The 72,089-nt window shown below is 44.7% G+C and overlaps 1 protein-coding gene across 2 annotated transcripts; it reads right to left on the bottom strand.

Annotated features, from left to right (window-relative positions):
- Window positions 1-23,776: 23,776 nt before the first annotated feature.
- Window positions 23,777-52,779, bottom strand: LGI2 (leucine rich repeat LGI family member 2). Of its 2 annotated transcripts, XM_036994783.2 has the most exons (8): window positions 52,355-52,776; window positions 50,430-50,501; window positions 48,841-48,912; window positions 46,769-46,840; window positions 41,790-41,861; window positions 40,961-41,130; window positions 32,605-32,769; window positions 23,777-26,211 (listed from the first exon to the last, which is right to left on the bottom strand). In XM_036994783.2, exons 1-8 carry the CDS (start codon window positions 52,546-52,548, stop codon window positions 25,394-25,396), a joined length of 1,635 nt encoding a protein of 544 aa, XP_036850678.1. In that variant the 5' UTR covers window positions 52,549-52,776; the 3' UTR covers window positions 23,777-25,393. The 2 variants fall into 2 exon arrangements, with proteins under 2 accessions (XP_036850678.1, XP_036850679.1); XM_036994784.2 differs by lacking the exon at window positions 32,605-32,769 and having other exon boundaries at window positions 52,355-52,779.
- Window positions 52,780-72,089: the final 19,310 nt, after the last annotated feature.

Below are 72,089 nucleotides of genomic sequence, written 5' to 3'. Positions count from 1 at the left end.
TTCCCCAGCATTCAGGAAGTGCTCCAGCAAGGTGACTTTCCTTTTTTATCTTTTTTCTCCTCACTTGATTCTGAGCTTCTTAAATGTGGTGAAGGGAAGGGAGCATGTCCTATTTATCTCTTCCCCCCTCCCCCCCACAAACAAGTGCCTGCGTCCAGCAAGTGCTCAATAAACGTCTGCTAAATGAGTATACAACTGAATCAGATCTTGTCTTCCACTGTGTGGCCTCAGATGGTACAATTCCACGGGACTTAGGGACTCCCTGATTCTGAGGATCTCTGTTTCAGCTACCCTGCTCAGAGCTGGTGCAAGACTTCTCTGAGTCAATGCAGATCTTCACTGTGTTTGATCCATGCGGCCCATGTGGGGTCAGGGTTGATGTCTCAAAATAAAGACATCAAGAACGTCAGTAGGCAGGGCCTATAGATGTGGCTTCCCTGCTTGGAACCCTCTAGTAGCTTTCCCTGGCATTTAGAAGGAAATCCAAACTCCTCACCATGGTCACCAGAGCCCTAGTGACCTGGCCTCATTTTGCAGGCAGTGTCGTCCCCACACTCAGGTCGTGAGGCTCTCCTCACGCTTCCTCAGACATCCAGAGTTTGTTCTGACGCCCACCATTTCCCAAGCCTGAAAAGTTCTCCCCCCGGCTTTGTGAGAGGCTGGCTCCTTCTCTCACTCAGAGCTCCCCTCAGCTGCTGCCTCCACAGAGAGGCCTTCCTTGTTCTCCCTGGTGAAGGGGGACTCTCCCTCCAGGGGGACCCTCCCTCCCCCTGTCTCACCGACCTCACTGAACACCCCCACCTCTGAAATTATCTTATTCTCTTTTAGGCAGTTCTTGTTTGTCTCTCAGTAAAACTGAGCATATATCCATTTTGTTCACATCTTATGCCTAGTGCTGAGTATCATGCTGGCAGGTAATACAGCTCAATACACAGTCACCGAATGGATGAGTAAAAATGGAGGTGAGAGGAAAAAGCCCTTCAGAACTGGAGCACTGAATTCATGCTTCATGGAAGATGCAGTTGCCTGCAATGGGCAGCTGATCGTGACTGGTTGGGGCGTCAGAGTGGGAGTGGAGAGAAGGGTCTGCACCCCAGTGTGGGACCCAGCTGCTTTGCCTGGTTGGCCTCCATTGACTCCTCTTCTGGCAAATGGCCCCCAGTTTTCCTTGAAGAGCCAACTCTATGTGGCCTGGAGGCACGTCTCCTCCCCTCCCGCCCTTCATTCCAGTGAGCGTCCGGCCCAGGACTGGCATTCAGCTCATTTTGCTGCCTGGCCACAACAATCTCTTCAAGGATGGCCTAAGCAATGCCCACCCTGGGGCTCTGGCTGGAACAGCTGAGTAGGAGGTGAGCAGAACTAGGAGATGGAGAGAGGACACTGCCATGGGGAGAGGTAGGAAGAGGTCTCGGGACAGTCACCTGAGCCCTCTCTGTTCAGCTGGGTGTTCAATTATCAGAGCCAATAAATTACCTTTTCCCTTAAGTCAGTTTAATTCTTTTTAAGAGTACCTTGTTCTCAAAGGGATCCTGACTAGTATGTCTGGGCCCCTCAGAGTCATCCCAGGGCCCAGAGTGGTCTGTGATTACCCCTCCTGCTTAGGTTCACTTGGACCAGAAATGGGTCTGGGGATGGGGTTACTGCAGGTTAGAAGCGTGATTCCAACAAGGGGCAAGGGAAGGGGAGATGGGTGCACGGTTACCCAAATTGTGCCATCATCTAGCACGTGCTGGTCCATGTCCTAGCCAAAGGACATCCCCAGAAGCACTGTCAGGTGTGCTGGACTGCTCACATGGACTCTGAGCCAAGAGGGGATTTAGAAGCGATATTTGATTGTGGGGACATCTGGCACCTGGAGGAATATCCATGGATCACCCACAAGCAGAGCCCCTGCATTTCCCAGTTAATCCTGTCCACAGTCAAATTAACAGAGGGCTCTGACAAGAAAAACTCATTTCTAATTACACAAATCTTAAGACAGACACGCAAGATCCATGGGAGAGACATCTGTGGTTTCTGCATGCCTAGCCCTCGGTGTGCCCCTTTTCTCTGGGGCAGCACCCCTGTCCCTGTCTGGCTCTTATGGCTCTGGAGGCAGATATGTGACTTAGTCCTGGTATACAGTCATTAGGTCAGGGGTGGACAGCCCACACCAGACCAAGAAGATCCCTCCATAGGAATTTTGCTAAAACTCTTGGGAAAGAGGTACTCTTTTTCCACTGAGAATGTCAAGCTGGCAGGGTGGTGATCTTTGCCATCTTGTGAGAAGAGCCTGACTCAACATGATACTAAGCATAGACAAAAGCAGAGAAATGGGTCAGAAAACACCAGTTTATACCCCTTGATCCAACCATTCCCGAAACCACATGCATTCATTTCATAGACCAATATTTTCTCTCTCTCTTCTGTCCTCTCCCTCTTTTGATTTAAGCCAGTTTGAATTGAGTTTCTGTAATTCATGGCCAAATAAATCCTGACTAATATAATCTATTAATCAACAAACCTGCCTAGCAATTGCTAGATATTGAAGAGAATAAAACAAGGTGACATGAACCATCACACACACACACGTGTTGTGATGAAAGGCACATAGGACTGGAGTCATGCTCAAGTTCCAGCCCTGCTACCCTCTAAGGGGTATAAAATGGCTTAACCTCCTCTGATAATCTCTCCCCCTAAGGTATGATCGATATGGGATGTTAATACCACATGGGTCTGCCTTTTGGAAATATGGTCCAAATTATAATATGCATGAGAAAGCATTTTGAAATTCTAAAGCCCAATGCAAACACAGCAACAAATTATGTTCTAAATCTGTGCTTTTCAACAACGAAGCCGCATGCAGCTACCGAGCACTTAAAACAGGCCAGCCAAATTGAAATGTGCTGTAAGTGTAAAATGCACATGTTAAAAACCAAGTTGCACATCTGACACATTGATGTGTGTTCCAGAAAACTGAATTCAACCATGAATCCTCCTGTGGAAGCTCAACAGGGTTTAAAATTTTCTTTGATCCTCCACGAATTCTCACAGAGCAATAAATGGAAAATAATGAAGGAGTTATTTTATATACAAAATAAAATAATTATTTCCACAAGTAATTTTTGCACAAAAAGCTAAGGAAGAATTCAAACAGGAAGAGAAAAGAAACTTCTCCTGACATTCACATCATTTCCCAAAGATTCATGGATTCAGGTGGGCATTTGACTCCAAGAATATTTAGCATAACATCTGACAATCCCTGAAAATCCATCTCCGTACTGTCCAATCCCAGGCCCACCAGCCTCGGTCAATAGGTCTCAAGTTTTGTTTTTGGGGGTGAGTGGGGCAGAGGGAAAAGGATATGTACACTTCCATTCCTGATATGGCCACAAGAGGGAGCTCCCAACAGTCGGCTGTACCTACAAAGAAATTCTAATCCAGTCCATGGAAACGGACAGAGAAAACTTGACTTTAAAGGTGTTTTCTGATAAACCTCAGTATATTCTTGCTAACATGCCACGAACAATCACTGAACACTTTTAGTCTAATCAATGCATCTCTCGGGATCTGAGAAGCACTGTCCTACTAAATCTAGGTCATTTGATTCTGGGCATTAGTTTATCTTGGGAGCTGCTCCTACGTTTTACAAGGTGAATTGTGGAGCAACAAGATTAAAGATTCAGAAAATGGGTGAGCCCTGGGGCCTGGTAAATTGACAATCAAACTAGAATAACTGTTTACCATTCTAAAGCTCTCATTCTCATTTCACAATCGTTTCTGAAGAATGCCACCATCACCTCCATTCCCCACACGTGTCTGGGGCTTTTCAACTCCTGTTTGAATTGATTCTCTCTCTCCTTTTTGTTATTATTATCATTTTGCCAGGGACTTGGGACCATTATAAGACTGCTGGTAATGACAGACTACAATTAAGCTTAAAACAGATTTTTCTTTTAAGAGAGAGAAGAATCTGGACTAGCTGAGACTCCAGATTGCCTGGGCTGTAATTTGTGGTGCTGTCACAAAGGGGTCCTTTTTCCCCATGGTGCTCCGCAACGGTGAGCAAGGAGCTGAAGTTGAGGGCCGGGTGCCTCTCCCGCACCGTCACTGGAGCGAGCAGAATGGAAGCCTAAATAGCTGAGGATAACTTGAGGCTGATTACAGGCCAGATCCTGCTATTGTGTCTCATCAGCCATCATTGTTGCGGCTGCAGTTGTGCAGGATGTTTCTCTCCTTCGCCTGCTCTCAGCCCATTTCTAGGAGAGGGGTGGAACTGTGTGGTGAGCGGGAGGCCCAGGGTGGAGCCAGCTGTTCTTCCAGTGTGTTGCCCAGGGAAGAGCTTGGCTGGTCTTTGGAAATGGGAGATAGTCTGGCTTCAACCACGATGCCAGCAGCCTTGGTATCCATGTGGATCCCGGATTTACAGATAATCTCTAACAAAGAGGGTTGAAGTCACACTTACTAGCTGTGGGAACTTATGCAATTGGCTTAACTTCACTGGCCTTAGTCTTCTCATCTGTACAATGGGATTTATAATACTTAACTCTCCTATTCCCAATGCAAATTTGAAGACCAATGAAATGAAATATGAAGAAACTGGAGATAGATATACAGATAAATCTAAATAAGTAGACATGCATATATATAGGCACATACACACACACATATATACACACATACCCATATACAGTAGACAAAGAAATATTCATACATATTATTATGGGTATTATGTGTATGTGATTTCTTGATAACAGATCAGATTATGGGATCAGATTATACAGGGTTTTATGTGCCAGGAGATAAAGTCTGAACTTGACTGCCCAATAATAATGATGATGATAAACTTGAACTGAGTGCTTACTATGAGCCAGGCACTGCTCTGACCACTGTATATGTACTAAAGCATTGATTCTCAATAGGAGCACTAGCGTATTTGGGCTGGTATTTGGGCTAGACAGTTCACCCTCTTTGGGACTGTCCTGGGCATTATATGATTGTCAAGGGTCTTGCAGGACCTCGGTATCTCTCCCCATTAAATACAGCTAGGATACCATCACTCATGACTCCCAGCTCCCCTGCACTTTTAAAAATACCCAGCTGAGAAGCAGTTTCTTCAACCACAGGTGGGTGCTGGGCAGTACGGAAGTTACTAGTCACATGTGGCCCCAGAAGCCCTTGAAATGCAGCTAGTCCAAATGAGATGTGCTGTAAGTGTAAAATAATACACATTTTGTCGATTTCGAACACTAGGTATGAAAAAAAACTGCCATATTTCATGAATATTTTTAAATACTGGGATGACATGATGAAATGATCATACCTTGAATATGCTGTGTTAAATATGGTATTTAAATTGATTTCACCTATTTCCTTTTCCTTTGTTTAATGTTAGAAAATGTTAAAGTCCACCTGTAGCTTGCATTTGAGGTTTGTGTTCTGCTTCTAGTGGACAGTGCTGGTGTGGACAGTGGGGTGCTATGGAAGTTTCTGAGCCATCATGGTGTCAGTCTGCTGTGGCAAACACCGCTAGGCCAGCCCACCAGTATCTGTATTCTGTTTCTTATGTGCTAACAAAAATCTGGATTGTGTTTTGGATGGCTTTGTGTTAAAATGCTCTTTTCCTTAGCTTCCCATGTAACCGACTTCTTGCCAACAATAAACAAAAGTCTACTGGATGGGGCATCTGAGAAAGCCACAGTTGACCCTTGAATAATGCAAGGGCCTAGGGTACACAGTCAGAAATCTACATGTAACTTTTAACTAGTAATTGCCTACAGTTGATTGGAAGCCTTACTGATAATATAAACAGTTGACTAACAAATCAACTGTTTATTATTATATGTATTATATGTATATTATATGTATCATATTATATGTATATTATATGCATTATATACTGTAACCTTGCAATCAAATAAGCTAGAGAAAAGAAAGTGTTTTTTCAAATTGTGGCAAATCTCAAAAAAATTTTCCAATACTTCTATGGAAAAGAATCTGTGTATAAGTGGACCCATGGGTTGTAGTTCAAACTGTTGTTCAAGGGTCAACTGTATTGTTTACATGGGAAAAAGGGGGCTTGACTGACCTGTGTCTTTTGCCTATTGCTCTTCCCTGCTCTTCATACCTGGAATGCACACACACAATGTCTAGAGGTGGAGCAACCTCCTTGGAACCATGAGGTTGACAATCACCCTCTAAGAATGCTGGAAAAGGAAGGCAACTGGTTCCCTGAGCAGCGTTACCAGCCCAGTACTGCCCAGCCCCGGACTCTGTGATGTGAACAGATCTAGATTAGGTCCCTGAAGTTGGATTTCTGTTGCTTAAGGAGAATGTGAGCCTAGGTGGTCATCATTACTACATTTTGGAGTCAATGCTGTGGATATTTATTGGATTTTCAGCCTGTCCCAACATTGGAGCTATGTTTGGGGACATTCCAATATTAAGAGGCCTCTTCAAGGCAGAACTCAGAAAACACAAATACTCAGCCCCAATCCCACTGCCCTAAGGGAGACAATTCAGAGAAACTAAAGAAGGGCATCTACATGTTCTGCCCCCAAAAGCCTTTTATAAACTCATTTTCTGCTTAGTCAGCCTGAATTAGCAACCCAGCAGCCTGAGGCACACAGCTGCGAGTTGGGCCTGCTGCTCCTCTCTTACCAAGCTGCGATTTCCCAATACATGAGCCCTTACCTCTCCAGCAGGAGTGGTCTACCTGCGATCAGGCACTTCCTTACTTTGGACCTCTGTGCCATGGACAAAATGCAAAACAGCTCTAATTCTCTCTACCCATGTCATTTCCAGAGGCCACCGTGGTGCTGGGCTTTTCTAGTTGAAGTTACTAATAAGGAAATGGTGGCAAAGATCAGAGCCTTTTAGGGAAACAGGACAAGTTAGAAATTCTCAAACCTCAGCATCTGCCTCAGATGAAGTGTATTTTCCCATCCATCCTCTGCCTTCAGTCTAAGAAAGTGTTTATAGTTAGACAACCTGGATTCAAATCATTGTACCAACATTTACTCCTGTGTGGCCTCAGGCAGCACACTTTACCTCTCTGAGCTTTGGTTTTCTGCTCTACAGGGCTGCCTGCCAGAGCATGTTCAGAGGGTCCTCTTACTTAGTTTCAGGCTTTGCTGTTGCCCCCTTAAAGTTCTTAAGTTTTGAACAAGGGGCCCTGCGTTTTCATTTTGCCCTGGGCCTTGCAAATTATGTAGACAGTCCTGCTCTATAAATGGGAATAATATTGACCTCAAAGGTTTGCACTAAGAATTAAATGAGAAAACGACTCTTACGTGCTTAGCTAGTGCCTGGAAGTTGTATGTTCTCAGCAAAGGATGACTGTTACCTGTCGGCACAGGTTAGTTTTCTCGCGCATCTTCCCTGGCAAGCCAAGCTCTCTCTCCTGGCGACCCTGCGTATATGCAGGACCCACGTGGCAACAAATCTGACACCCACAGCTGCCTCAGGGAAGTGGGAAATCTCAGACACCCAGGAACTCCCAGAGTGGGATGTTGTTTCAGTCCTTTCCAAATGTAAAGACACACTGAACTTCTCTGTGACTTCGATGCAGCAGATGGAATTCCCTAGAGGACTCTCCCAGGATGAATCCAGGCCATGGGATTTTCCAGAAACACCACAGGCTCACAGCAGAAGCTCTGAGCGGCCTCCCTCTTCTGGACTGCTGATACCTGTCTGCACTGGAAAGAACTGAGGTTTGGGCACCAGGCAGACCCCTCCCGAATCCTCCCAGCCTTGCCTCTCATTCCAGCTGCATCTGCAGTGACCAGTTCCAGGCAGACCCTGAGCAGCTTCGCACAGGGGCCAGCAGACGTGCTGGTAGGGGTGGGGGTGGGACCCGTGGGACACGCCCTGTACGACTGGCCTCCTGCCTTAGAGGACATAAATCCTGATGCTATAGTATAGGGCAGTGCTGGAGGCTGCCTGACCCAGGAGTGGGCACCAGTTCATACCTACCTGCCCTGCTACCCTTGGCCAGTGGCGGATGGGAGCCTAGGGCTAGATGCTTCCCTTTGGCCCCTTGTTGGGTGCCTCGGAATACAGTTCATGTGGCCATGTAGAGGGTCTCAGGGCCACCAGGCAGCAGCCCCCAGCACGAGCCAGCTTGTCTCCTCCTGTTCCTCTTCCCTGCCCCCACCGATCACAATCTCCTATTGCAACCCTTGGTGAGGAAGCCTTGCCTGCTGGGAAACCAAGCTGAGATCCCTGTGTCTCTCCTGCACTGAAATTCACTCACAATAACTAAGCTACCTCCACACATATTTTTAAAAATCAATACAATGCTCAAGCTGTATTTTAATGAAGAAATAAAAGCAAGTTACTATGAAAAAAAAAAAGGCTTTCAATTTGTACATGTCCAGGAAAAATACTACAAGAAGACCAAGGGAGCAGTGTAGATTCTGGCACTTTTATGTGGATGCACCATGAATATGACCTAGTGGCAGGAACCCCAGAAGAGGGCAGGGGGCCTGGTTCCAGGCATCAGCCCTGCCCTTAACCTCCTGTGGCAACTGAGTCCTTTCCTCTGGACACCCATTTCCTCGAGGATAAAATGTGTCATCTAACTGTATCTCACTTAGGACTGATCCTTCTCTGTTTCTGTATGGTTTTCTGATCTTCTGACCTTTTCTAGACACTTGTTTTCTTGTTCTGGCCTCCCTCCAGCTGTTAGATCAGCCATCAACAGTTAAAATAATAACTTTTGTATTGAGCATCCACACCTGCCAGGCACTGACAGAAGGGACAAGTTCTTGTCATTCTGGAATTTACATCTGGGAAGGAGGCGGGGGCGGGGGACAAACAACTAAACATAGAGGGTGCCAGATGGGAAGAGCAATGGAGAAATGGAAAACAGAGGAGGGGTTGGGAACACGGTGACTGGGTAGCAGGGTAGAGTGTTGCTAAACACGCGAATTCCTTTTGAGTCCTCATCCAGGACAGTCAGCTAGGAAGGGCTGTGCTGCCTGCCGGGCTCCCATGTGGGATGCCTGCTGTTTCAGTGCCACTGCTGCATCAAGAAGAGCCCCAGAAGGTAGCGGCTAAAATTAGAAATATTTTATCATCTTGCATTGTTTTTGTTGGCTCGGAATTCAGGAAGTGCTCGGCCAGGTGGTTTTGGTTTGGTGTCTCTCCAGCAGTAGTCAGACAGGGTCTGGAGCTACCAGATCAGAAGCCTGGAGCAGCTGGGGGCTGTCCATGCAGCTCCCTCCCTCTTCATGCAGGCTCAGGGCTTCTCCAGGGGGTTTCTCTATGTGGGAGAGTTTGAGCTTCCCCACAGCATGGAGGCCTCAGGGCAGTGAGACATCCTCTATGATGGCACAGAGCTCCAGGTGAGTGTCCCAGCAAACCAGACACAAGTTGTAACACCTTTTGTGCCAGACATTCCTTAGGGAGGCAGAGGCCCCATGATTCTTGTCCCCTAATGTCTACATCCTGTAGAATCCCCTCCACTTGAGATTGGTAGGGACAGTGACCAGATTCTATCTAATGGAATATGGCAAGGCACTGGGCTATCCTTACCATGATTATGTTAAGTTAAGGCAAAGTATGGGATATCACTCCCATGGCTTTGTTATGTTGTTATGTTATGTTATGTTATGTTATGTTATGTTATGTTATGTTATGTTATATTATACTATATTATATTATATTGATTATATTGATTATATTATATTATATTATATTATATTATATTATATTATATTATATTATATTATATATATTATATTATATTACATGACAAAGGGGTAGGATGCCATTCCTATTAGTAGGTTATATGACAAAAGTGTAAGGATTTTAAGATGCTGTGAAATCTCTAAACAGTTGACTTTGAGTTACTCAAAAGGGAGATACCCTGACCTAATCATGTGAGTCCTCTAAAAGAAGGCCTGGACCTTCCCTAAAGGGAGAGACTCCAAGAGGCAGAGATTCGTCTATTGCTTGCTGTCATGGGCTGAACTGGGCCCCCCTCCTCTACAAATCCACATGTTGAAGTCCTAAATCCCTGCACCTCAGAATGTGACTAGTTGGAGACAGGGCTTTTAAAGAGCTGATTATGTTAAAATGAGACCGTTAGAGTGGTCTCTACTCCAATCCAACTGGTGACCTTATAAGAAGAGCACATTTGGACACACAGAGAAATGAGCAATGCCTGGGCCGAGAATGGACCTGTGAGGATGCAGCAAGGAGGCAGCTATCTGTAAGACAGACAGAAGGACCAAACCTTGGAAGACACCAACCTAGTGACACCTTGACCTCAGACTTCCAGCCTCCAAAACTGTGAGCAAATAAATTTCTGTTGTTTAAGCCACGTGACCTATAGTACTTTGTTATCACAGCCCCAGCAAACTAGTGTACTTGCCTTGAAGAAGTCAGCTGCCATGAATGCTAGTCCAAAGGAAATGAATTATGCCAAAAACCTGAAGAAACCTGGACGTGAATCCTTTCCTAGTTGAGTTTCCGGATAAGAGCACAGCACAGCCAACACCTTGAGAGACCCTGAGCAGAGAATTCTGTGCCATGCCTGGACTTCTGACAGAAAATGTGAGATAATAAGAAATGTTGTAGGAAGCCACCAAGTTTGTGGTAATAGAAACCTAACCCATCTTTTGTGATCCAGCTTGGAAATCACAGCATGGCCTCCACTGTCTTTATTGGATACAAATGAGCCATAAGTTCACCCAGATTCAAACACTATGACCACATTTGGAAAATACAGCTGATGGCACCTGAATAATTGAATTTTCATTCATGGCTCATATTTGAAACTCTAGCTTGCTTTCTGCACCTACATCGTCTTCATTTACACTGCATGTTTCCTCCCACTGGTCTTCAGATGGGCTTCTATGGAAGCCTGTTCAGTCCCTCTGAAGGCTGTCTGTCTGTATTGTAAAACAGGGTTTTCCAAATATGCTGCCCACATTTAATGACTCTTTAGTCAGACATGTTCTCACAATGCCTTAAGAAATAGAAATACTTCCTAAATTTTATAGATTTTCCTTCAGCTCACTTTCAGTGCTCCTGGTGGCTGGATCCATTGGTCGAGCCTGGGAAAGCATGAGCGTGGTGACTGGAGGGGTAGTGTGTGTTCTCTGCACGCTGTGAAGCGGCCCCTGAAATAGGTCCTCCATTAGCTAGGCCTGCTGTCTCAGGTGCCTCCCTCCAGTTAGGCTCCTAGAAGGACATTAGGCCCACCAGACATCTGGGGCTCTGTTCCCTTCTGCAACATCCCCACCTAGTGGACCTGCCAGGGTGCTTCTCCAATGGGGATAATAACTCCCAGTTGCCCCAGGGAAGGAACGGGCAGGTTCTATCCAGAAGAAAAGGCCATTCATCACCTTGATTCTGAAAGCTGCCTGCCTTGACCTCTTTAGCAAGACAATAGTTGTGATAGGCAGCGACAGAACAGAAGGATTTTCTAAATTCCCCTAGTTTCTTTATGATGTTAGAGCGTGGCTGATAGATCATAAGAGTTTTACTGTAAGACAGAGCCAAAGGAAGTCATGGTCTCAGGCAGGGCAATGGGAAATCTATTCCTTCTGCTTTGAGAGATTATAGAAGGAAGAGGAGAGAGGCAGGAAGCAGTCCCAAGACCAGGGAATATCCAGAAAATTCTACATGTATGTGAAGATCCTTCTCACCGCCACAAGGACCCAGAAAGTTCTGCTGAAGGAGAAGCAAAGAGAGTGAAAATATGAAAAACCATGCATTGAACTCACTAGAGCCTGAATGATCTAATAAGACTATTTAAATTGTTGGCTTAGACTGAGTTTACTAGCTAGAGCTACATTAAGTTTACTCAACATTCAGTGGGGTGGTGTCAATTAAAAAATATTAGGATAATTAGAGGAAAAATAGAGAAGCTTAATTTTTTCCATGCTTGAGTGGCTGCAAGTCAATTCATGACTTGACTTAATTTCTTGGCCTGGCCTACCTAAGAAGCTATTTGGTCTGAACTTGAAAGTCAGAGAGTTCTGGGTTTGTATTTCAGCTCAACTACTCACTGGCTCTTGGACTTTCAACAACTTACCTGACCATCGAGGGCATCATTTACTTCACATGTAAAATGATGATCACAGGTATATATAGTTTAAACTGAGGCCCGCAAACATCTTCTATAAAATGACAGAGAATAAATAATTTAGACTTTGAAGGTCAACAAATCTCTGTGGCAACAATTCAGTTCTGCTGCACAAAAGCAGCCACAGGTAATGCATAAATGAATGAGCATGGCTGTATTCTAATAAAATTTTATTTGCAAGAACAGAGAGTTAAATTTGGCCCAAGGGTCTTGGTTTACTGACCCCTGGGTTAGAGTATAGGTTACCCAAAACAGAGAGACCCCAAAATATAGTGTCTAAGGTAAGACAGAAACTTCTTTCTCTCCCATGAACAGTCTGGAGGTGAGCCATTAGGCTGGTGGGATGGATCTACTCCATGTGGCCATTCAGGATCCAGGTTATTTCTATCCTTTTCTCCTCCATGCCTAAGGAACACTCAAGGAGTGGCAGGGACAAGGTGGCTGGAGCTGAGTGAGCAAGGGGAACAGGGTGGGAGAGGAGGTCAGAAAAGGTGTGTGTGTGAGTGTGTGTGCATGTGTGTGCGAGAGAAGGGAAAACAGAGATGGGGACCCAGAGAGTAGTTTAGGGTCTTGTGCGCTATTGTAAGGATGTGACATTTGCTCTGAGAATGATCTGAAGAAGGCCTGACTTTTCTTGGAGCCACCTCATTTACATTGTAACAGGATCCCTCCAGCTACTATGCATAGGATCCGATGGGGGAGCGGGGAGGCAGTAGGGGGACCAGTAAGGCAGCCACTGCAGTCATCAAGGCCAGAGACAGTGGTGACATGGGACAGGATGGATGTGGTCAGATTCTGGAGATATTTTTTCAATGCTGAGAAGATTCATGGCTTTATTCAGCTTATCCAAAGTTGATCCTCCAAAAATTATTAACTTAAAAGAAAGACCCTATGCATTCAAAAGAATTAGGAATCACTGGGTAAGCCCATTATATCTGGGATATGGTCTCTAGGAACCACTTCATTTTGTGCATCATAAAAGCAAATAGCTCTTCATGAACAGGTAGGTACTGCATCTATTTTCGTCAGACTCTGAATCCTCCTTGCTTATTAGCCCAGTGCCCCACACATAGCAGGCCCTTAACAAATATTTGTGGAATAAGTGAATTAATGAATGTCCCCAACAAAATACAAGAAATTACATTGTGTAGCTATTAACACAGTGTGCCAATAAAACAAGCCCTCCTGTTGCCGTCCATGCAGATGCACAGCTTTTGCATAGAGCGCCCCCTATGTGCGAGTGAGTGCAAGAGCGCCTGGGTGAGATGGGCCTCAGCCTCCCAGGCCTCCTGGCTGCGCTTCCCCAAGTCACAGGGCCCGCGGCTTTTACGATCTGAATTCCTAAGAACGAAGATGGTTAACGCTGCAAATTCCAAGGGGCTTCCAGGTTCAAACACTACTTTAAAGACAAAGTACAGACAGGATCCAGACTGGAACTTACACCATCGGCTCTCCTGGTTCTCAGGTCTTCAGACAGCAAACCTTGGGAGTTCTCAGCCTCCATAATTGCACAAGCCAATAAATCTCTCTCTCTCTCTCTCTCTCTCTCTCTCTCTCTCTCTCTCTCTCTCTCTCTCTCTCTCTGTCTATTTCTCTCCAATTGGCTCTGTTCCTCTGAAGAACCATGACTAATAGACATTCTATCTCTGGGCCTATCTTGCCTCTAAAACACAATGCTGGAACAAGAGACCTCCAGAAGATTTCAGGCCCCCAAGAACCATGTCTCTAGACTCAGGCCTGGTCCCCTGGGTCCTGGACACCAGAAGGAGTGACTGGCTGGTGGCACAGGAGATGGACCCACATCAGTGGCTACTGCAGGGTAGACAAAATTAAAGAGAGCATGGTGGGCAGCAGAAACTGCTGTTCCCAGGGAACCCTTGCTGCAGTGAGGAGGGGGTTTAGAAATGACCTCTCCAACTACTCACATTACCCACGTAGCAAAACAGAACCCCTCACACTTCTTATATTCCCCACCCACTACTACACACATGTGCTTTACTCTGAATGGAGTTACAGAATAAACATGAGCTCTGGATCAGCACTTGGCATCTACAAAGCTACAGATTTTTGCATTTGTGAATTAAAGAAAGAGCATAGCACAGTGGATGAGAGTACATTCTTTGGTGCTATTTTTGACTTGGTTCAAAGCCAGGCTCTTCTACCTGCTGGCTGTGTGACTCTGGACAAGTTCCTTGACCTCTCTGTGCCTCTGTTGCTTCATCTGTGAAATGGGGGTAATAACAACCTACCTTGCAGGATCTGTGAGGATTAAAATGAGAAAATAGGTATAAAACTTTTGGAATAACACCTGATATTGGGTATGTGCCATGTAAGGGTTAAATATGATTAGTATTTTCCATTTGACTTTGGGCAAGTGACATGAGCTATCTGGATCTCAGCATCTTTATCTATAAAAGAAGGTAATAATACCGACCCTTCCAATTGTTTATGAAGATTAGATGCAACAATTTATATGTGATATCAACTATACAGATATACAACTAAAATGAAAATGGGAATCGTTCTCCCTGGCTGTACTTTAAGCATCTTAAAGACAGTGCAGTGCAGGGGCTAAACGTGTGGGTTTTGGATTAGGGTTGCCAGGTTTAGTAAATAAAAATACAGGACACTCTATTACATTTAAATTTCAGAAAAAAAAAAATACTCTTTTTGAGCATATGTCCCATGAAGTATTTGGGACATTCTTATACTAAAACATTTGTTATTTATCCAAAATTCGAATTGGACATCCTGCATTTTTAACCCCATTCTGGAGATGAACAAGTTGTGTTCATACCCCAGGTCTTCTAATTTGCTATATAAACTTGAACAAGTTACCTAACTGCTCTGGGCCACAGTTTCCTGGCTTCACCAGACTTTCACTGTGCGACCTAGTGAAGCCCTTGACATCTTTGTGCCTCTATTTTCTTATCTGTCAAATGGGGACAGAGAATACCTGCTTCAAAGAAGAGTCACGAGAATAAAGGAGTCAAGGCATGTAATACTCTCTGCCTAGTGCCCAGCACTCCACAAATGCTGACCATTCAATCAGAATTTTTTCAGCAAATATGAACTGAAAGTACTTTTCAGCAAGGTGACAAGCTGGGTGCTGGGGAAATAGCAGTGGCCCAAGCAGACACAGCCCCTGCAGGGTGAGCTTCCTCCTACCATGACCTCCTTTCCTGCCCATGACTTTAATGGTTATAGAAGGTTCACATCTTTAATTTCCTAACAGCCATTGAGCACTTGTTTGAATTCACTTATTTTTTCTTCTCCAATGCCCACATTTCCCTTCCTCCAGGCCGTCACGACTATAAATCGTTGTCTGGGATTCCATACTTAGAAAGAGCGAGGGCTAGAACCTACTCATTGGAGGGTTTTACTGGGTTATTTATTGTGACAGAAAATGCAAATGCGTTGGCAGTAAACATAAGGGGGGAGAAAAGCAACCTCAGCAGTATGCACAGAACGTAAATGCAGATGGAAACGGTGGGGAGAGAGTGTCATTTTTAGTAAGTAGAGCAGATACTCCACTTGGCTGAAAATATGAAATGCCAGAAAATTCTCCTGACTTTCTGTGTTACTGAAAGACATTTAAAGTTGACCTGTTTCTTCTTTCAGGACCCTGGAATGATATTGTATTTCACTATATTTGGTGCCATGCAATGGGAAAAGTTGATAACATAGCAAATAAAAAACTAGAAGGGGATTGTTGGGGGAGAACAGAGCCTTCCTGAACTACAGTGACTGCTGTCACCTGCAGGAAAGATCCTCTGAGCGCTGGCAAATTTCTCATCTTCAGGTCTATTTCATACCAAAAAGATATTTCCCAAGTGGTTAAAAATATATTCCTGTGGTGTCTGTGGATGACTTGCAAATAGTTAGGAAACAGGGAACCCAAGCTCCCTAGATCCACTCAAGGATAAGAAACTCCCTTGTCCTGAGTTGTTGATGGAGCAGCAGAGAGACTTCTTTCCAATCCACATGGAGGGAACCCTAGGAGCATGATAGTTTGGGCTCCCATGCACATGCTGCACTCTCCACCTGAGATGAGACAGGATGTTCTAATGTGATTGGTGAGTTAGGATGGAGAAACATGGAGAGCTAACGCCAATTTCACTCTCTCCCTCCTGGTCAGCCTGCAAAGAGCAGGTGTGTCCCCTGCTCTCCGTACTGTGTGTGACCAGGTCAGTCAGTTTGTTTGGGGGTTTGGTGTTAGGGAACTGACTTGCCGGCAGATAGTAAGTCACAGTTTCCAGTGTAAGCCTGATCAAAAATAAAGGTGCTTTGGGGACATTCTTCTATTTCTCAACAGGCAGTTTTCAGACAGAGAACAGGGCTGTGTGTTGGTCTGCTTGGGCTACTATAATGGAATACCAGAGCCTGGGAGGCTTAAACAATTTATTTCTCACCCTTCTGGAGGCTAGAAGTCTAAGATCCTGGTGCCGTCGACCAGGTGAGGACTCTTCCTGGCTTGCATATGGCTGCCTTCTCTTATATCCTCACTTGGAGAAGAGGGAAATTCTGTGTCTCCTGGTGACTAGTCACCTCCCAAAGGCCCCGCCTCCAAAGACCACGCCCTTGGGAAGGAGTCAGACTAGGAACTTTAGGGGAAGACAGACATTCAGTCCATCAGCTAGTGACAGAGCTAGCTCACACAGCAGGAGCTGACAGAAACGGCTCGGAGGCATCCCGGGCGGCCTTCGGAGTACTGTCATCCTCCTCTAGGTCAGCCGCAAGCCACGAAACACAGGCTAGAAGCCTCACTGTCGCCAAGAAAACTTCTCGGGGTGGTTCAGGATGTTAAGGCAATTACATTCCTTTTCCACACTTCGTTCCCAGTTAAGACTCTGCTCAAATGCCTTTAAGAAATCTCTCCTGATTTTTTAGCTAAATTGAACATTTTCTCCTTTTGATTTCAATACAGCTGTTTACTCAGGCAGCATATACTAATCCAGGCATGAATTATCCATGGAAATGGTACCTGTCCCTTAAGGTGTATGTGTATGGGGGTGGCATGGGGGTGGGGGGTGGTGTGTGGTGGGGGGATTTGGGGGTGGTGTGAGAGGAGGTGGGGTGCAGTATGTGTGGTGTATGTTTGTGTCTCATGTGGTATGGTGTGTGTGGGTGTGTGTGTGTGGTGTGGCATTTGTATATGTTGGTTCCTAAACTTTCTCAAATGATGGGATTCAGTTGGCAGCAATCTCATTCCTATAAGCCAGTTAAAGTGGTATATTATTCATTATTACATAACAAGTTACTTCAAAACTCAGCAGCTTCAAACAAAAATCCCTTATTATATCAGTTTCTATGGGTCGGGAACCTATGAATGGCTGAGTGGCACAGGGTTTCTCATGATGCTGTGGCCAGATCTGCAGTCATCTGAAGTCTTGACCGGCATTGACAGACACACATCTAAGATGATTCACTCACTTGCTGGTGGGCAGCCTCAATTCCTCCCATGCGGGCCTCTCAACGGGCTGCTTGAGTGTCCTTATAACATGGCAGCTTGCCTGAGAAGTGGGCTATCCAAGAGAGAGCAGGAAAGAAGCCACCATGCCTGCTAAGTCCTATTCTTGGAGGTTACCCACTGACAGTTCTGCCACATTCTATCCCTCAGAAGCAAGTCCCTGAGAACAGCTTGCACTCACAGGGAAGGGGATCAGGCCCCACCTGCTGAAGGGGGGCATCAAAGACCTGTGAACATATTTTAAAACCACCACTGGTAACATGGTGCAGAAAGAGATCAGCAAGGGAGAAGAATCAACATATACTGAATTTACTCCAGCAGGAATAAAATAAATTACTGTTTGAGCATTTAGACCTTCCTTCCCTCTGCTATTTTCCCAGGGACACTGATGTGGGGAAATGGGAAAGAGGACCAGGCAGAGGGTGGGGTGGGGTTGTAAGGGAGGATTCTGGAACCATGGAGAATCCGCATGGGGCTGCAGCTGGCTGTGACGGGTTGGAGAACGAGAGGCTCCCCCGGGGAGACTGAATTTAAGAAGCGGAGTGTGAAGGTTAAGAGCAGGCTCTCCTCTTCTTCCAGGCACACAGGTGGAGATCGGAATTACTTGTAATCACGCTTTACTTGTGGGGCTGTTTCAGTAAGTCTTCCACTGTGGTGAGACTGGATCCCACAGGGCTCGTTGTTTACTCAGGTTACATTCCCTGAGAATCTCCACCACCCATGTGAAATGTCAAGGAAGCACTATTTTTAAAGCTTCTTAAAGGCGTTTGCTTCTTTCTTAAGACTTGTTGTATTCTCAATACCAGCAAGGCACTGTTCACCTAGTGGGTACTCGGTATGCTGAGGAAAACCGAGGGAGTAAGTTAGTTTGGATTTTTCACATGATTTATGAACTAAGATGCTGTAATCCAAAGGGGTAGAGTAACTCTGTGAACTTGAAATAAAAATATTTTGGAGTTGCATTGTGTTCAGAATTCTTAGATGGATTGCAAGGAATAAATGCAGGGGATCAGGAATAAATCACACCATGGCTGAGCGGAGATGAGCCCAGGGCCAGGACGAGTGTTAAAACTACAATTTTCTCTCCAACCTTACTTTCCATGCTCTTTGGCCTGTCCTTCCCTTGAAAGCAAATAGGGAGACGACAGAACTGAGCTGATGACACAACCTGGCATCTCTCAGTCTTACCATTGGACATGGTGATCAGAGGTGATCAGGAATCTGGGCCATTTCTGGGGATGGTGGGTGGGGTGAGGTGGGGTCTGGGAGTCTAGGCAGGTTTCTCTCTGCCCTGACAATTATTTCTGACAAGATGAAGGATCTGTGCTTGGTTTCCAGGAGACTTCCTGGAGTTGGCACCCGAAAGTCTATGCAGCAGGATGCCCTTCAGGGCTCACGTGTAGATTCCAGAAGGTGCTGGTTCTTTGGGGGTAGCCCTTCCCTTACTGTGGGCCTCTCTTCCTGGGCTGTGTTGGCTCATTGTCTGGCTGAAGATAGGAGAAGCTCAGGTTGAACAAAAGGCTCCCTTGGAGCAGTTCAGTCTCAGGCCTTCAGTCTCAGCTCTGCTAGGAATTTGTTGAAAAAAGTCATTTGTGCCAATTAGGCCCTGGTTAGTAAAGGGCTGTCCCATCTGGGAGGCAGGCATAAAAGCCAATTGTAAGAACAGGTGATCAATGAAAGTGACACATTACTCATGCCTCCAATTATTCTCAGACAGTTAGCCCTCAGTTGGCTCTCTGAGAGAGAGAAAATAAAGGTGCTTGCCTTACTAATGGGTACATGGTCAGGACTGGGCAATTTACCCAGAGTATTTTATTTCCAAGATGAAATGCACTGAACTATTGGGATTAATGAGCTTCTGCCTTGCAGGTTTGGAAAAATTCGATTTTTTCTGTACGTCTCCACAAACAGAAAACAAAGACTTAAAGGTAAAACCATAGTGAAAAGGAAGCAGGTCCTTCTCCAGTCCTGGTCAAGAGTACTTGCCCTGACCTGAAGCAACCCTTTCTCCTAGGTCCATATTATCTGTGCTCCAGCTCACATTCCACAGGAATGCACTGGGCCCAGACGAATGGCTGCTTATGGTTACTATCTATTCTGATCAGCTGTGTATCTCTTCTGTTTGGTTAGTGTCTGTGGTAGACACACCATAAGGTGACACCCACCTCCCCCCCAACAGCACCCATGAGTCACATGCTTTATAATCCCCTGCCTTTGAGTGAAGACAGGACCTGTGACCTGCTTCAAACTAATGGAGTAGAGCAAAGGGGATGGGATATCACAGCTGTGCCCCCTGATGACCTCGAAAAAGCCAACATTTAAGTCTGAGAGGACCTATGGAGAGGGCCACTGGCATGGAGCTGTGTGCACCCCTGGAGAACCAACCGCCATCAAGAAAACCCTTTGCCTTATAATCATAGGAAAGGAATTCTGCCAACTACCTGAATGAGCTTGAAAGCAGGTATTTCCTTGGTTGAGCTTCCCAATGAGAACCCTGTCTTCATTGGAGCCTTGAGACCCTAAGCAGAGGACCCAGCTAACCTGGATGGGACTCCGGATCCATGGGAACTGTGAACTAATAAACAGTTTTTTTTTAAGCCACTATATTTGTGGTTATTTGTTACATAGGAATAGAAAACTAATTCACTGTACATGCCATACCAGTAGCTAAATACTTGATTATTGATCCTACCCATTTCTTTCATTGCACAATTAGTCATGCACTGCTCTGTGATGCAGAATGTTACTTAGACCTTCTGTTGTACTTCTGTCTTCATGCAATCATGACTTTTCCTCTTAACTATATTCTAAGTCCCATAGGGCAAGAACTCTGTTGACTTTTTAAGAAGTTCCACAGTGCATGAAAGTCCTTGACACACAGTAGGACACAGTCACGTGATTTGAGTTTTTGACCCTTCATCTGTCCAACTAAACCACATGGATCTAGATTAAAGATATACAGATGTGCAGCAAACTTTCCCATGCATGCCTACTGTGTGCTAGGTTAGATGCCAGCCTGCAGAGAACATGTCAAAAATCTGGCTTTCAAGTTGTTCACAGTTCAACACAACCAATGAGATTCTGTAATCTTGTCTCCTCCTTAGCATGCAGAATCAGAAGATACCCAAAGATTCCTGGAGTTCTTGGTCAATCTGTCAAGATCAGGGAGATCAAGAAGTATAACTGTAAGGTGTTCTTCAGTGATGTTTTAGTTTGTAAGTAGAAGGAAAAGGCCCCGGTGGTGCCCCTCTTCCATTTTATAGGGAGTAAGCCATTTAAGATAAATGGGCACACATCCTTCCCTTCCTCAGTAGCCCACTGTGAGTGTCCCTCGAATTCTATGACTCAAGTGGACATACCCATATCACACAGAAAAGAGATCAAAGCCATATTAGGCATGAGCTAATTTTTATTCATAGGCTTACAGAATATATTGTATTAAGAAGCATATCATTTGCTACCTGTATTTACCAAAAAGAGCTAAATAGATGTTCGGCCTTAAAATGCATCCATACTGCAAAATTTTCTGTCATATACATATAAACTATTCTTATTTTACCTAAGTTATGCATTTAAAATACATAAAAATGGTACCAAATGGCATACTGGCCTAGGTGATCACAGTTCTTATATGTTCCTGATAGTCAAATGGATTGATAGGGAATGTATAGTTTCCTACTAGAAAAAAAGTAGATTCTGATACAAGCAATGTAATAATGTAAGGATAAGAGTGCCTCGGTTGAGATTTCAGTAGCTTTACATATAATTCTTATTTTAATTAGTATTACAATTGGCTCTCTTCATTAATAGCTGGGACGCTATTAATTTGCTGGTTGTTCCATCTGCTACTTGCCTGGCTGAGATCAAGGAAATTCTTATGACTTTTTCTATTCTTCCAGTTTATTTCCACTTTCCCCAAAGAGTTTCTCACACAGCCATCTGCCCAGCTTTTCTGCCCATTTCCTTTACATTGATTGTCCTCAAGTCTGTACCACCTTATTCACTGTGTCAACAATTAGATTACTACATTCCCCTCCCGAGCTCTGCTTAACAGAATCTTTGGCCACTCCCTAATGAAAGAACTCTCATCCAAAACTGCAAGTGAGAGGCTGATACCTCTGCAGAAGAATCAGGAAACCTGCTAAGGAGATATTCTTTAGGTGGCATGCAAATAGACCTTCCCCTCCTGCAGACCTTCATCTCTCATACCCGGGTCAGAGGAATATCCATCGTGAGTGTCCCTGGCAGCCGAACTTCCAGCAACCCACGCTGATTTCTTTACTAAAAATACACAGCCTCTCACCCACTGGGGAAGAAAACTGCAATACTGGCGTTTCCAGCCTGCTCCCCAAAGGCTGATTATGACTGGGAGCAATTCATCATCATCTGTACACTCGAGATTTTCGTTTTTCCCTCACAGAACTCTTCTCGCTTACCTTGGGGACATCGTGACAACAACCAGATGTGTCCCAACCTAAATATCCCTCCCATAGCTATGTTGGGGGAGAAACAACTGTGCTGGCTAGAAACGATCTTTAGAACAGAAAAAGATCAGAAACTTCTGGAAGACTTTCAAGAGTGGGCCTTCCATGTCATAGCAGCTCCATAGTGTTTGTTCAATGGATCACTTGATTGAATGGCATCTGTTCAGCACCATTTTCCTTCTAGCTATGTATATTTTGTTGCATTTTTTAATTCTATCTCAAAGTGCTGCTATATTCAAAATCATGATACAAAGTTTTTATTTGAAGGGTATAGCAGAGTGTCACAGAAAGAAAACCCAAAGCCTGCTGCTATTCAGAGACACACTTCTAGCTTTGACTCACAGCTGGGTGGGTAATCCTGAGCAGGTAACTGACTTAGGTTTTCTGCGTCTATTTCAATAAACCGCCTGCCAATAAACTGAAGAACTATTTATGAACAGGTGAGATAAACACAAACTACATTGAGGAAATATAAAGCTTTGTCAGCTGCAGGGTGGTCTTATCTATTGCCCAAGAACATACCTAAGGCTTGTTTCTAGAGTCTTCCTAAGAGATCTACTCTTGGCCCCATGGAGTTTGGGGGCAAGTCCTTGCTTTAAGGCTGTGTGGTGTGGACACATGGCTACATGGAGGGACTCAGTATGGGAGACTCGCCACAGAGATGATAAAGAAGAAACAATCTGAGAAGATGGTTAACCGACCGGGTGAGGGAAGCAATGAAGTGGCACGGGCAGACCCACCCAAATCACGCGGACGGTCCGAATCTCTCAGCTGTGGCTTTTTGTTGTTGCTGTTTGGTTTTCTGTGTTACGTGATTACTGGGAAAAAGCTTCTTGCAGAAATTGTTTAAAACTTGGGGGATTCTTGGGCTACAGCAGTAAGATGAATGAAGCAAAGTTTCCGCCACCGCGCACCAATAACATCTACGCTTCTTTCTTAAGTCGACCAGAACAAATACTTCCTCCCTCAGCACGGGGATTCTGTAGATTGCAGACTCACCTGTTTAAATTTTTTTAAGAAGAGAAGCTGACGGCAGCTGAGTGGATAACCCACGCTGCCGCCCTCATCCCCAGCCCCCCGCCGCCAGTGTCTAGGTCTTTCCTTCTGCCTCCGGTGTCTTCTCTGGACCCAGCGAGTCCCCTCCCCAGCCCACACCCTGGGCTTCCTGGCTGTCCAGATTCCCGGCAGGGGTCGCCAGCACCGTGGATGCACGGTCAGCGCTGAACTGCACCCTTGGAGGTGAAGCCGGGCAGTGGGTTCACTGCTCCGAGGAGGCAGCGCCGTGAAAAGAAGCCCCAGGTGCCTTCCCTACAAGCGGCCGGAATCGGGAACACCATTTCGGCCTGGCACAAGAGCTGGGACTGTCCAAACGTGTGCCTTGCTGCCCAGGGGTGGGGTGGGTACTTTTTAACACTGCCAAATGTTGTCAGGTTTTTAAACTAATCAGCAAAAAAGGGCCCATTTTTCTGTCCCGGCTTGTCTGAGGGGTTCCCCGTAGCAGAGCTGCCCTGCTTTCAGCCTCCGATGTGGGGAACTGGGCACTGGTAGTCAATTTGAATACACCAGAAAGGCAAAGAATGCAGAAGAGTGATTTTGTGCAAGAAAAACGAAAGCAAACCACTTTTCTCCCGTTGGGTCGGTGCCCCGTAGGAAGGACGCAAGGAGCAACGCTACTGCGCATGGGCATTAGTTCACGAAAAGCCCCAGGCCCTCAGCCTGCAGACCCAGAAGGTACTAAGAGCGCTGTTGTGACATCGCTGTTGTTTATTGCCTCCATCTGCATCGCTTAAAGTCAAGAAACAACAACACATTCTTATCTGTGGTGAAACATCTGCCTACTCATGACTTGGCAAACAACCATTAAGAAATAAGAATACAGTACAATGTGATTGCGCTACCTGCGTGGCTACAAGCGAAGTTGTTGGCTTACTCGTTCAGAGCCTCTCCTGACATCCACTTCGTTTTCTCTGAAGAACCGGCTAACCGGGCAAAGCACCCATCTGGACCTTCCCACCAGCCAGAACCCACGAGCTTCCTGATGCTCCACACCAGAGGCTCATTTTGAAACAGGCCGTCTGGGACCCTGAGGGCAGACCTGGTCTGGAGGTTTCACTGTGTCTGGCTCCAAAGCTGGTCCCTACTGCTCAACCTGAGACCTCCAGCCTGTGATGAACCACCCCAGCCCCCCTGCCAATATGTGGCCCCAGGCGAGCATGCAGGCCCCTGGGGTTTTCCATTACTGAAGTACTGGAGGGGAAGGAGCATTGCTCTCTTTGGTACCCTGGGTTCAACAATTTGGTGCTGCAGCAGCAATACCAGCAAATCAACAAAGCAGGACTGTCATATGAGCAGAGAGGGGGACACATAGGTAGGTCGGTGCTCAATTACTAGAAACATCAACTTGCCCAGAGGGCAAACACATGAATAAATCAAAGAGCCTTATCTAGGTTTTAAGGTACTCTGAGACTTGCATAAAGTACTTTTGACTCTGCAAAACCTTCAGGAATTCTACCAAATGCTCATCAGATGGAGACACCTGTTCTTTTGCTCTAAAGGATGAACTAGAAAGCACCATTCAGTCTTTGGCCTGTCTGCTGGTTACTCACAAACTCAAAGGATGGGTTCAGAGAGGCAGGCGAGTCATGGGGGGCATCAAACAAGCAATATTGCTCTGGCCACCACAAGGGTCAGCTTTGAACCAGAAGGAAGAGGGGAAAATGCCTTTATCTCAGTCCTGGACCTACAGCCCATGCTGGGCCCAGCCATGTGTCAGCAGAGCACTTTCTTTGTGGCACAGGAAGCAATGTCAAACATGATTTTGTGATACCCTGTGACAAACATCCAGGTGAACCAATGAAATAGCCAAGTTTCTGTATTAAGGGGGATTCAAGAGACCCCAAATAGCACTGCCGAGTGTTACCAGCTTTTTAAACTAATCAGCATCTTTTCAGCTGACTTTGCTTTAAGTGTTTTTACCAAAAAGATTGCTAAAATGGAATGAGGGACCCATAGTTTGTTTTTCACAATAGGAGCTATCCCACCTTGTCTGATTTTCTCCTTCCTCATTAAAAAAAAAAAAGCACATTACTTTCCTAGATGGTCAGAGTTAATACTGTACTCTTTTCTCAGTAATTACAGGCTTCAAGATGTCTTTTTAAATGGGAGAACAGACATGTCATGCAGTTAGCCAATAAATGCAATCCCTGATTAAAATGTGAGCTCTAAAATTTTGACAACTTTAACTATTTCCCTAGAGCATTTTAAACTTCAGGGCTCTGAACTTGGCTTCTCTTTATATTCTTTCCTTGGTTCTCTCACATGAGAGCTAGCACTATGTGTCTTTTAAATTCACCAAGCACACCTTTACAAACTTAAGTCAACGACTATGTGTTCAAAAATCTTTGTTTTCCCTTTGAAACTCGATGCAAAGAAGAAATCTCTCCTGTCAGTGGAGACAGCTGTGAAGGAACGAGGCGCCTGCACATAAATCTCCTTAAATTTTTTAAACAGCTGCTTCTCTTTATCCCACTGGTATATCTGGGAGAACGTGTAGTCACTCCCCAGGGCCAGGTAGTGATTATCTTTAAAAGAAAAGGGCTGTAGGGTCATGGCCCCCCGGGATGGAAGTGCCTGGACCTCTACAAACTGCTTACTATCCCACCGCATGACCCTGGAGTCCCCAATGAAGCGGGTGAGGGAGAGGTAGAGGGCATTCTGCATTCTGAAGCTCTTCACAGCCAGCACGTCCTCCATGTGGGGGATGTCACTGTGGGGGACAAACTTCTTAGAGCTTTTACTCCACTGGAGGACAATGGGCACCTGGGAGCGGCTAGACAGGATCAGATGCGATTTCCCATCTATATCAACGAACTCTGCATCCGTGTCCCTGAACCACTCGTGCAGAGACTGGTATGAGTAGAATCCTTTGCTGTTCCATTTGTAAACTGTTGACAGGCCAGCTTTAGAGCTGTCCGCGATGACGAAGAACGTCTCGTCCTCGATCTGAAACAGCTCAATGTCGTTGGGCTTGGAAATGCGAGAGACTTCTATGTCTTGGAATTTGACAAACTTGGTCCAGCTCTCGTCGTATTTGTAAATGTGAGAGCCCCCAAAGAGCTGGGCCACCACCACGAAAACCTGGTCGTCGATGAGGATGGCCTTACAGCCCACGACGGACTGACCTGTGCCCCAGAAGAAAGGAGAGGGAATTTTAGGGCAGCCACAGTGCAAAATCCTCCTCAGCAGGGAAACTGGAACCCATGTGAACTGCCAGTGAGAAACGTGAAGTGAAGCAGCCACTACGGGACACAGTATGGCAGATTCTTGAAAAATTAAACAGAATTACCATATGATCCAGCAATTCCACTTCTGGGTCTGGACCCAGAAGAATTGAAAGCAGGGTCAAGAAGAGATAGTTGTACACCCAAGTTCATAGCAGCATTTTTCATAGTAGCCAAAAGGTAGGAGCCACCCAAATGTCCACCGATGGATGAATGGATAAACCAAATGTGGTGTGTAGATATGATGGAATATGGTCCCGCCCTAAAAAGGAAGGAAGTTCTGGCACACTTTCAACATGGATGAGTGTTGAGGGCATTATCCTAAGTGAAATAAGCCGGTCACAGAAGGACAAATACAGTAGGATTCCTATTATATGAGGTACCTACAGGAGTCAGATTCATAGACATAGAAAGTAGAATGGTGGCTGCCAGGGGCTGAGGAGAAAGGGGGAATGGGGAGATGTTGTTTAATGGGTGCAGAGTTGCAGTTTCTCAAGATGAAAAGAGATTGGCTATACTACAATGTGAATGGGGCTTAACACTAACGAACAGTACTTGTAAATACGGTTAAGATGGTAAGTTTTATGTTATGTCTATTTTCCCACAACTAAAAAACATTTTTTCAAAGCCTTTTTCAAAATGTGCCACCATAGACATAGGTAAGTGCTGTTCATCTGGGCCTCTTGTGTCTTTAGAGGCAGGATTACAATTCAGGAAATTCAACAATGCACCAATGAATTTTCTTCATACTATTTAAAAACTATTTCCCGACTCCATAGAAAAGAATGAGACAATTAAATTGGCTTCTTCCCTTGGTGGGTGAAGGAGGGTTGCAAAAAGGTAGGGGTCAGGTCTCAGAGGCAGAAGAAAAAAAATGTAATGGGCTCTTGAAGACATTAGGCCTCTTCTGATACCCAGAGCCAAAGGCAGCCTAACAGAGCAGCGTTTAACCCTTAGGACTCTCTGCCAGGTGACCCAGGGTTGGAAATGCAGCCCCACAGCCATGAGCTTTCTGACCCTATGACGTTCAACTCTGTGTGCTTAGATTTCCTCATCTAGAAAATGAGACTGAGGGATGCTACCTACCAGCACTGACCTCCCAGGGCTCGTAAAGGCTAAATGAGAAAATGCCCGGTTAGTGTTTTTACAGAGCACCTGCAAACAGGAAGTGGTCCATAAGTAGTAGATATCATTGGATAACTGAAGCAATTGTCTTGACAGTACCCTTTAGCAAGTGTACATAGCAGGCGCTGACTCCCTAAATACCTACAGGACTGTCTGGGCCCCTCCTACCATCCTTTCCCACCTTGCACCCAGCCCCCCAGGCCCTCCCGCCACCTCCTCATTCCAGCCAGCAAGCAATAGGACCACCCCTGTCTCAAAGAGTATTGACCCTCCAGCTATGTCATTTTATTAAAAGTTATTTTCTTCCCCTAATTTTCTAGGCAATTTGGACCAAAGTGAATTTGGTCTGTAAATTACAAGGATAATTACCCAATTTCTGTCCTTAGTATTAACTTTCGGGGCAGACAGTGGGTGGCTTTTAGAGCAGTATTTAGTTTTTTCTTTCACTGCTTTGGCCTTCTTGCAAAATACTGGTCCCTTCGCTTTGGTTAAAACTAACTATTGCCTTGTTTTTGGTTTTTTTTTGACTACAGAAGTTTTCAATGTCCACCAAAACAAATTTTGAAAATAATGATAGGTAACACTTATAAAACATAGACTAATGACCAGGCACTATACCAAGTACTTTATGTGTATCAACTCATTTAATCCTCACAACCACCTTATGAGGCTGGTACTACCATATTCATCATCATGAGCCTCATTTTATAAAAGGTAAAAATGAAGCCCATAGACATTAAATAACTTATCCAAGGTCTCACAGCTAGTATGTGGTGCAGCCTGGGGCCAATTCCAGGTAGCCTGGCTCAAGTCTACACTCTAACACTAACATACCAAAAAGCACAAAGAAGAAAATCAAAATCACTTGTACTGCAAATGCTGAAACAACATTTAACATCTTGATATACTTCTTTAATCATTAAGTGATGCACATACTCAAACATGCCTTGTAAATATAAATTTGTGCTTATAGTATACATGGGCTCTTAGTAACCTACTTTTTTTCACTTGACCGCTATGTTGTGAACATTTTCCCCTGTTACAGTATCTTCTACAACTTTATTTTTTAATACTGCATAGTTTTGCATTGCACAGGGGCACCATATTTTGTTTAACTAATCCCCTATCGTTGGACAGCTAAATCAGCTATTGTCGCAGTTATTTCCAGCTTCTCGTTGGGAGTAACATGCGTCTCTGTAGAGAAATCTTTTTTGAAAACCATCTGGCAGTGTTTTTAAATGTAGGAATTGCTGGGGAAAATGTTGTACACATTTCTAAGGCTTCTGGGTATAAACTACCAAACTGCTCTTTGGAAGCTGCACTGACTCCCCCCACCAGCACTAATTGAGAGAGGATGTTCCCTGTCCCTTTCCTGAACTGCCCAGCTGTGGAGGTCTCTGGTAACTGGAAGCATCCTATGGGTTTGCCCATCTCAGGCAAGGGGCCATGTGAAACAGAAAGAAACCCTTTCTTGGAGATGCTTCAAAACACCTTTGCACACCTCTATATATGTAAACACTTCTAGCCTACACAGTTGTCAGTAGCAGCAGAGATCACAGCGTGAGTGTGTTAATGTAGGAAGAGAGTTTAGTGCTGGAACATTCTTACAAGCAGAAATCAAAAGGCAAACAAAATAAAACAGGAAAGCTAAGAAGAGATGTAGAAGGAAAAAGGAGATGTAAGGAGTAAAACCATGGAGCGAATGAACGTGGCCATGGATTTCTATCCCCCCCAGCAGACAATGGGCAGCAGGAGCTCACACCCCACTCACAAAGGCTGCCAGGGAGGACACAGGCAGCCCTCTCATTCCTTGGAGCTCTAATCTTACCAGGCGTGGACTGAGAAAGTCCTGCTCAGCCCTTGCCAACTCTGGGATCGCGCAGTGATTACACAAGATGACAAATGAGGCCTGCCTGCCTGGGGGCAGAGCCCGGGGCCACATTTACCTTGGTCTTGTTCAAGACAACTGGCTGCAGGGCTGCATCCTTGTTTATCCACTGTGGGCTCGTGTGTGCTGTAGGGCCTTCCTGCACACCAGGCTAACTTCCAGCTAGCCACACTGCTCCCTCCATTGAGAGATCCACCCTGCTTCTGTCACCGCCCTCCCTAGCCCTCTGCCTCCCTGGGGCATTCTCTGCTGGCCCCTGTGCTCCTATGCTTATAAAACTTGTAAAGAGGTTTTAACGGACATCAAAGAGTTAGAGTCTACAAACCAAGAAGAAGAGCTGCTCCTATTCTATCCCCAGCTGATAAGCTAACATTTGTTGAGCATTTACTACATGCCAGGCACTACACTAAGTGTTAGACACATTACCCCCTTAAACTCCCATGGTCCAGCACAATGTTGATCTTATTTTACAGATGAAATGGGAATTAAGGAAATTCTCATTTTACAGATAAAAGGGGCTCATGGAAATTAACTTGGCTAAGGTCACCAACAAGAAAGATCTGGAGCCAGGGTTATCAAAAAGCCACCTGATGTTGGAGCTCACAAGTTTGACTACCACACTGTTGGAACTCCTTTCCCGGGCTTGGCTGTGAAAGGATCCAGGTGGGCTTCATGTCAGGCTGCCCACCTCTCAGAAGACTGAGACTTGGACAGTGCGGTGCTGAGGAGTCCCTAGAAACTTGCAAGGTCCAGCCCTGGTTCTGGCCCTGAGCACACCCACTCTGGCCTCACTGACCACTTTCTCCCCACCTCTTCTGTGGCCCCTGCTGGGTCCAGGCCGTCAGCATCTGTCTGCATTCTTTCAACGGCCTCTCAACTGGTCACCTTACTTTCATCTTTGTCCCCCCACCCCTACAGGCTACTCTCAAACCAGCAGCTGGACACAACCCTGCACTCTAAAGCTCTGGACGCATCTCCTGCCCAGCTCTGCTGACCTCTGCACAAAACCCTCCATGGCTTTGTAGAGCACTTGGAGTAGAAGTCCAAGTCATTCCTAGGACCTGTGAGGATGCCAAGATCAGCCTTTCTTACCTCTTTAACTTTGTTTCCTACGCCTTTGCCCCTGGATCACTTTGTTCAAGCCCAACTGGTCCCCTGCACTACCCAAATGGAAAAAATACCTTTCTGCCTCTGGACCTTTGCACTTGCTGTTTCCTTAGTCTGGAATGCTGTTCCCCCTGCTTTCAATGTGTATCAACCCCTCATATCCCATAACATCTAATCAAGTAATACCTTCCTAATGAGGCCTTTACCAGACACTATCTAAAATTTCAATCGTCTCGTGCCCAGCCCTTCAAATCTTGTTTATCAGCTTTCTTTTCCCTTAGCAGGCTATCTAATGTGTTATGTGTATTAGGATTATCTGTCAGTCTTACTGTCTTTATTTCCCATTATAATACAAAGTCCTTGAGGAGGAAGCTTTTTATCTAGCTTGTGCACTGCCATGGCCCCAGTACCTAGACTGTGCCTGGCACAGAATAAGTGCTCAAGAAATCTTTCTGTATGAATTAATGAATGGGTCAACAAACTTGAGGATTCAACCAGCTGCAGTAAGTTGGAAGGGCAGGTGGAGGGCAGTGATGCCCCTTTCTACCAAGGTCAACCTGAGCAATGGAAGGGGGATTGTAGCAGGGACAGATGCTGGGTTCTGCCCCCCCAAGTAACAGTGGAGTTACTTGTGGGGGGCAGAACACCTTTGTACACCTCTATATGTGTACAAAGTGCACATGTGATTCAACATGGCTGAGCCTCGATCTCCTCATCTGTAAAGGTGTGAGAAGGCAGCCGGCATTAAGATCTGTTTGCTCTGTGCCTGGAGCTCAACAAGTCCTCACAACTTCCATATGTGGTACATATACTGGCCATTTTACAGATGAGGAAACTGAGCCTCAGAGACCACAGCTACTTCTCAGCACATGGCAGTCAGACACAATCCACATTCACTGGTTTTCTGAGCTCTTTACCACAAGGAAGGAGGAGAGAAGGCATGGGGGCCAGCTCATTCAGCCCTCTCCTATCTTTCAAGTCAGGAAAAAGAGGGAAGTGAAAAACACGTGGCTAGCAAGTTTCCCCCCGGCTCTCCCTTTTTCCTTGAACATGGACTGGGGGTGGGGTCCGAAGGCCTCGGCTTCTTGGTAGGTTCACTGCACAGCTCTGTGCTGAGTCCACACTTAGAGCGAGAGGGCTGCTTTCAGGAGTGTGAGCTCAGCACCAGGCGGCCAGATGGCCCAACAGCAATGAAGCCACGTCTGAAATCGCATCTTCACAGCTTCTGGATGTGCATCTCACAGACCTCAGTGCTGCGAGATTAGGCTCATTAGCAGCTCTGCTCCTGAGGGTGGAATGACCCGCTTGCTGTCTCCCTACGTCCCTGCCCTGGCTGCTAAGCCACTTTGTGCCCATAGATTCCTAGGAGCCCCCAGTTGGGAAATCCTACCCAGATAGACTCCTCAAGGCAACAGTGAGTAGCTGCTTTAACTCCAAATCAGAAACCACTAAGGCAACTCCTCTCACGGGGTAAAAGGCCACTGTGGTGCTGTTTGTAAAGTTGGTATTATTATCAGACTGCACTTGGTAAGGCTAAGCACTAGGATCCCCTGTCAACATTGAAAGAAGCATCAACTCAGTCTTATTCCAAAAACCTAAACACAGGCAGACATTTATTGTTAAGTATTTGTGAAAAGAAAGCAGTGATCCCCAAGGCTGGTAAAGGCACATTAGGAAAATGCTATAGCATGTGCGTGCATGTACATACATGTCTATGCTCATGCACATGTACATACATGTCTATGCATGAGCACATCTGTGCGTGTGTGTTAGTATATTAGTTAATAATCAGCTTAACAAAAGTCAAAGGTACCATTTAGCTGCTAAAAAGCTGTTGTGGTCTTAGGCAGCTGTAACTGCTCAGGATCCAGGGATTCTCAGGGATGTCTTCCCACTATTGGAAATGCCTCCCAATGTGTGCAACCCATTCCCCCCCCTTTCCAAAAGGATCCCCCACAATAAATAGATCACCTCCTCAGGTTTCTGTGCCCACCAATTACAGACCAAGATGATAAAAATAGGAGAGATGAGGATAGGTTGGAATATATTCCTTAAATCTAACCAAGTCAGAGAGCCAAGCCTTCCCCCTTGGTTACGAGAGAGAATGCTTCTCTCTCACAGGCTTAGGCTACGATGAAATTAGATCAATACATCTGATCAAAGCCACAACACACCTGTAATATTGTCATAGCTCCGGAAATTCATTTCGATGTGGTCCCACTCCAGCACCATGCAGTTCTCCATGCTGGGCTGAGCGATGGCCACGTACACATCATTCTTGGAGTTGAAAGTATCCACCGAAACTGACTGGTAGGGCAAAGTCTGATGAACAACAAAATCTGGGAGAGGGGTGTTAAAAAAAAAGTGTCCATGAAATCTCTCATGGGAGTTATTGAGCACCACTTTACCCTTCCTACCATTAGCCCCAAAGAAGACTGGGGAAGAGGCAGGACAGGAGAGAAGTTATGTAATCACAGTGTGTTTTTCTTGGAAGATTCCAGAAGGGTTCAGGTTTGCACAGGATGATCAGACTGAACTCACAGCCTCTAATACAGCTTCTCTGAGATAGACAGCTCACCATTTGGCTGACAGATCCCAGAGTTCTAAACAAATCTGGTGAGACCTGACTTTCAAAACACAGGCCAAAAAGATGCCATAGAGCAACAGTCCTGAAATGATCATGAAAATTACTCTGTGAAGAAGGGCTAAGTGGGCTCGTTAGGGAAAATGCTGTATCTTTAGCCCTCCCGGAACAGCCCTCCCTGGTGAGAAAGAACCTGTTCGGTTTCATTTGCCACGGTGCTTCTCAAGCTCACCTGACAACGGGGTCCTTTCCCCACCAGTTGTCATCCTTCTGGCTTGGCGTTACCCTGGCAGGGACATACTGCCACAGCAGGTTCCAAACTGCACGAATTCCCCTAAAGGGCACGCTGCACATTTGGAAACCAAAATAAACCATCTGATACTGTCTCAGAGGTTTATACAGCGTCTAGTACAGGGCAGTTAACCTAGGTATGTTTGCTCATTACTGGACTCACTGCAGGGTGAGTGATGGCTGTGCCTGGGTGCTGGACAGCGTTCTCCCACTGAGCAAGCAGTTACAGATTCACTGGGTTTTCAGCCACACAGAATCCATCCTATTTGAGCATGTGTTCTACTCCTACACTTAATGGCAAGCCAATACTCCTCATCCATCCATAATACTCCCCTGAGCTATCACTGACTGACTATATTAAATCTTGGTAGGGAACATACAATTTTACCAAGGAATGGAGTGAGCATGCCTTCAGATGCAAGGATAGTTAGTGTGTTGGGCATCTAGAGAACCAACAAAGAACTAAAAAAAAAACTAACAAAGTTTAAGGTAAGCTGGCTTGAGGTACTTCAATGTGTACTGCCTCCTGGCAGGCTAAACATGACCAGAGTAAAATGATGGTGGGCATCTGGCTAAGGAAAGTCATTCCTATGAGAAAATCCTGGCTTTGCCCTTCTCTTCCCCACCCAATCTTGATCCTTGCCCACTCAAGTCCCAGCTCCTCTGCAAAGCCTTCCCTGAGCAATCCAATACAAGGGACATCTTCCTCCTTGCTGGACTCATAGTCAGGCACTGTTATTTAAATCTTACTCTTCATGAGAACTGAATCTCCAGCACAGCAACATCAGAGTCAGATTTGGAGAAACAGGAGAGATTTTAGAACCTTGAGCCATTTTATAGAGCCAGAAGCTGAAGCACAGAGAGGGTGTGCTCCCGGCCATGGTCACACAGCCAGTGTGGTGTTCCCTGAAGCACAGGTGTCTGAGGTTGGGCCTGGCTCCTAGACTCCCCGGAGCCTCCCTTGGCACAAGCCCGTGGCAGCCTGTCAGGAAATTCCTCTGCCTGAGAAGCCTCATAGAAGATGTCAAGTGAGAAAGGCAATAAAAGGTGGGCCACTCAGCAGGGGGTAAAGGCAGGACAGTGCGACAACAAGAGGCGCAGAAAGGAAGTGAGAGCAGCTGAGCAAGTGCTGAGGTGGGAAGCGTGGAGCAGGGGTGGAAGAGCAGGTGATGGTCAGGGGGCTGGGCAAGAATGAGGCACAGGGAGGACCACCTGAAACCACTCCCTGCACTTGGGATCCTGGCCTGTGCATGTCCCATTTCAAAGCCTCAGTTTACTTCTCTACAATAGGGGAGCAACGACACCTCCCAAACTTGATGGCAGGGACACATTGAGGAATATTGGTGAAAATGCCTATCTTGGGGCTCAGCACAAAGTAGGTGCTTCATTAATATGAAACTTAGGTCCAAGAAAGGACACTCCACCTTCTTTTTCCTAGCCACCCCTGGGCCATCTCTTGGGGAACTGTCTGTTTTAACAGCATCTAAGACAAGATGCTGGGCTGTAACTCCACCACCTTGCTGAGTGACCTTAGGGAAGTTACTTAACCTCCTTCTGCCTTAGTTTTCTCACCATATATTATGATTCATGCTCACTTATAACTGAGCCTAGCACAAATAGTGCTCAAAACATGTTAACTTTCGGAGGTACACCTTTTTCTGTTCTAAGTATACAGTAGGTGCTCAATAAATGCTTGCAGGTTTAATGAGTGTGGGAGGGCTGGTCTTGTTCCATAGGCACCCTAAAGACTGTTGGGGAGAGCTGGGGGCTGAATGAACAATGCACACAGGTGCAGAAGAGGGAAGAGCAGAGCAGGCTGCTTCCACACCCTGACAGCAAGATGCGGCCCGGAGAGTAGGTGGGGGATAAGTGGCAGTAGTGGAGGAGGCAGTTTGTACTTCCATGACCTCGGGAAGACTTGCGCCTCAGGTTTCTCCTCAGTAAAATGAGGATAGTGTCTATTTCATAAGGTTGTAGAGGCAGCCTGTGCAGTGAGCGCCTTTGTAGGCCTACCTCATGTACTCACTCCACAGACACGTTGTGTTTTCTACAATTGGAAGCTTGCAGCAGCCCCAGGTGAAGCAAGTCTGTCAGCACCTCTCTTCAACAGCACTGGCTCACTGCATGTCTCTGCGTCACATTTTGATAATTCTCGCAATATTTCCAACTTTTTCATTATTATTATATTTGTTTCAGTGACCTATGCCCAGTGATCTTTGATTTTACTACTGTAATTGTTTTGGGGTTCAGTGAATCACACCCATATAAGACAAACTTAATGAATGTTGCGTGTGTTCAGACCGCTACCCGGACCATTAGAGGCCAATTAATAAACGTACAATGGTCTCTAAGTGTTCAAGTGAAAGAAGAGTCACATGTCTCTCACTATAAATCAAAAGCTAGAAATGATTAAGCTTTAGTGAAGAAAGCCTGTTGAAGGCTGAGACAGGCCAAAAACTAGGCCTCTTATGCCAAACAGCCGAGTTGTGAAGGCAAAGGATAAGTTCTTGAAGGAGATTAAAAGTATTACTCCAGCGAGCACATGAATGATATAAAAGCAAAACAGCCTTATTGCTGATATGGAGAAAGTTTTAGTGGTCTGCAAAGCAGATCAAACCAGCCACAACGTTCCCTTAAGACAAAGCCTGATCCAGAGCAAGGCCCTGACTCTCTTCAATTCTATCAAGGCTGAGAGAGGTGAGGATGCTGCAAAAGGAAAGTTGGAAGCCAGCAGAGGCTGGTTCATGAGGTTTAAGGAAAGAAGCCATCCTGCTAACATAAAGGTGCAAGGCGAAGCAGCAAGTGCTCATTTTCAGTGCAGATGGAACAGCCTTCTATTAGAAGACAATGCCAGCTAGGACTTCCACAACTTCTAGGACAGAGAAGTCAATGCCTGGCTTCAAAGCTTCAGAGGATGGGCTGACTATCTCATTAGGACCTAATGCAGCTGATGACTTGAAGGTGAAGCCAGTGCTCATTCACCATTTCAAAAATCCTAGGGCCCTTCAAGAATTACCTTAAATCTACTCTGCCTGTGCTCTATAAATGGAACAACAAAGTCTAGATGACAGCTCATCTGTTTATAGCATGGTTTCCTGAATATTTTAGGCCCACTGTGAGACCTACTGGTTAAAAAAAAAGGGGGGGGGTTCCTTTCAAAATATGACTGCTCATTGACAGTGCACCTGGTCACCCAAGAACTCTGATGGGGATGTACAACAAGATTAATGCTGTTTTTATGTCAACTAACACACCATCCATTCAGCACCCATGGATCACTGAATAATTTAAACTTTTAAGTCTTATTATTTAAGAAATACATTTAATAAGGTTATAGATAGTGATTCCTCTGATGGATCTGAGCAAAGTAAATCGAAAACCTTCAGGAAAGGATTCACCATTCTAGATGCCATTAAGAGCATTTGTGATTCATGGGAAGAGCTCAGGATATCAACATTCACAGTAGTTTGGAAGAGGTGGATTCCAACTCATGGAAGACTTTGAGGGAGGAAATAACTGCAGATGTGGTAGAAATACCAATAGAATTAGAAAAGCCTGCAGATGTGACTGAACTGCTGCATCTCATGATAAAACCTGAACGGATGAGGAGCTGCTTCTTATGGCTGAGCAACGAGTGGTTTCTTGAGATGAAATCTATTCCTGGTAAAGAATGGAGTGAAGATTGTTGAAACGACACCAAAGGATTTAGAACACTCCCTGAACTTAGTTGATAGGACAGTGGTAGGATTTGAGAGGACTGACTCCAATTTTGAAAGTTCTACTGTGGGTAAAATGCTATCAAATAGCATCGCAAGCTACTTAGAAATTGCGCATGAATGGAAGAGTCAATCAATGCGGCAAACTTCACTGCTGTCTTATTTTAAGAAATTGCCACAGTCACCTAACCTTCAGCAACCACCCTGATCAGTCAGCAGCTATCAGCCTCGAGGCAAGACCCTCCACTAGCAAAACAGATTACAACTTGATGAAAGCTAAGATGATGGTTAGCATTTTTTAGCAATATTTTTAAATTAAGGTATGTACCTTGTTTTTTTAGACAATGCTATTACACACTTAGATTGACTTTTATATGCACTGGGAAACCAAAACATTTCATTTGACTCTCTTTATTGTGACATTTGCTCTATTGTGGTGATCTGGAACCAAACGCAGAATATCTCCGCATATCTTACTCTATAAATGTGAACACAGTGCCTCACCTAGGGTAACGTCACAGTAGTTTGATCCATGTAACAATTAGAGTATGAGCCCCACTCCTTTACCAAGCCCCCAAAATGCCAGTGTTGCTCTGTCAAGAACTAAAACAGAAAATTCATCCTTGGTTCATTCTTGTTGGCACTGGCAGAACCATGTAGAAGCCAAAGATCGCTTGCTGACTACAGAAGGCTTTGAGGTTTCTGTGTTCACATGCAGATAAATGGAAAAAGGGAAATGGTAGCAGTCATTGTCTGCTTCCTTTTCTAGGATAGAAAAGGACTTAGAGAATACAGCTGCATTCTTTTAATTACAATCAAGATAGTTACAATCAAACTCCTCCATCTCTGGTTGTGCTGGTCACATTCAAGTCTGAGGAAGGTTCCAGACACTCCTGCAATGGCTGTAACCCACTGGCCCCTTGTTCTCATTAGTCTCCCACCTGCACTCTGAATTCTCAGCAACAGAAGCCTTCTCTGAAAAAAGAAGACCAAAAAGCTTGTTTTCTTACTAAAGAACCCCATAATGTAAAAGAGCTTCTACAAATTAGCATTTTACACATCTAGCCTTTAATGGTCCCATTTTCATTTATTTCCCCAAACCTTTGCTTCATAACATCTTCCATAAACTGGCTATCTGGCACAACACAGACTGTTAAATCATTGGAATTATAAATCTAATTTCTAACAGGAGACCCCTTCTCCTGACTCTTGCCCCCTTAAGATAGAAGGAAGAAGAGAAGGAAGGAGAAGAGAAGAAGAGAAAGGAATGGCTGGAAGTGATTGATGTCAATATGCGTTTGGGGCAGGAAGAATTTAAGTATCTTCCCCCATCCCCATCTTCATGTATTCTTCACAAATGGCAGAAGCACATTCACTGTGGAAGGACCTCAAACAATGCACATGTTGGTATGATCTCCCTTTACTAGTGTTAAAGTATTAATAGCATTCTCTGCTAAAGTGCTGCCACTTGCATGCACACTGGATTAAGTTCATGATGTCAGTGGGACTCTTACAATTTAGGCCTTGCTCCCACTGGAGTCAACAGATTTTTACATAGCTATTTATAGCACTTGCAGAAAATAAATTATACATGATGCTGATCCTATTGGGAGAGAAACTGTACATTAATGCATTATTTCTCTTTGCATTTTCATCAGCCCTGAAATAGGGAAGCTAACAGGACAATTAGGATGCAAAATTCACTCCCTCTAAGGAATTTAGTGAATTATCCACCCAACACAGGGAATCATGAGTAGGTAACAGGGATTTTTGAGATGGTTAAAAATAGACTTGAGTGGAGGGTTACTGTGATTAATCTAGAGAGCTGAACAGTCCAGGGTGGCTCTGTGGTGTTAATTACACCTCTGTGCCAGAACAGAATGATAACAGTATATCCTCCTCTCCCTGGGAAGAACTGTGCCTTCTTCTCCTCCGACCTAAAGAATTTACCTGAAAATCTGAACTAAGAGAAAAAAAAAGCACTCAGAAATGTGCTCCTTCCCCCATCTTTAGTGAGGATGTCATAACAGTATCAAGACTCTCGGATTCTGCTATCCATCCCTCCTCACATATTTCCCTCCCAGCCTTTTACAAAGCACCAAAGGATGAGGCTTGATCTGAGCAGAATATAGGAACCAAAAAAACTCACAAATTTTTTGACCTAGTTCACACAGGATGGTACTTGGGAGTAGATCACAACAGGGTAGCACCATTTCTTCTCAGTGGAAGAAACTGAGCAGGAACTAATTTGTTCATGAGTCTTACAAGGATAAGATAATGTAACAGAAAAAATCATCATCTCCCTGTTAACCAGGGAGTAGTGCCAACTTTCTAAATTTCAGTAGGAAACATTTTAGCAAAGACAGATGTAGTGAGAGAGAATGCCCTGAAATGTGTGAGGGGGCTCTCATGCCCAACAGTTTCAGAACCTGGCTCCACTGCAAACCCCTCTGTTCCAAGTCCCCTCCATTGCAATGAAAATTCTCAGAGCCCTGATCACTTCCATAACCTTCCCTAGGGCTCTAAAGTCAAAAATCATGTTTTCTCTTATAAATTATTCCCACTTCCCAGGCTTTCTACAGCCCATGCCATTTCTCCCAGAGATTAGCAGTTTTCTGACACTAAGGCCAAGTGTGAATAGGACAACAGAAAAGCTGCTTGCTTCACTTTGGGATTTAGAGAATTCTCCAGAAATCTGGGAAAGAGGCAGAGAGGAGCAACAGTGAGCTTGGGTTCAGCACCGTCCCAAAGGGCCTTGAATGCCATCTTTTGGTGCAAATGTCATTGACTCTGACCTCTGATTTATTGCGCTGCTCTACAGTACAATAAATAACCTGCTAGTGGCCTCAGCTGACTGAAGGGCACCTGCCAATTACACAGCTGAATAAGCCCTGGTCAACGGTGAAAGACAAGGGCATTTCCATAAGATTTCAGGTTTTCTCTCAGAGAAGAACTGAACTTGTAAAGTCCCTTATTTACAAAGATATCTAGAAACAATTTTTACTTTGTGAGTTTTTGTTTTCTTTGTCTTTGGAGGACAGCAACAGGACTGGCCTAAATGTCACATCTTGTTCTTGGAGTCTTTCTGCCTTTTGAGTTTTTGAAATTGTTTTCTGAGTTCCATTCTTGCTGCTCCTACTGACATGCCTTGAGGCTTTGCAGATATCAACTTTCAGCCTAAATGCTTATTTTGATAAGTCGGATAAATAGGGGTCATACTGCAGAGAATCCGCTCTCCTTAAAAATCTGTCTTTAGAAACTGTAGAAACTCCATTGAAGCCTTTCATATGGAGACACTCATCTGTTCTCAACAAGTGACAGTTGAGGCAGTTGGTATTTTAACTTTATCTTATAACCTGAAAAATGTATGAACTGAAGCCTTGATGCAGGCTCTGGAAAACAAAATCAAACTTTCTTCACATTTTCCTCAATGTGAGATTTTCTTTAATTAGTTGTTAACTTCCATTTCTATATTGCCATTGGTTATAAGTTACCTAGTTATCTCTTTTTACAGTTTACTCTTTCCTACAGAAGCAATTTACAGATTTTTACATCTCGCATTTATTAGCTGAATTTTTAACACACTTCCTATTATTCAAATGACAACAGCAGACCAAGAGAGCAGTAATTTAGGCCCCTCTGCCCTGGCTTTCCAGGGAACCTAGACCCATCTAAAAATGTTCTTATGACAAACTCACTGGTTTATATATGGACATTTAAAAAATATGTTTAGAGAAATTTGAATTTTGTCAAGAATCAAAATGAAAGCCAGGGCAATGAACGATCCAAATAATTTCTTTTAAAATGCTTAAATTTCACCTGAAATAATTTTGATAGAAAACTTTTACACCCACTTTTCTCCACTCTCTGTTGACAATTGAAAAGAAAAACAAAGGGATTATTCTAACAATAGTCTTCCATGATACAAGTTCTGAATACCTGTAGTTGTGCATTCGTAGTCAAAGCTCGGCACATCGTTTAGCTTCTTTTCCTGATACTCTGGTGGTCCGATACACAGCACATCAGAAACGGTAGAATTTGTCATCTTCAACCACAGATACAGCCACTTGGCTTTGCAGTCACATTCAAATTTATTGCCCCGTAAATCTCTAAGAAACAAAACAAACACATACACAGAGAAATAGACATGAAATGTTCTGGAAGAATCACGGAACTCCAGAATTATTAATATCCTGATATACTTAAAAAACCCCAAAACTGGGATTTTAAAAAAAATTTATATTTAATGTATCCTATTTCTTATACTTTTCACCAACTTTACTTAAGGATCTTCAGTGCCCACGATTTTAACTGTATAGCCTGCAGAGCTGTCAGAGCTAAGATCATCATTGCTCCAAACTCTTTTGAAATTGTCACCATGCCATTTTGGAAAAGGGGCAGGATGACAGAAGAAGACCATCCAACACAGGTTCTTGAAAACGAAAGGAGACATTTTAAGAACACAGTTAAAACTAAGACCTTGTTAAAGTATGTCCAGCAAGAAGTGACAAACACTAGCACATCTCAGAGAAAGGAGCTCTCACACCCAGCAAGCCTAGTTTACCACTGGCCTAATGCTACAAAGTATATTCTAAAAGGGCAAAATCCGACACAATACAAAGTACATGCTCTCTTCTCCTAAGCACTCTTTGTCACAGAGTTTTAGCTGCAACATAAAGAAATGCAATAAAGGGGAAGAAGGGATTTAAAGACATGATTAACCAGGGCACAGTGACAAGCACACATAAACTTAATTTTCATTACTTACAGTTCAATCAGAGAGTCTAAATCACTGAAGACATCCCTTGGGAGTGCTTTTATGTGGTTATTGGCCAAAGAACTAGAACAAGAAAGTCACACTTTAATGTGGTTATTATCTTCATGCCCTGTCACTCTGAAGTTCCTTAAACGAAGCTAATGATATGAACTCTAAACCTCTTCAACACAATGTGGTTCAATTTCTAACTTTGATCATTGATACTGAGATAAAGAAATGAGTTTAGCTATATAAAGATAACATTATAGATGCTGGAGTACAATGTAAGTTTTTGTTTTGTTCTTAAAAGAAGCACTTATTAGCTCTTTATTTACATTTGTTAAACCACTGGTGACACTTCATGTTTCTCAGAATAAAGGCCAAAGTCCCTTGGATGGCACACAAGTCTCTCCATTGTTTAATTAGCACCATTCCCACTTACCTATGGGACTGAATCTGTCTATTCAGATCACCCACACTGGTGACCCCTCTGTTATTCCTCAAACACACTAGGCACACTGTGACCTCAAGGCCTCTGAACTTACTGTTCATCTGCCTGAATGCGCTCCCCCAGATAGCTACACAGCTCGTCTATCACCTCTGTCCTCAACTATCCCCACCTTCCCTACCTCTGCACATCTCCTTGTCCTGCTCCGTTGGTCTTTACTGCACAACTGTCACTTGGCAAACCGTGTATTTTAAGAATCTATTTGTTTATTGGCTGTGTATTCCCCCCATATGGAAGCAACACAAGGACATAGATTTTTGTCTGTCCACATCTGTATCTCTAGCATCCAGAATACTGCCTGGCAGCAAGTCTTTGTTGAATGAATGAGTGATGCACTAAGAGGAAAATGATAAAAGAAAGATGTACAGTCTCATCTCAAGAAGTTCCCTAAAGGTCCACCTAAGTGAATTCTATTACTTGTGACTCTAAGAAAGGATTAGACTAAATCTTTTACATTAAAACTCTGAGCTTTAACCCCAATGATAATATAAAATCTGAAGGAAACACAATGTTTAGGAAATGACTGATTGTGATTGTTTTCTCATTAACAAAGGTTGATCAGAAACCACTTTGAAATTTTGCTCTTAGTGTTGAAGATCTTTCTAAAGTGTCCTAGTCCACTCCCCATCTGCAGGAAGTAGACCTGAACGAACATCATCAACTCTTTCTCCGGTGATTCAGGATCATGCAGTGCCTTGTCATCATCCTGCTGAGAATAAGTGTCCATGGTGCTGGGCAGTTGGCAATGGAAAGATGCTGGGCATTAAAATGATGTCCACCAAGTCTGTTCTTTCCCCCAGGCACCATGCTCCAATGCGAGTCAGCCAAGAAACTGATGCCGACTTTTATTTTCTTTTACACATGTGAGTACAAACAGCAAAAAAAAAAACACCAAATGACAACATGTAGGCAATTCACCACCATCCTCTTTAAAAATACACATGAAATTAGTCTTTTGAAGCATCATAATGACCCATCCCAGAAAGAGGAATTAAAGAAATGGGTGTTTCTCTGTAGATTCGGCTAACATAGAAAGCTATGAGCCCATATTTAATCCAAACATTCTTGCTGCAAAATACAACAGAATATGGGGACATCTAGAGTTTCTGAATTATATCCCTTCCCATCTAGCTAACCACAAATGGATTAAAATACAATTTCATGTATCATTTTGCCTTTCTTTCCTAAATAACTTATTGATACATTTTGAAAGATGTTGGAAAATGGGCTGATTATAATCACACTGAACATACTCTAGAGGTAGCTTTTTGAATTAAAAAAGGGAATATTTGTCTTGGTTTTTTTTCTAGTTGAGTTACTTCTGGAAAGTAAAGTACAATCTTTTTTTAGCTAATTAAAGGTTAATTATTTAGCTAAACATGTTTAGCTAATTGAAATGTACTGTATTGAAGTGATAAGAATATACAGAATGATCAAGGCCAAAAAACCATAATGTTTAGCTACCATTCCAAGTGTTCATTTTTGATTTCAGAAATTATTTAGATGGACTATCCACCCTGCTCACAGTCACAACATAAGGTCGCACTTTCCACTTCATTTTGTCTACATATTCATGGCACTTTCTTCATGTCTACAACTATTTAACAGCAACCTGTCCCTTGGGCTTTATACAACTGCTGGAAACAAATGTCCTAGATTTTAGTTACAGATTGGCACTGCTCCTTCAATGCTTTGAAACCTGATCAGAGTTTCTTGACATATGAATGTGACTCTGTAGGTGTTGGAAAAGTTCATGAAAGATATGAATCAAATCCTTAAACAAGCAAATTCCAGATAGTGACTTCCTTAAATATAGGAGTGAACTTCAAAGAGCTGATGTGTTCTCTTTGTTTAGAAGTTTACAAAAAATGGGGGCTGGGAAGATCAGTTCATTCCTTTAACAATGTATTAAGTGCTTTAATTACTACATACATCTCCAGCCTAGAGGACTAAACTTTAAATGTCACCCTACTTGCCCACTGGTAGAGTACATGTAGAAAATAGAATCCATCAGTCAACCAGAGAATCAGAGGGTCTAGCCGGCGTACCCCTGTGTTAGAAGCTGGGGAAGGCAGAGCTAATGGAAGATCTGCGTAGGCCCTGTCATCACAGAGCTTTCAATGCTGCTAAAACCAACATTCATGAAACAGCACCAACCCCTATGGCCAGTGTCTACGGTAAAGTGCTTGGGTATGTGGAGCCAAGAGGGAGGGCTAGAGGAAGGGTGGAGGGGAGGTCAGGAGTGGCCCCTTGTGGGGATAGAACTTAATCTGGACCTCGAAGGAAAAGCAGATTCCAGGAGATTGCAGGCAGAAGGGACAGTGTTCAGGTACAGAAAGGATGTAAGGGAAAGCTCGGTAATGGATGAGATGGCTGTGAATGGAACCCACTGAGAGCCCAGTGTTCTGAGGACATTTAGGGACATGAGACTGGAGAGCTGGGGAGGGAGCCCCATGGGTGTGACTGTTGGATGGCAGTACACGCTGGAAGAGCTGTACTGATGCATCAGATGTGCTCTGGACCAAAGCCGAGGACTCCTTTGTTCTCTGTGTGCGCTTCCTGCATGTCACTCAGTGTAGGAGGTGACCCTGAACACATATCCTTACATGATATACACATATGTTTGCATGTGCAAATGTATAAGCATGCACACACAGTTACATACAATACATATAGAAGTCCATGCCTCCATGGGCACACACGTACAAAAATACCTGCATGTTCACACCTGCTTTCAGACCAGGGATCCATAGCCAATTGATCAAACAAAAGTTGACATCTGGGCTACCTCAACCAGTCACATGGGCTTTGTGTTAACTTCATAATCTACTCAGGCTTTGCTGGAAAACAAAGCCCCTCCTTCCTGACTTCTGGGAACTGTATCTGGCCACAGCTGTTCCTCTCCAGACACCCACAGCTGTCTTCTAAGCAGACTTTCTCTGACCACCCAAACTGCCAGGGCCACTCAGCAGTCCACGGAGAAGACTGAGGCTCCTTAATGAGTGGGGAAGGGAATGATAATGACAGCAATGGTGATAACCACACCTTGCGCATCTACCACGGGCAATCGGCTGGATGCTTTGCCAGCAAGCAGAGACCAGTATGTGCACCAATCCTATGAGGTCAGTATAATCACTCCCATTTTAAGGATGATGACATTGAGGTTCAAAAAGGCTAAGCTCTATCAATAAATGAAGGCTAAGAGATGTGTACCAAAATCTTCATGACTCTAAGACCAATGTCTTAGCCTCTCTAGGAATGTGGGGATTTGGCTTCTGGGTTGAAGTTTAAAACCAAATAATTCAAGGTTTTTATAGGAAGAAAGGAAAACCCAGGGCAATAATTTCAGTAAGAGTCTGACACTCTCTGCAAGTGACTACTGATCCAGATTTGGGCTTCCCACTTCTGCTCCCCGTCTCCTTACTCTACCAGCTTTAACTCAGTAGGATTCTGCTTCCTGTGGTGCCAGAGTCAAGTGCTCGCTGAGCCTGTTGACAGGTACCTTTGTTTATAACAGGGCTTGATGTGAAACATCTCTTTGGTACTGTATCAGTCAGGGTTACACACACTGAGGGTTACACACACACACACACACACACACACACACACACACACACCCGGCACCCAAAACCCCATTCAAAGCTCCCCAATCCTCCCAGTTTTCTTTTTACTGCGGCCAGGCTGATTACGGAGATGAGCAGGTTATCTTACTCAAACACAAAATATCTATGATGCAAAAGGGATCTGGCTGCTGCTTAATAAACTGCTCCTACCAAAACAATGATGATTTTTCCATTTTCATAAACACAGGCACTACTTTTTCCAGTTTTCTAAATTTGCTAAGTGTGTGTATACTTGGTTTATTCTGATATGCCAATTCAAATCAATTTGTTGAAAACTTTTTTCTCCAAAAAGCTATTAAAGAACCCAGAGAGCTTAGCTTAAGCCACAGATTAATCCAACATAAAAGAAAAAGCTATTTGCATTCAAATTAGAGGAACCACAAAAATGTCTCTATTCCACTTCATCCTAAACTTGATTCCACTTTCAACATTCTTCTGAGTCACTGAAGCCTCAGTTCCCAAAACTATAAAATGGAGACTCACAAATTATCATGGAAGGTAAAGAAGAAAGTACACTAAGCACTCAGCCCTGTGCCTGGCACACAGTAGGTGCATGATACCTGTGTTAGCTTCCTTCCCACTTCCACCATCACTGGACATAGACCTCCCCTACTGCACAGCAGTCCTGTGGTCCAGAATGGCAGTTCAGGATAATCGTAAAGAGAATAGAACCAAGTGTGTGAGTAAGCACAGTGGGCTGGTGTCTGATGACGAACGTAGAAACCTCTTGTACAGCCTGAAAATTTATTTCCTTGAGAGAATGTTACGATATGCACAAAACAGTTAAGAGAGAGAAGCACCAGGAGGTGAATCTTACTCTATACAGTAAAGGACTCATTATGCTTTTCAATAGCACTTACAGGTGAGTGAGGTCACGGAGGCCACGAAAGGCATTTCTTGAAATGGTTTCTATTTTGTTCCCTTCAATGAACCTAAGGAGAAACAGCAGTATAATTAAAATGAATTTTCTCTGCTTAGTAGCTCTGAAAAATGATATTGGCATGGTTTCAGAATAAAATCCAAAAGAATTCATGAATTTTAAAAATTCATCTCTGAAGACAAGGTCAGCTACACCAGATTCCAAATGGGAGCTGGGTGTGTGTGCAGGAATGCATGAGCACAAATGTATGTTCTGCACGCCTTCCTAAAGCCGCATGGAAGTCTTCAAATTCAGAGCTGGCTGAAAAACATCTCGGAAAAAAAAGAAAGAAAGCACTACATACACAAAGACAAGGAATTCTCCAGTCTCTGTAAGACTGGAATGCTTCCAGACATTTTCCCCTCTCAAACCTTCTTACATTTCACAGTGCCCGACTATTAATACTTTTGCAAATAACTTCGTCCCTTGCGGGAGCCCATTGTTTTATATCTCCATATTAAAGATTTTGCTGAAAGAGAATTCCATTAAGCTTAGCTTCTGGCAAACTTGAGTTCATCATGTCCTACACAGTCTAATCTCTGCACAAAGGGTGACAAAGCAGGGACACTCTCAAGATCTGTCAGCCAGTAGGAAATAAGAAGTGTAATGAAGTTGAGTCTGGGCCAAACTTCTCTCTCTGGGCAAAGACATCTTAGGGCTTGTTTGTACACAGGACCCTGCAGTAATAACTCTGTTCACGCTTTACAGTCTTTGTGGGAAATACATGAAGCAAATGGGTTAGCAGTATTCCCTAGGGCCACTGAGAATTAAATTTTACGTTACTGCATCACATGATGTCAAATGTAAGAGGGTCTTTGATGACAGACAGTTCCAGGGAGAGGCTTTGCAACATGATGCCGTTAGTGAGGTAGTTCCTCATTCTCGTCCTGATAGCTTTCTGATGTCTGTTTTTTAAAAATCAGGAGTCTGTTCAGTAATAGCCTTCAGAATAAACTGATAGGCAAACAAACTTCCTCCTCAATAACCTTGGTATTAAGATGAGCTGCTCATAAGAGAAAATGGATAGCATTACATTTGCTAACGTCCAGTGGCTGTTTCTGTGCTTTGACAGAAACTAGTTTGACTCAACATCTCAGCTGCACCACACTCTGTATATTATGTATAATATCAGTGTATTATTAGAGTATACATATTACATGTGCTCTGGAGAAACAATTCCTTCAGAAACCTCTTTCCTGAAGATATAAAATCAGCAGAGCCTTCTTAGACTGAGGGTATATTTTGAATTCAAACATCTACTTGTTAACCTCAGATAAGAAAGCAGAGACAAATCTTTAACATCCCTCTGAATGCTAAGTAGGGAAATCCCACTGATAACAGGATTAATTATTACAAAGTTACAAATGACAAGGATGAAAGAATTTAAGGGGAAACAAAGACATGAAAGGGGAAAAGGAGAATTAGAAAAGAAATCTAGAAATGAAATCTGAGCGAGGGTAAAGCTCATTGCTAGGGAAAAAGAAAAACTACACATCTGAAAAGGGAAAAATAACCCTTTTTTTTTAAAGGAGAAAAAATAAATTAGACCCTCATCAATAGCTTTCAGGAGAGATTACAAATGGATACAGGACTGTTGCATTAAAAACATGAAGTTGTATCCCCAAATAAGGAGACTTGACTTAAAAATAAATTACCCTCAGAATCCTTTAGCTTTATTTCTGGCTGATCAGCAAGTCCATGCCTAGTTATAAGAGGTAAAAATATCCAACGCAATTTCCAATTGTGCTTACTGCATGACAAATTAAATGTCAGCAGAGAATGAATGAATCTTTCCTTCTTTGTTTCCTTTCTCTCTTTGTCTCCAACCTCCTCCTGTCCCAGCATGTTTATACACAAGTAAACTACAAAAGGTCAGCGCTGAAAAGAGATGGGGTTTTCTGCATTTTCTCCACCCATAAGCTCTCTAAGAGATGCTGTCCCAGCTTGGAAAGCAATATATCAATTCCACTTACACACTGAATGCTCAGCAAATGGACAAAGTGTAAAACTTACAGGTATTCAAGATGAAAAAGTCCAGCAAAAGCATCATCCCGGATGACTGTAAATGAGTTAGAATTCAGCAGTCTGAAAATAAAGCACAGACTTCAATGCAGAGACATAAAACTTGAGTCACACAGTGAAGCTTTTTCTGTTTCTTTTGCTGTTCTGAACTGTGGGCAAACACGGGCCTGACACTGGCCCTTCAGGTTCACAGCTTGACTCACAGATGCCGATGGACAAAGGCAAGTGATTCCTTTTGGCTAGATTTCCTGGTCACTTCCACGTCCCACCCTTTCTCTCCTGTGGGTCCCAGTAAATCTGACCTGATAGCTGTTATTTCAAAATATTCTAATGCTCAATACAGCTAACCAGCCAATAAATGCTTTATGATGCACAAAAAACCATGGAATTAGAGATCTAAAAAGATCTAATACAACTCCATTTTTAAAGAAATTTGATCCCAGAGAAGTTAAGTGACTTGACCAAAATCACCAAAAAACATGCAAATAAAACCCAAACCTTTCTATTACATTTCCCACATTCCCATAAGAAATAATAAGAGTTTAAGAAATCTTCAGAAGACTCTTTATTAGCACAGTTTTCCATGAGTCACCACTTAAGTCTATTTGATGAAATACCTGAAATTTTATTTTCTTCATATGAAGTCTATTTTAATAGATACCACAATGTCTAAGATATTACTAATTTTAAGTATTAAGTATATAATGTTATAAATAGGTACACAACCTTTTGAGAAAAAAATACCAACATTAAGTTTATTCAGGATGAGCAGTGATGGCCCATATTCCATTTCTTCCTATTTCTCTATAGTATGGTACTTGATCTTTTCGTTTGATCCCATCTCACATTGGAGAAACCAATACAGATAAAGAGAATGAGCTACACACTCATGACTTCACCTCTCACTGACTTGCTTTTAAAAACTGCTCTTTGGACATTTCTTTCATCAGCAACTATTAACTGACCTGGGCTACCAGGCACCACGTGGTACTCACCTAGATTGGCAGGGATGCAGAGCAGTTATGAGGGGGGTTAGAATTCTGGCTGGTATTTGGGGCAAGTAACTTAATTTCCCTGAGCCTCAGTTTTCTCATCTATCAAATGGGGAAATAAGGAATGATAGGATGATTACATAAAATTTTGCATATATATATATATATATATATATATGCTGACCCACAGTTTCCAAACTCAGGCAACTAGAAATACTGTTTCTGGAGTAACATGAAGAGTTCAAAATGTAGATTTTTCTTTTAAAGTGAGGTATTTGGAAAACAGTTCATTTAGGTGAAATTCAGGTTGCAAGTCAATGGGATCATGTCCCCAGTTGCCAGATATGGGTGCTGGGACCAACAATGAAGTCCTTGAGGAAAACATGCGCCAAAAGAAGGAAAGGACACTGCATAAAGAGGCTTGGGACCCAAGGTGCCCTCACCATAGGGCAAGTTCCTCTTGCCCTAAGAGCCAGACCTGGTTTACTTGGGCATGTCAGGAAGAACTGATAACCAAGAGGAAAAGATGCCACCTCCCAGAACTGCACGTCCAACGGCCCCTTTGCACAGAGAACTTCCCATACTCACAGCAGCTGCAAGGAAGGCAGATGTGAAAACATTCGGTCCTTGATTTCCGAAAATGTCCCATTTACCAGGCTCCTACAGGCAAAAGAGGAACAAAACGAGGCCTAGGTTTCCTTTAGAAGCAAGGGCAGGATAGGTAATCAGTCTCATCTTCCACTTGTATTTCCAACTCCACTCAGCAATGACTTACAACTTACCAGGAGCTTCTTAGGGGGCGGCACTAGAAGAGCATCAATATGAAAACTGATCTGAATAATAGGAAACTTTACCATCAGTCTAGCTCCTTACACAGATGTTATCTCAGCCAGTTTAAATCAATCCCCTCACTTCCTTTTCTTAACTACAGGATGCCCTCGCTGAAAATGGGTAATTACTTCATCTCTGCCCATGATTCTGTTTGTGTAGATACAGCGTTAATGTTAGCCAAAGAAACTCCAGGGTACGATTAATCATTCCCCTTGGGAGCACATCTCTGAAAGACACTCAGAGCATTTCTGATTAAAAGCACCGTGAAAGCCCTGGGGGAAAACTCAGGACACCTGAACTTGAATGTGCCATAGGAGGTTATGCCATCTGCCAGATATAAGTCAATGCAGGGGCAAGACGCCTGACTTATTTTTCCACCAGGCACCCCTATCCTTTCTGGTCACAGCAGGACCTCAACACATTATCTCAGAATTATGGCAGTTAACACGCAGATTGTTTAAGCAGCTGCTGGTCTAAGGATGTGACAAGGGGAACTCTAAGTTCTGGAACCCTCCATGTCACCCGACTTAGCAACATTAGGGATCAAAAAAGCTTTTTGTGACTTTTTATAAATGCAAATGGGAACCCCTTGGCTCCTGTGTCCAAGCCCTGGCCCCTTGTCTGGGGGTGGGAAGCAGGGGATTATAGTAGAAGAAAAAGTGCCCTTGATATCAGCAGTGTCACCCCTGGGATCCCCTGCCTCTGCAATTGAGTAGGCATCACCCCAGCACCTTGGTCTGGAATAGGGGAGCTGTTTCAGCCAGAAACATTTCCCAGCAGTAAAGATACAGCCCCTTCCACAGCCCTTATGAGAGCTGGTCATGTGGCTTGAGTGGCTGTGTGAGGGCAGTTGAAAGCATCTCTTAGCACTTAGATAAATAACTTGGGTAGGTGGATAAATAATGAGTGCCTTCCCATCCATTTTTCCAGTGCTGAAAAACATGTATGGTGGGGAGAGGGGTCAAGAAGCCCTGTGAGCTCAGGGCAAGAAGTTGGGTTGGCTTCCACCTGGCCACCGGGTTGGGTGCCCCATAAGCCCCAGAGCTATCAAGCCTTCTGTGCTCCCCTATCCCAGGCCACATAGGGCATTCCCCCCACCCTCTCCCTGCCAGTGGCTGCACGCCTTTCCCCAGGTTCTTCCCAACCTGCAGTGTGGACAGTTTCCGAGGAAGCCAGGGTGTAAACCACTGCCCAGACCTGAGGTGGAACAGGGAGGCTTTACCCCTCCCCAGTTTTGCACTCACTCCAGTCATGCTCAGTGCACATACACGCGCCTGCAAACCACCCCCCACATACACACACATCCTCTCAAAGTTTAGCGCACCCCAGAATCATCTGGGGAAGCCAGCCTCCAAGGCTTCCCTCCTGAGTCCCTGCTTCATTTAAAGTGGGCCGAGGAATCTGCATTGGTACAAGCTCCCCCAGATGGGTCTGATGCAGGTGGCCCGCGGGCCACACTTTGAAAAACACTGCCACAGCGTCTTGCCTAGGTTCCCAGACTCTGGGTCTCGAGTTCCCTCCACCTTCCCAGGAACTGAGACTCCACCCCCATCTCATAGCGCGCCCCCTCCCAGGCGCCAGGAAAGGGGCTGGGAAGAGGGGTCGGGGTCGCGCGGTCCCAGCGCCTCTGGCGGCGGCGGACGCAGGCTGGCGCGGGGACGGAGGGGGTCCCACTCACTCACAGGGAGCTGATGTCGCCCGGCACGATCCTGGGCACCCAGGAGGAGCCCACGCAGATGATGGACTCCTTGGTACAGCTGCAAGTGGCGGGACAGCGCGCCAGCCGCCTCACCTGCGCGCTCCGCGGGATCAGGCACGCGGCGCCCAGCAAGAGCAGCAGCCCCAGCGCCCCGCCGCCGCCCCTCCGCAGTGCCATGCCGGGTCCCCGGGCCCCGCCCCGGCCGCGACCCCCGCCCCCGCGCCGCGCGCTCGGACCCTGCGCCGCTGCAGACGCGCGCGCCGCTCGCTGCTCCCCCGCTGCCGCCGCCGCTGCTGGTGAGGACGAGGCCGCCGCGGGTGTGGGAGGCCGAGCCGCAGCCGAGCAGCATGCTGGCCGCCGCCCCCACTCGGCGCCCCCCCACCCGCGCCCGGGCTGCTGGGCGGCCGCCGCCGCTGCGCCCGCCGCACTCGCGCCCGCCTGACATCAGCATCGCGGCCGCAGCCCGCTCGGGCCAATGAATATTGCCGGGCGGGTGCCCGCCCGCCGCGGGTAGGGCCCGCCCCGCCCGGCCCGGGCTCGGGACACGCCCGCACCCTCCCAGGAGCTGCGGAGAGGCGAAAGTTGGGTGACCTCGGGGGAGGGGCCGCCCTGGGCGGCGACCCCCTGGGGGCCTGGCCCAGGCGCGGGGAGCAGGGCCCCGCAGCCCCAACGCGGGCGCCAAATCGTTTGGGGCTGGCACAGGGCTACAAGGCTCCTTGCACCCGGGCCGAAAGGTGAGGCCAGAAAAAAAAGTGAGGCCAGGGCAACTGGCTTGATTACTGACTGGGAAGGGAGACTTCGTCTCGGGTGCTTTGAAGAGTACAGAATTTTGAGCAGCCTTTATTTTATTCATTTTTAAGAGAAAAAATTAAGTGGATGCTACCATTGAGTTGGGCGGGGATGCTTTGCTTGTATTTTGCGGTGGAGCCGTGGGTTCTGGCACCGTTCCCGCAGCACCTGGGCTTACAGAAGCCAAGCACCTTTCCCTGCTAAAGGGACATAGAACGAAGAGCAGTTTCAGCAGAGCGCCCCTGCTTCTTTGGGGTCTGCCAGCTGCTTGCTACAGAGCCACAGAGCCTGCGGGAGTTTTCTTTCACTCAGCACGCTCACGGGCACCCCACCCACCCCAATTAACGGACAGGGATGAAGAGACTGCGGGTATGATACATTCTAGTCACTGTATGTTTAATCTCCTCACCTTTTGAGGCAGGTCTTATTAATAGTCCTAACGTAGGATGGGGAAACTGAGGCACGAAAGCCTCAGTCATTGGCTGATGGTGGAGTAAACAGCTGGGCAGAGATGGGGATTGGACCCTGGGCCTGGGAACCACGCCCCACGGAACCCCTTTTCTACTCAGCAGGCTTGATACCACTCAGCTAGAATCTTGCCACAAGTTAGTGGGAACTGGAAATCAAAGAAAATGGCTAATAGCCCTAACTGCTCGGCGTAGAGCATCAAGGGCACCATCACCAGTCTGCTAGCCAAGGAAAACCATTTCGTGTATTCATACATACCCAGAAAAGTCAGTACCCAATGCAAAAGGGTGTTATCTAAGGAATCATCAAATACGATCAATTCTTAAGCAATCGTCTTGAGCACAAAGGGTCAGCTGCTGTGTGAGGGGACAAAAGGACAGGTCAGGGATCCTCAGGGAGCTGCAAGTCTGCTGGGCAGATAGCCCTCAAGAGTAACTCCATACGGTCCCTGCGGGTCACAGATTTATCTAAAGGTTAACCCTTTAGGTTGAAAGTGAGTATATTGCAGGTAAATTTCATGGGAGAAGTAGGATGCTCATGCAGGTCACCGTTTCTCCAGCACCTAGCACTGATGTGAACTAGTCCACATTTATAATCATTTAATTCTCACAGCAGCTGCTCTGAGAAATGGCTCTTCCCATTTTATAGATGGGAGAATTGAGCTCAGAGCTGTTTTCCTCTTGCCCAAGGTCACACAGGGCACAGCCAGGAGGCTCATACTCCAGAACTGGATGTGTCCAGCCCTCGCTGCTGTGTTGGCACGCATTCCACAAATGCTTTACTCAGCAGGCGCAGGGCTAGGACACACCCCTAGGGAGGTCGGTGGGCCATGGACCTGCAATCATGGGTGTGTATCCTGCATGCCTGAAAGACGGCTGCCTTCAGAGAGATAGGCTACTCCTTCACGGAGAAGCGTGGGTGAGGCTTCTCTGATGCCCCAGGAAAAGAAAATTTGCAGAGCAGGGAGGGTGGGTGGGGGAGGTAATCTCTCCTTCCGCAGACTAGACAGCTTTGGGTTAGCATTCCAGCCTGCCACTTGCTGTGTAATTGTGGGCAAGTTTATGGCCTCTCTGAGTCCCAATTTCCTCACCTGTAAAATGTGAGTTAGTTGTATCCCACTTAGGGAGTTAAGTGTGATCAAGACTGTAAAGCACCCAATGTCGCACAGAGGGACTGGGATTTGTTCAGAGGCCTCTGTGGTGCTGTGGGCTGGGTGAGGAGGGTCTGTAGAAGGAGACAGAGCTTCTTAACCTTTGTGCCTCCATTTTAATCAAGGACAAGGGCACAGTCTAACCCAGTGGTCCTCAATCAGGAGTGACACTTGGCAGTGTCCAGAGACGTTTTGCCTTGTCACGGTGGGATGAGTTACCCCTGCGCTCTCGTGGGTGGAGGCCTGGGATACTAAACATCCCGCGGTGCACAACAAAGAATTATCCAGCCCAAAGCCTCCTGAGTGCTGAGGCGGTGAGACCCTGATCAAGGGTCTCAGAAGGACCCTCGGCATGAGGATTCCCGGAGATACTGATTCTAGGCCTGCCTCCCCCATTCATAAGCAAGCCTCTTGCTCACCTACTCCCATCTCCAGGCATTCTTCATCTATAAAACCAAGGTAATGGGATCTCCTTCTCTCTTCCCTAATAAATGAGACATATCATCATTATTACTATCCTTCCCCTCCCCAAACTGGGGCTGGCTCCAGACCATGCTTTCCAACATGAAAGACTAGACAGTTCCTGACAGGAACGTACGGAGAGGAAGATAAGAAAAGGTACGGAGAGAAGACTTGGGTAGCCTCGCTGGCAGAGTTGGTATTTGTTTCGACTCTGTTAGAGACACTAAGTGAATGCTTGTAAATTATAAGGTGCAGTTTATAAATTAAGATATAAAAATGGAAATGCAGATTGCTTTGGTTTGGTGCCAAGATCTTCAGCAGTTAAAAAAAAAAAAACCTTAATAGACAATCAGAGAAACACAATCTGTTTCCAGGAAATAGCGAGACTTTTGAAAATGTAAAAATCCTTGCTCAGACGTACACTTATTCAAGCTGTGTCTCCACAACGCGAGCACGCTTTCCTACATGGATGAAATAGTGCAGGCTGGAGTGGCATCTGTGGACAGCTCAAAGCATTGTTCATTCAGTCCCCTTCTCATTCAGCCACCTGTCAGTTTAGTCAGTATATATTGATTGAGAGGCTACCAAATGCTGGGGTGGATTTAGGCAGGAAGCAGAAGGAAATGCTGAGAATACCTCCCAGGTTTTAGCTTGAGCCAGTTGATAGATGAAGGCACCATTTGCTGAGATGAAAAAGTCAAGAAGAGGAGAGGATTTGTGTGGGAGGATAGTATCAAGAGTTTGGTATTGGAGATTTTGACTCTGAATTGTCCAGGAGGCATCCATGTGCAGCTGGGCTGACAGCTAGATGCCTTGTGGGAATGGTGGGTGGGAAATCTTCATACCTCAGATGAAACATTGATCCTCACTCAGTAAGCCCTCAATGTACTGTTGGTTGATTGAATGAATGAATGGGTTAATTAATGAAAGAGTGAATGAATGACATTTTGCACACACAGACATTAAAGAGAAAACATCTCTTAGATTGCCATCAGCAATGAACAACAGAAATCCTACAGAAGAGTGTGACTTTTATGGGTTGGGGATGTATTTTTAGACAAAAATAAACTTTAGATCCTAAACCAAACTGTCAATCATCTAAGAGTCTCAGCCATCTCATCATGTTTCTAATTCCCTCCCCTATTTTCAAGTCAGACTTCATCCCTAGCCCCCAAGCCCCTACCCCAGCTGGTCTTCTCACCAGAACTACAGACTTCAGAAATTCTTTACTAATTTCTAAGACTTCTGGCTCTGAGGCTTGATATAACGACTGAAGAAAAATCATTCATTGAAACCTCAAAGGCACTTGGTTTGAGTGGCTGCAGATTGGATTCCCCATGCGGGAAAAAGTATTTTTTGTCCTTTTTTTAAAAATCAAAAAGTTTTCCAATCCCTTTTTGACCCCATCACCCCAATATGCCCCTCTTGGGTTTGGCTTCTGGTCAAATGTAGATACTGTTTTTGCCTTCCCATCATTTCCTTTCTTCATAAACTCAGGAGGTATGGAGCTCATTTTGCATTAGCCCCGGACTGGCCTCCTGAATTCAATCTAGTTCTCCAAGGGCTGCCTGTGGACATCTCATTCAGTTTCTTAAATCCACCGAAAGGCCCTCAGGACCCTCAGGACTATGACCTTGGTTTCTGGTGACCTTTACCAGCATCTCCCCACCACCCATGTAATGGATTCCTGTTGGACATCTGTTACCCAGCATCAGCTGACCCTTCTCATGATTTTGCTTTGGTGGGAATAACTCCCTCCCAACATTCATTCCATGTGGCTCACTTGATAAATACTTCCAAATCCCATTGCACATGTCATCTAGACTAGAGCTTTCCAGAACATTCCATTCTTACAGCCGCAGTGACTGCTTTAGTGATGAACACATCACCTAACTGGAGCAATCATGGCTAACAAAACCCTGTGAGGGGGCTTTTGCTTGAATTATTGAGACATTGCCTCACTTTCCCCCTGACCCAGGAGCTGTGGTATGAGCCTGAGAGCCTGCATATCCTGTGGAAGGCTTTCACCCAAAAGGAGAGGAAACTTAATGGAGTTGTTTGGACCTCAGATCAAGCCACCCCACTCAACTCTTCAGTTTATGAGACAGTAAATTCCTTTTTTTTTTCCACTTAACCAGTCAAAGTGTGGGTTTTGCTCTTTTTCAATCAAATGAATCTTCACTAGAGGTCCACTCAGACGTCAGGGGCAATGTATGGTGCCTCGATGGTGAAACAGAAGCAGGTGAAACTCAGTGTGTCCAGCTTTGCCTTGTAAACGCTCTTTGCCCTCTTTCCCCAGTTTTGTGATGTCCTTTCTATCCCCTTTGCCAAGGAAACTGTTAAATTCTGCACTTCTGTTAGTTTGTTTTGGTCATTTTTCTTCTTCTCATGGTCAACACTGCCAGAGTTTTGTCTATTTTATTAGTTTTTTTCAAGGAACCAAGTTATACATTTGCTGATTCTATTTGATCTTTGTTTTCTATTTCATTACTATATGCTCTTATCTTTAAGTTTTCTTCTACTTATTCTGTAATTTTGTACTTTTTGAAAAAAGTTAATCAGAGTAACTTCATTTTATAAGTCACTTGCAGTGCTTACTTTTATGTGTTAACTATGCCAACGGGATGCCTAGATAACTGGTAAAATGTTATTTTTTTTATGGGTGTGTCTGTGAGCATGTTCCGAGAAGAGATGAGCATTCGAGTCAGTAGACTGAGTAAAGTCACCTTCACCAAGGCAAGTGGGCATCACCCAATCCACTGAGGGGCTGAATAGAACAGAAAGGTGGACAAAGGGTGAATTTGGACATTGGCACTCCTGTTGCTAAGGCTTTTGGACTGGAACCAGGGCTTACACCATTATGCCTGTGCTGCTTCTCCCCCCACCCCCAGCCTTCACCCCTGATTCTCAGGGTTTCACACTGAGTTGAATTATACTACTAGTTTTCCCAGGTCTCCACCTTACAGAGGGCAGGTCATGGGGCTTCTCAGCCTCCTTCACTGTACCAGCCAATTCCTATAATAAATTCTCCCAGATATATATATATATATATATATATATATATATATATATATATATATATATATATATATATATATATATATATATATATATATATATATATATATGTGTTTATATATATATATGGGTTTATATATATGTATGGGTTTATATATATATATATAAATATATATATCTAATGGGTTCTGTTTCTCTGGAGAATGCTGACTAATATGTCATTTTATTTATATCTACAACACAGAATGCCTTTAGCTGTGTTCTTAGTTCTAGGAAAATGTCCCGAGTCTTTCAGTTGTGCTGAATTGATTAGAAGTACATCTGTGAGTCAGTGGGTCTATGAGTAAAGTCAATCCCCTAAGACAAGGACAGTTTTCTATATAACAAACTTACACAGTCTCAAATTTATAAGTCAATATAGTAATTTTATAGGAAATCTCTGCTTTTCTTAGTAAACAGACTTAGCCAAAAATTCTACTTTAGGAGAACAAGTTACCAAATGAGTACAGATTTAATTTAAATTTATAATAATGGGCCTGTAAATGTCCTCTAAGCTTTTCTCTTACCCATAAACAATGGTTAATTCAATGCTCCGCATTCTCAAAGGACATATAGCCTCTGAGATTTCCTGTATTGGAACCTGTGGTCTCTACTTGATTTTAATCAAGACTAAATTAAAGATATATGGGGCTTATAATTTTTGCCTTTTATATAGCACCTGAGTTTCTCTGTGATTTTTATGCCTCTGCTCACCCCTCTCCAGTCCACAGAAAAATGTGTTCTGAGGGCTGTTTATTTACTGGACTGCCCTTTCCAGAGACTTTTTGTGTTTGAACATAGCTCTCAGGCATAAACTAAGCATCAAGAAGAGACTTTTGGACAGTGTCCCTGAAATCAGAAAATCGAATAAGACTGCCACTACTACCTACAGGCCTGCCCATGGGTCTCCCCTCTTCCCCCAACCTATTTCTTACAGTGAGAGTTGCTCTGGAGAGAAGTATCCAGAACTTCTCTCCAGAGCCCTCCCCTGGACCTCCCTTTCCTGGGCTCTCTGAATGTAGCACAAAGCACGGATGTAGTGGGGAGATCAGGGAAGGTGCTGTTGGAGGCCTGATTGGAACCGCAGGCCCACCATTTATCACCACAGAGACCTTGTCAGATTCCCTTCTCTAAGGGCCTTGATTTCCTCTCTATAACTGAGCTAGGACAATGCCCATCACCTCATTTGCTTCAAGGATGAAATGAGTTGAAGAACATGAAAATTCCTCATAAGCAGTACAAGTTGGTTAATTAAGTGGTTAACTAGTTGGTCTCTACCTGTACACTGAGAGCCACACATCCCCATAGATGTGGGTATGGATATGGATACAGATACGGATATGGGTATGGATATGGACATGAACTGATATGGATATAAGTGTAGACATGGAAATAGAGATATGGATATGGATAGATATAGATACAGACATACAGATATGGATATAGATTCAGTAAGTTATAGATACAGATATCTTTCCCAACACTTTCTTTCTACATCTCCAAGACACAGAACCTACATGTTTATCTGAAAGCTGGACAGATCAGTTGAACCATTCAAGTATTTATTGTGTGACTCCTATGGGCCAGGCACTGTGCTAGACTCTGGGAAAACACTGGTGGGCAAGGCAGCCGTGGGCCAGCTGTGAATTCCCGCTGCTCTTGGCCTGCCCTGAGCTTGCACCAAGTCCATATGGACATCCTCTATGATTGGATTAGCAGCCCCCAGGCACCTAGGCAGAATCTCAGGAGCCCAGCCAGAGGACAAGACGGTGGTGATGCCAGCCCACTCCCCAACCTCACTCCCCTGACACCAGACCTGCCACTGGGATGAAATAAATTCCATCCCTTAAACAAACCTCATGACTCCTTGTTCTTAATCGTTGAAGTGACACTGCAGCTTGGAATTTATGTGGCTCCTGAAGACTGTTAATTTGGTAGGAGAGTGGGTGATCCATCATTTAAAGAAGGGCAAGGGGGTGTGTCCAGGGCCTGAATGCTGACACACAAAAGCAGTCATTTCAGGAAGAGGGCAGTTATAAATCTGGAGTTTGTCCTCAGTGGACCATCTGAGCTCATATCAGGGAAAGGCTAGCCCTGTGCTAAAAAAATGTTCTGGGAGTGTGTCTATCTCATGCATCCCTACGTTGGAATATTTAGCTTCCCTGGCAGGAGAAATATACTAGCTCTTTAGGCTGCAAGGATGGAATCTGACATTTATACAGCAGAGTTTCACAGTTAACAAGGTCTTTATACCCCTATCCTTTCAATTGCAACCTCAGGATTTTCCTGGAACAGAATATGTTTTCAGAGGAAGAAACTGAGGCATGAATAGGATAAGTGGCCTGCCCAAGACTGGGTCAGCGTCAGGTGTCAAGACAGCAGCAGATGGAGTTGTCCTACTCCATATAATCCCCCTGGGAGGCACTGGGGTGAGGGTTAGGGGTGAGCTGGAAGAATACAAATCAGTGTCTTCGATAAGATTCTAGAAAACACAACTCCTGTCATTCCGTGCTCCATCTTGCCCCAAGTTCTTTGAGGGCATATCTTCCCCTAACCCCCTTATCCTCTGTTGATGGGAATATAAACTGATACAGCCATTACTGAACAAAGTAGGCAGGTTCCTCAAAAACCTAAAAATAGAACTTCCATATGATCTAGAATTCCCATTATGGGTTATATATTAAAATGAAATGAAATTAGGATCCCAAAGAGATATCTGTGCTTCCATGTTTGCTGCAGCATTATTCACAATAGCCAAGATAGGGAAACCCCCTGCATCTGTCAATGAAGTCTGATGTCTGATGTTGGACTCTAAAAGCAATATTAGATGACCAGTCCTCAAGCTTCCAGGAGGTGGGTCTAGATGATTTCCCACAAAATGAACCTGTCCAAATATCCCAGGAGGCACCACAATGAAGGCCTCTACAGAAGCCCCTTGGATGCACGTGAGACCTGGCTTGAGGCAAGAATCCTCAGGAGCCGAGAGAGTAGCTGACAAGGGCAGGGGGAGGAAGAGTCGCCCTTGGAGAGCAAGGATATTTCTGCAGTCTCTAGACCAGAAAAGGACCAGCTGGGAATATTGCCCCCAGCCACCCTCCTCTCTCCCCGCTCTTCCGTATGATCTGTGGCAGCTCCCTGGGGTGTACAGTCCAAGACAGAGCTATTTATTTCTATCTTCTATCCTCTGAGAGGAATAATAGGATTCATCAATAATGTCTTGTTTTTAGACTCATTTGGGAAATCAAAAAATTTGCCAGGAAAATTGCATTCTTTCTGATTGATTTTACTATAACATTTTGGACAATGTAATTACAATTGGGTCTCCCCATAAAAACCAGTGGACCCTAACTGTCCTCTCTGGTATATGGACAGGCCACTGGAAATGGTTTCCAATAACCGAAATTTTTGGTGCTGTCAGATCAGCTCAGTATTCTGTAATTCCTCACCTGCCATAAATGTGCATGGCTCCTGGAAAAGGCGGTCCATCTTTCCTCTAGCTCTTTCTAGGCTCGCTTAGGGGCACTGGTCTGCTGTGGTGTGCTATTTGGAATCTTTGAGAAGCAGAGGCTAAGTGAAAGTTCAAAGTGCAAAAAGCTTACTAGGGAATAAGACCTGTAAAAGGAAAGAGCGGAAGCCGGCATGGGCAGGAGAGGCAGGCTGTGATGCAGACCCCACAGTTTCAGCCAGCCTTGCAGGGGCTCCAACACAGGGCTGGCCTGTTCTGAGTGTCACATCAGGCAGCCAGTCAAGTCCAGGTGTTCCCTGAGAGAAGCATCACCTGGACTTGCAAGCCGAGGAGGAGCAGGAAGGAGCTTGCAGCTGAAGATGATCATCTAAGCACGCTCCTGGCTGCTGAGTAGCCGTGTCTTTCATGAAGGGAGGTTTGAGCTGTCCTCTGGGTCTGCTGAAAATGGCAAAAGAAGACATCTGGGCTTGGCCGATTGACATAAACTAAGGGGAATGTGGTAAAAGCTATTACAGAAGATCTCCAGGCCTTTCTGGACCCAAGGGAATATTAGCAGCGATTTCTTCCTAGAAATTTATTGCCTAACAGGAGCTGATAACTGCTTATTGAATTCCATTCTTTCATAGTTCGTTGGCTGATTCAGTAAACATCTACTGAGCACTCCCTGTATACATCAGTTGAGCTCTTCAAATATGGCAAACTCAGGTGAAGAACCGAACCAACGAGGCTTAAGCCCTGCCCTCAAAGAGCTGGCACTTATGCAACAATAAATAACTAAAACAATTTAAGAAATCATACAATAACTGGTATCGAAAAGAAAGAAATTTGGGCTTGATTGGTTGACAAACACTGAGAGGAACTCAGGTTATTATAGATCTTCAGCTCTTTCTGGACCCAATAGATGATTAGCTGTGATTTCTTCTTACAAATTCACTGCTTAACGGGAGTTAATAACACAGAGAGCCATAAATACACACGGAAGAGTGATTTCTTCCACCTTGCAAGGCTTCCCAAGCCCTTCCTAGGAGAGGGCTGCTGTCACTGGAGCTGAGCCCTAACAGGCGGGTAGGATCTCAATGGACAGATCCGAGGGAGTGACGTTCTGCGTACAGGAAAAGGAATGAGCAAAGCCACAGTTCAGAACAACAGTGAGAAGAACAGCTAACACTTTCCTGATGCCTATTTGTGTCAGGCACTTTGTATAAGTTTTAACTTATGACTGGAACATCTCTGCCAGGAAGATGTTAATATCCCCAACATACAGGGGAAGAGACTGAAGCCCAGAGAGGTTAAGTAATTTACCTAAGGTTGCATAAGCAGTGGCAGATTCAGGATTCAAAATCTGGGCATCTGACTTAAAAACCCTTTCCCAGCCCTATGCCATCTCTAAGGTGGGTGAGTTTGGGGCCAGTGACACAGCTGGTCAGGGAGGGCACACTGTGGGCCAAGGAGGACAAGGAGGAGGGATTCCGGAGGAGAACAGTGGGTCCAGTGCCTGGGAGCCAGGTGGAAACTTGCATCTGAAATGCAGACGAGAGACTGGAGGTAGGAAGAGGTTAGGAGAGACACAGGGAGAGATTGCTGTGTTAGGAGGTGGAGACCTGTTCATTTACCAAGGAGAGCAACGGGTCTGCTTGGGAAAGTATGAGCGTGAAACTCCAAATGTTGGCTAAATGCCCTGTAGGAGAAGAGCAGCGGGATATGGTTTGCTGGGGATGACAGTGGGCTGGAGAAACAGGGAGAGAGAGGGAAGCATGAAGACTGGTGAGGAGGGCTCTGAGAGCTGTGGGCCCTTCCTCATGACTCTGCACTTCGGAAAAACTACCACATGCTCAGGCTGAGGGACTGTTTTTGGTGAAAGCCAACAAAGGAGGCTTGGAAATGGGTGAAGCAGAGGCTGTGTGCTCAGGACAGGGGCCCAGGTGCAGGACCCTGACCAACAAAGCCCCAGGAGCTCGCCAAAATCATGGGCACGGCTGGCTGTCATTGCACAGCCTGGAGAGGCATGTCAAATCCACCAAGTTCTCCATGAAGCAGGGGGGCTCTGGATAAGTGTGAAGAGGCTGAAGATGGAACTTTAACCACTGGTTAAGAGGTTGCAGTGAAGACCGAATCCAGGGAAGGAGAAGGCAAAGGGAACAGCAGAGAGAGGATGAGGTGACAATGAGCAGAGGGAAGAGCTAGGGCCTGGCTCTGCCCTGAGCCATTTGTACGGTGCTAGATAAACTGGCTGAACACCTCTGGGTCTTGCATCCCATGTGGAAGTGCCAAACCCCATGACCTCAGAGCTTTTCCATTTATGATGCTTGTGGGCTTTGGGGAGATGAAGCGGGAAGGTAAGAGCAGCACAAAGAGCTACACAAAGGGGAGTCACACAGGGTGGCTTCCCGCGCTGGTGGGTGCTGAGTCAGAGAAGGACTCAGACTTAGAGTCACCCCCTGGTCTTGGAGAGTAAGTAGTAGGGCCAGACTGTCTGCCTCCTGCCTAGGAGATGAAGTGTCCACGACCCCGATTTTAATAAGACACTGGGCATCGGTGTGTTTAGTTGGGAAAGTGGCTCTGTACTGAAGTTGTGGCCCTGACATGCATGTTGGCAAGGCTGCCCACTTGGCGAGGGCGGCACATTCTGTCCTGGCTGTTGACCCATTTCCCAACGCCAGGTGACAGGAGTCCCACTGCTCAAACTCCTGGCTCCAGGGATAATTAGGTTCGATCACGCAGTTCTGGGAAATGATGCTCCTCTCTCCTGAACGGATGAAGGACTCCCAGGAGGAGCGTGGAGAGCCTCCTTTCTGCCATCTGACTTTGACTATTCCAGCTGGCTCCCCACAGTTCCCCAGCTGCACTGTCTCTGGCCAAGGAGGGCCTGAGGCAACTTCAGACACAACCTCATCAGGCCCAGGGGGTGCACTGAGGAATACCAGGAAGACCCCCTCTCTGCACCTGTCAACCCCTCCCCAATCCTGATACCGCCCTGACGCAGACAACGCATGCGAGAGGAATAATCCATGACTCGTCTTCTCTCAGGAGATTACTAAGATCTCATGTCCTCCAGATCTTTCCTCAGATGTCCTGTCTCCAGCAAGGACTGTCCTGCCCCCACCCCCTCTAAAACAGACCGTTTCTTACCCTCTATCAGTTCTCACAGCTTCTTCTCTATAAGCAGTTCCCAGTACACAACATAGGACATGTTCATGGGACAGTTTATTTGTTTAACAGTGTTTTTCTCATTCGAATACGATCTCCACGAAGACAGAGATCTTGCCTGTCTTGTTCCCTGCTGTCTCCTGAAGGCCCAGAGAAGCTCCTGGCACTGGGTAGTCACTCAGAAATGTTGGAGAATGAGTAGATGAGCAGATGACAGTGTGTTTCTGGGGAATCCCAAGGGCAGAGGCCATGATGTTTGGCTTACGGTCCAGGCCCACTGTCTCGTGCAGTCTCCGGTACATCCCTGACTTCCTAACATTTTGTTGGAGGAAGGAAGGAAGGGAGGGAGGGAGGGAGGGAGGGAGGAAGGAAGAAAGGAAGGAAGGAAGGAAGGAAGGAAGGAAGGAAGGAAGGAAGGACTAATGTCCTACCCAGAGTGTGACTAAGGACATGTCACAGCATTAGGATTCAGAGCCCCTGGAATGGGTGCTGATGAAGCAGAAAAACTATACAAAGAGAAGTCAGAGAAGACTGGCTATGCCCTAGACCCCTGGAATCATTTGGATCTCTGGTCTAAGATGAGGCAGTTCCTGCCGTACACTGTGAAGACTGGCTTCTTAAATTCTATTTTCAAGATAGGTAATGATGCTTCAGTGAAAAAGGATAGACTGTCACTAACTGGCTCTGTGACCTTAATCACTTAACCTCTCTGGGCTCCATAAATGGGTATTTGAATGAATGAATGAATTAACAGCAACATTGTACTGCAGGAACTTTCAATGGCTCAAACTTTCAATAGAACATGGAGGTAGAGGGAATTAGATTGCAAAATTAGAATGTCTCAGAGGTGTTCTTCTACTACTAATCATCTACATTTTCATTTCTCAAAGTGTACAGAAATTTCTTCACAAGTTAAGAAATTAGATACATTTTAAAGGCAGTAGGAACTCAGCTTGCAAACAAATATATGAATCTGCTCCTCTCTTCCTTTCCTTTCATTCTGTCATCTTGAGTAAAATTCCCAACTCACTCATGTTCTCTTCTCAGACTGCTGGGTTCAAATCCTGTGTTTGGATGAAGGATAGATTCTTCTTCTGGGCACAGAGATTAGAATCTGGTGGTTTGCTTGGTTTCTACGCAATAAAATCCTGGTGGGGTTTTTGGAATTGTTATCTCTGATAACCCAATAAAAATTTGTCCTACTCCCTGTCAGGAAAAGGACACCTGAAAGTCACAGCCATCACTGACTCAAGGGATAACACTAGAGCTGCTTCATTGAAATGATGGAATGTTGAGTAACCTGAAATCCTTAAATTTGGTAACTGGCTCATCTCTTCCAAGTCTGTCTGCATTGTTTACATCTGTATTTATTAATTATTTACTCTATGCCTTATTTATACACAGTGTTTCCCATTAACAGTTGACTTTCTTTACTATTCCGCATCCATGGCTTTGTACTACGGCACCCCTCAGCAGCCAGGGGTGGAATTTCGGGGAGTAATTTATCCTGTAGGAGTTGAATGCCATTGTGCTGCAGGAGTATTTCATTTGGACAAATTTCAATGTGTTGTTACTGTGGAGGGCTCAGGCAAGAGCCGTGCCGCTTTTGTCTGAATGTTTGCACAAACCATTCCTTCTGTCTGGAGCTCTCTGCCCTTGCACACCCTGCTTGCCCACCCCCGCACTTAAGGAAGCCCTGATTAATTCTCTAGATCCCAGTCTAAACATTTGCTTCTTCAGGGCTGCTTTTCCTGAACTCCCTAAGTAGGTCAAGTCTTCCTGTGTTTGATGCTTTTCCCCTAGAGAAGTGCTGTCTGATAGAAAGATATGCAAGCTATGAATGTAATTCTACCATTCTAATAACTACATTTTTTAAGTAAAAACAAAAATGGTGAAATTAAGTTTAATAATATATTTTATTCAACTCCAGTGTATTCATTTCCTAGGCCTGCCATACCAAAGTACACAAACTGGGTGATTTAAATGACAGAAATATATTGTCTCATAGTTCTGGAGGCTGCAAGTCTGAAATCAGGGTGTCAATAGGATTGGTTCCTGCTGGGGCCAGGAAGGGAAGGACTTGTTCCATGCTTCTCTCCCAGCTCCTGGTAGTTAACTGGAAATCTCTGGCTTTCCTTGGCCTACAGGTGGCATTCTCCTTGTCTTTCCTCTCTATGTGTCTTTCTCTTTACATGGTATTCTTTTTATAAGGACACCAAAGTCATCCTACTTCAGCACAACAAGGCTTTTGGGGTGGAACATGCAGATGTAAAGTAACATTCTGATGTACTGATGGTTAGGACTCTAGTGTATGAATTTTGGGGGACATATTTAATCCATAACATCAAGATACTAAAATATAATCATTTCATAGTGAAATCAATATAAAATTATTTAGATTTTTTTCTTCATACTATGCCTTTGAAATTCAGTGATGAATTTTCTACTTAGAGTATATAGTAGCATATTTTATACTTACAAAAGTTTATACTTATACACTGAATTGCATCAGAAATATTTTGTCTATATTTAGAGTTCATAAAATTTCCACTTCATAAAGTAAATTCACATATCCAAGTTTTTTTAAACATACTTAAACTCCCTGATTGGTAGTTATTTATCAATAACTAACTTGAGGACAACAAGAACCGTTTTCCTCTGATGTTTGCAGAGTGCAGACACACAGTGGGTCTTTGATCCTGAAGGAGCAGATAAGTGGTGAAAGCCCACCAAACCCAAGTCGGTCATGGTCCCTCCTTCTGTCCCAATGGGAATGTGAGCAATGTCCCCTGCTGATATTATCAGATAAGTCTCTGACATCCCATACTCCTGGATTTTTTTGCTCCATGAGCCAATAAATTCTATTTTTTGTGTGTGTTTGTGAATGTGAGCTGTGCTTTCTGCCACTTGTTATTAATGCTAACTATTACAGCAAACAACATCTCATTTAATTCCCATATAAGGAATTGCCATGTTGTTTCCCAGATAAGGGAACAGACTTAGAGAGCTTGGGTCACATGCCCAAGTTCACCAGCTGGGAAGTGGCAACACTAAGATTCACCCCCATTTCCTTCTGATTCCAGTGGGGGTGGGTGGCACTTCTAACAGTCCACACTGCCTCCTGAGTGCAAGACACATAAGCAGACAAAGGGGAAACGGCAAGAAAATGGTGGAGCAGACTGCAGGCTGATGACCCCAAGCATGAAGTGTAAGAGGGATGTTTTATTTCCCGTACATCAAAAAATGGAAATTAATTTCCATTAATTAATTCATTCATTATTTATGAGGGATTCATTAATTCATTAAACAGATGTTTATTGAACATCTGATATTTGCCAGGCTCTGTTCTTGGATGTGGGGATACAGCAGTGAATGAGGCAGTCAGTGTTCTTGGAGCTTCCCTTCCAGCACGGGAGACAGATGATCAATAGGTAAACAGTATCATGTATGTTACAATAAGTAAACAGTATCATACCGGCAATCAGTATCATGGAGGAAATGCAATTGGGCAAGGCTTTGGGAGTGGGAAGGGAGAACCGCCTTTGAGCAGCTGGCATTTAGTATTAGGCAGGACCAGGTGAGGAAGGTCATTCTAAGTAGAGGGGATAGAAGACAAAAAGGCTGTGGGGCAGGAAAGGGCTTAATGTGTTTAAGGAGCTGAAAGAAGGTCAAGGTGGTGCCACAGAGAAATCACAGTGGCAATGGGCATTCTTGACCACAGAGAAGTCAGCAGGAGCCTCACAGGCCATGGTAGGAGGCTAGGGATCATTTTCAGTGCAATGGAAAGCCACTGGAAAACAGGAATGATGCTTTTTTTGGCATGAAAATCTGTCATGAAAAGAATAGACCATACACAGCAAGTAGCAGCAAATAAATTCTAAAGCCTGGCAGCAGGCTATAAAAGCGTCCTTGCAAGGTGTGATGGGGGCAGAAGTACAAGTAATGGCACTATGAGGTTTGTGGTCTAGAAATTACTTGTACTTGAAAGAGTTACAGAAAATATTCATCCTCATCATTTTATATTCACACATTGTTTAGTCAATCTTGAGGACACTTACAATATAGTAAGTAGATAGGATACATAAACATTAAGCATTCAATAATGGCAGGAGGCAGTGCATATGGACCAAAACATACTAGAGACAATGATATGAGTTTAAATATTTATTGAGTGCCTCCTATGGGCAGATCCTGAGCTCAGCTCTCTATGTCATCTTATTTTAACTTCACTTCGACCCTCCAGGGTCTGCACTAATATTGCCAAGTGAGCAATGCAGTAAACCAGGTCTAACTAGTAAGCAACAGACTCAGGATTTGAGCCCAGGCCTGTGTGACCCTTAACTACAGTCCAGCTGGTCAGCTGAATCTTCTTTTACATGAAGATGCCCTCAAGGACCCTTTCAGGTCTAGACTTTGTGAGTCTATGGTGTTATTCAAGTAATCAGGGTGGGCTGAGGTTCCTGTCTCTGTGGAAAGGCCACTGAACATTCCCAAGAGCAGGAGCTGTATCTTACTTACCTGCGACACCCACTGGGCAACAGAGTACCTGGCTCATGGCATGTCTGCAGTGATCCTCAGTGATGTCTCTTCAGTGAGGGAATGAATGAATGAATGAATGAATGAATCAACTCAAGTCATTCACTCTTTCCCAAACCAGAAGCAGTTTTGCTTCTTTGCAACACATTGTTCAGGTAGAGAATTACCAGGAAACTTGCCTAGAGGTGTGCAGTGACTGGGTGGACAATTCTAACTCATTTATTCATACATGAATGTGATAAATATTTAACAAATGCATACCATGTATAAATTATTGTTGAGTTGAAGTGTCCTTCCCTTTCCAAATGACAGAAAGACAAACTAAAAACACACACATACATGAAAACTTGAGCATAGTACTTCAAAAATTGATTTGACAGCTTGAGTTCAGGTGCTTACCATCTGAATGAACTTGACCTACTGAGACTCAAGTTCTTCAGTCATGAAATATGCCTAATCATACTCCTTTCATTAGGCTGTAAGAACTAAATGCAAAGGGGGTGCAAAATCACTCTCAATATAGACTCTATAGAGTTAAATTACATAGTTATATGTTATTATTGTTGATGTTATTGATGTTATTGTTATTGTTACTGTTAATATTAGTCCATTATATCCTGGTCTGAAAAGAATTTGGCCCCATAATTTTTCCCCTTGTCTTTCTCTTTCCCCTCCACTGAACAGAGAAAGAAAAAAGGAAAGTAATGTCAGTGCCATGGGATCTGCTGTTAATTAGATTGTAAAAACCCAAATACAGGAACTATTATTTTATTAAATATCCCTTCCCACTTAATTTATCTTTATCAAGCCTGCTTAATTTAAGGTAGACTCTCAAGTAAAAGCATAAGGCATTTCGTAGCTTTAATAAACATCACCAAACTAATGCTAACCAAAACCCTAAAGTAAAGCGATTATGCTAAAGGATGGAGAAGAGGTGTTTGTCAGAATGCAGTGTGATCACCTGTTGACAAACAGTGGTAATATCATTTACTACGTTTGGCTTGTAATCCTTTGGATTGCGTGAAACCACTGCCACCGTTTTCTTTTGACTTTCTTCAGAACTTTCACAGGGAAGAGGCACACTGAGGAGCTGAAAGGGAAGTAAGTGCACAGCTTCACATTGGGGCTTGGCCTGCTCCTTGCATCGGCTGGGCATAGAAGGGCTTGGGATGCTTTGTTATTGGAAGCAGGAGGTTAAAAAAAACTAGCAGGTTTTTTATGGCTTCAGTAAGAAATTACCACCATATAAATTCAGAATCTTACTCTTGTGCAGGTCGGAAGCCTAAAGTCAGCCTCACTGGGCTAAAGTCGGGGTGTTGGCAGGGCTCCATCCCCTTCTGGGGGACCTAGGGGAGGATCCTTTCCTGCCTTTTCCAGCTTCCAGAGGCTGCCTGCCCCTCTCGGCTGCCGGCCCTCCTCCCTCACAGCGCATCACTCCAACCTCTGCTTCCTCCAAGTGTCTCCTTCCTAACCCCTGACCTGAGCTCCTCCCTGGTCCAGGGCCCCTTGTGGCTACGCTGGCCTCACCCGGATCATCCAGGATATCTCCCCATCTCACAACCCTTAACTTAACTCTAGAAAGTTCCCTTTGTTGAATGAAGTAACAGATTCACAGGTTCCAGGGAGCAGAGGGTAGCTTTCTTTGGGGAACCATTATTCTATCTGCCACTGAGAGAGAAATAAAAAGATAGAGGAATGATTCCAAATCTTCTAGGAAATAAGTAGAATGCCACCCCACCTGCTAGAGCATTTGTCCTGAGGTGTGACTCCATGACAGGCTGCAGGCCCTCAGTCTATGCCTTGTCCTTCCCCTGGAGGCAGTTTCTCGGGCTCCTGTATCAGGGGGCTGCTGGCAGAGTTCGGCCAATGAGAGGGACTGAAAGGGGTAGGAGGGTGGCGGAGGAGAAGCTGGGCTATTTCTTCGCTCAGATGAGAGCTCCCCGCACAAGCCCACCACGGTTCCAGCTTTTAGTGGGTGGCCCTGAACTCTGACCACCACCTCCTCCCTGGAGCAGTCATGGCTTCCTACGGCTGCTACTCTCAGGGTGACCTATCTCCCTTTGATTCACAGCTTCCCCATCAGTAGTATAACAAAATTCCTGCATCCATTTCCCTCCCTATGTATACACAAAGTGGCTCCAACTTCCCTAGTTGGACCCTGACTGATACAGATATGGAGAAATTATTTTAAGTAGATTTCAGAAGAAAATAGATTATGTCGCTAGTCAAATTAGTTCTGAAAGTCCTTTCTTTTGGGAATTGTCTTAAAACCAAATTTTCAAGCCAAAAAAGGAAACCAGTATTTTACTTTTCTGGAGCTGCCACAGCAAATTACCACGAAGATAGAGGCTTAAAACAAAAGAAATTTCTTCTCTTGGTTCTGTAAGCCAGAAATCTGAAATCGAGGTGTCGGCAGGGCCCCGCTCCATCCAAAGGCTGGAAGAGAGGCCCCTGGTCATCTGCACCAGCTTCTGCAGGCTCCTCGGTGCAGAGCGACATCGTCTGAGCCTCTGCCTCTGTCCTCACGTGGCCTTCTCCTCTCTGTGGTCTTAAATGTCCCTCTGCCTCCCTCTCTCATCAGACACTGGTCACTGGGTTCAAGGCCCACTGAGAGAGTCACAGATGGAGATCCTGTTACATCTC

The sequence above is a fragment of the Manis javanica genome, chromosome 5 (genome assembly GCF_040802235.1).
Source record: "Manis javanica isolate MJ-LG chromosome 5, MJ_LKY, whole genome shotgun sequence".
In the NCBI taxonomy this organism is placed as follows: domain Eukaryota; kingdom Metazoa; phylum Chordata; class Mammalia; order Pholidota; family Manidae; genus Manis; species Manis javanica.
This window is presented reverse-complemented; position numbering and strand designations above follow the sequence as displayed.

Coding starts and splice junctions, on each gene's coding strand:
- LGI2 (XM_036994783.2), bottom strand. CDS start 52,548: ATGGCACTGCGGAGGGGCGGCGGCGGGGCGCTGGGGCTGCTGCTCTTG. Junction 48,913..50,429: donor CTGCCTTCCTTGCAGCTGCT/GTGAGTATGGGA, acceptor CTTTATTTTCAG/ACTGCTGAATTCTAACTCAT. Junction 32,770..40,960: donor CTACGAATGCACAACTACAG/GTATTCAGAACT, acceptor CCCCTCTCCCAG/ATTTTGTTGTTCATCAGACT.